The sequence below is a fragment of the Pongo pygmaeus genome, chromosome 1, assembly GCF_028885625.2.
Source record: "Pongo pygmaeus isolate AG05252 chromosome 1, NHGRI_mPonPyg2-v2.0_pri, whole genome shotgun sequence".
Lineage (NCBI taxonomy): Eukaryota > Metazoa > Chordata > Mammalia > Primates > Hominidae > Pongo > Pongo pygmaeus.
Genome location: NC_072373.2, coordinates 4,691,952 through 4,764,040, shown reverse-complemented (window position 1 = coordinate 4,764,040; position 72,089 = coordinate 4,691,952). Strand labels below are relative to the sequence as shown.

General features: G+C 43.9%; 1 protein-coding gene and 1 pseudogene across 2 annotated transcripts; one reads left to right on the top strand and one right to left on the bottom strand.

Annotated features, from left to right (window-relative positions):
* Positions 1-23,781: 23,781 nt before the first annotated feature.
* On the top strand, positions 23,782-61,509 carry SPMIP3 (sperm microtubule inner protein 3). 2 transcript variants are annotated; one of them, XM_054478857.1, is made up of 5 exons: positions 23,782-23,896; positions 36,135-36,203; positions 46,807-46,902; positions 49,921-50,093; positions 61,369-61,509. In XM_054478857.1, the coding sequence occupies exons 2-5, from the start codon at positions 36,148-36,150 to the stop codon at positions 61,485-61,487; spliced, it is 444 nt and encodes a 147-aa protein (XP_054334832.1). In that variant the 5' UTR covers positions 23,782-23,896; positions 36,135-36,147; the 3' UTR covers positions 61,488-61,509. The 2 variants fall into 2 exon arrangements, with proteins under 2 accessions (XP_054334832.1, XP_054334838.1); XM_054478863.1 differs by lacking the exon at positions 49,921-50,093 and having other exon boundaries at positions 23,790-23,896.
* Positions 61,510-67,271: 5,762 nt separating this feature from the next.
* LOC129015602 (homeobox protein TGIF2-like) lies at positions 67,272-69,617 on the bottom strand (annotated as a pseudogene).
* Positions 69,618-72,089: the final 2,472 nt, after the last annotated feature.

Here is a 72,089-nt window from a genome sequence, read left to right as displayed (position 1 = left end):
ATTAGCTTCATAATATACCTTGTAAACTGTGCCCTCCTTTATTTTCTGAAACAGTTTGTGTAGAATTGATATTATCACGTCCTTAAGCATTTTAAAGAATTCGTCAGTAAAGCAATATACACTTAGGTTTTCTTTGTGGGAAGATTTTAGATTATAAATTCAATTTCTTCATTGATATACTGCTGTTCAAGCTTTCTATTTCTTCTTTGGTCAATTTTGGTAATTTGTGTTTTTGCAGGACTTTGCTAAATTCACCTAGATTGTCAATTTTATTGGCATGAAATTGTTTATAATATTTTCTTATTATCTTTTTAGTTTCTGTAGGATCTGTAGTGGTACCTTATTGTTCATTTCTAACATTGATAATTTGTATCTTTTCTCTTTTTTTGAAGAATCAACTTTGGTTTTATTGATTTTCTCTATTTTTCTGTATTCTCTTTTATTGATTCATGCTCTAATTTTTGTTGTTTCCTTCTTTCTGTTAGGTTTGGGTTAAATTTGTTCTCGTTTTACTAGTTTCTATGCTTATAATTTATATCATTGATTTGACACCTTCCTCCTTTTCCATTGTAGGCATTTGAAGCTATCCATCTTTCCCTAAGTACCACCTTCACTTCATCTCATAGATTTTTGATGTGTTACATATTCATTTTCTTTCAGTTCAAAATATCTTATAATTTATCTTTTGATTTCTTCTTTGCTCTAATAATTTTTTAGAAATATATTGTTTGTTTAATTTTCAAGCATTTAGGCTTTTTCTACTTATTTTATTTTTATTTGTTTATAATCCGTTTCATTGTGGTCAGATAACATACTTGGTTTGATTTCAATCTTTCGAATATTGTTGAGACTTATTTTATGATCTAGAATATGGATTATCTTGGTAAACATACCATTTGCACTTGAATTTACATGCTTCAATTGTTGGGGTTCTATCAATATCAATTAAGGTGGTTTGTAATGTTGTTTAGATTTTCTATGTCATTGCTGATTTTTTGTCTAGTTCTTCCATCAGTTGACAAGAGAAAAAAGTGTTAAAATTTCTAACAATGATTGTGAAATTATTTACTTACCTCTTTCATTCTGTCAATGTTTTTTTCCTGTATTTGAAACTGTTACTCAGAGCATATACATTTATGTCTCTCCCAGGGAAACACTATAAATCATTACAAAAGGTCTCCCTTTATCTCTGGCAATGCATTTTAGTTTTTTATCTATTTTACTTGATATTAATATAACCACTTCAGCCTTATTATGCTAACTGTTGATATGGTATTTCTTTACAGATCTCTTTATTTTTCTACTTGTGTATTTATATTGAAAAGGAGTCTTTTGTAAATAGCATATAATTGAGTCCTATTTTCTTTCTGTGATATTGTGAAATACATATTTAGTTTTCCTCCCTGTTTTCTGGCGTGTAATTTCTCAAACCATTGGAATCTCCAAAATGATAAGTGTCTTTTTGTATGCTAATGATTTACTGACGGCTGGAGTCTTTTGAATAGCCTCAGGATGGGGACTCATTGCTAAGGGAACAAATCATGTGGCTAGAAGGTTGGAATTTTCAGTTCTACCCCCTCCACCTCTAGTGGAGAGGCTGAAGGTTGAGTTGATCACCAATGGCCAATGAGGTAATCAAGCATACTTATTTAATGAAGATTCCACAGAAAACCAAAAGTGCTGGGTTCAGAGAACTTCCAGATCATTGAACATGTGGAGATTCCTGAAGGGCAGTGCACTTGGAGAGGGCACGGAAGCTCCATGACCTTTCCCACATACCTCGCCCTATGCACCCATCCATCTGGCTGTTTATTTGTATTCTTCGTAATATCCTTTATAATGAACAAGTAAACATACATGTTTCCCCAGATTTTGTGAGCAGTCCTACCAAATCAAGTGAACTCAAGAAGGGGGTCATAGAATCCCCAATTTATAACCTATTGATCAGAAGTGCAATCAGCTCTCTGCATCCCTGGGTTCCACATTCATGGGTTCAACCTACCATGGGTTGAAAATATTTGGGAAAAGAAAACTAATAAAGAAAATAACAATAAAGCAATAAAAAAAATTTAAAAATACAGTATGACAACTATTTACATAATATTTACATTGTATTAGATATTATAAGTAATCTAGAGATACCATAAAGTATATAGAAGGATGTACATAAATTATATGCAAATACTACACCATTTTATAAAAGGGACGGGAACATCTGCAGATTTTGGTATCTCCAGAAAATTCTGGAACCAATCCCTGCAGATACCAAGGAATGACTGTGTAGGTGACAACTTATTACTTGCAGTTGGCATTTGGAGTGGGAAGCAATCTTGTGAGACTGAGCCCTCAACCTGTGGGATCTGATGCTATCTCCAGGTAGATACTGTCAGAATTGAATTGAGTTATAGGACATTCAGCTGGTATCCACTGAAGAATCTGCTAGGGCATTGGTTGCTGGTGAGGATTGCTGACCAGAGGTCATAGACATGATCTGTGTGGGCAGGTAGAAGTAAAAAAAAAGTTTGTTTTTTCCTCTCACACTTTCATTCTGAAAGTCTCTGCCTTTTACTGGAGTGTTAAGTCTATTAATTTTTAATGAACTACTGATATGGTTGGGTTTGAGCCCACTTTTTTGTTATTGTTCTTTACTTATCTCATCTGTTCTTTATTCCTCTGTTCCTACATTTCTGCCTTCCCTTGGAGGAAATATCTCAAAAAATGTTAATTATATTTTAGTTGTCCACATGGATTTTTAGCTAGACTTTTTTGCTTTTTTTTTAGTGGTTACCCTAAGGATTACTATATGTATATGGGCATATATATACACACACACACACACATACATATACATATGCTTGTGGGCATGCACACACACACACACACATATATATACATATATATACACACACACACACAACCTTTCATAGCTCTCTTACAGTTAATATGTACTATTTTCTGTAAAGTATAAATATCTTACAACTTTGTAAATCTATATTTTCCTTCTATTTTTATGGTATAGTTATTACATATATTATATCTATATACATTTAAAACTCCAAAAGACATTGTTATAATTTTTCCTGTAATCAGTTATATTTTATAAAGAAATTAAGAGAAAAAAAGGCAAAAGGAAAAATAAGTTTGTATATTCTGATTATTTGCCATTTCCAAAACTCTTCTTTTGTTTCTGAGGATCCACATTTTCCTCTGGTATTATTTCTCTTTAGCCTGAAGAACTTTCTTTAGCAATTCTTGTAGAGAACATCTACTGGTAATAAAGTCTCTGTATCTTTATTTCACCTAAATTCTTAAAGAATATTTTTGCTGGATATAAAATACTGGACTGACAGTTTTTTTCCTAGTACTTTAATTACACTGTTTCACTTTATTCTAGCCTCCAGAATTTCTGATGAGAAATCTGATATTAATTAGATCATTGTTCCTCTGTATGTAATATATTATTTTCTCTTGCTCCTTTATTTTTGTTTGTTTGTTTGGGTTTTGGGTTTTTTTGTTTGTCATTTTTTGTTTTTTTGTGTGTTTATTTTTTATTTTTATTTTTTTGGTGGTGGTGGTTTCTTTCTTTTGTTTTTAGAGACAGAGTCTTTATTTATTTATTTATTTCAAGAGACAAGGTTTTAGCCAGGCATGGTGGCCTATGCCTGTAATCCCAGTACTTTGGAAGGCTGAGGTGGGATGATCGCTTGAGCCCAGGAGTTTGAGACCAGCCTAGGCAACATAGTGAGACCCCTGTGTCTACAAAAAATTTAAAAATTAGCCAGGATATGGTGGTATGTACCTGTAGTCCCAGTTACCTGGGAGGCTGAGGTGAGGGGATTGTTTGAGCCCAAGAGTTCAAGGCTTCAGTGAGCTATGATTGTGCCACTGAAACCCAACCTGGATAAAAAAAGAGAAAGAAGGAAGGAAGGAAGGAAGGAAGGAAGGAAGAAAGGAGGGAGGGAGGGAGGGAGGGAGGGAGGGAAGGAAGGAAGGAAGGAAGGAAGAAGAAAGAAAGAAAGAAAGAAAGAAAGAAAGAAAGAAAGAAAGAAAGAAAGAAAGAAGAAAGAAAAAAGAAAGAAAGAAAGAGAGAGAAAGAAAGAAGGGAGGGAGGGAAGGAAGGAAGAAAGAAAGAAAAAAGAAAAAGAGAGAGAGAGGGAGGGAGGGAGGAAGCAGAGAAAGAAGAAAGAAAGGAAAGGAAAGGAAAATCTGTCTCATTATGTTGTGCAGGCTGGGCTTGAACTCCTGGGTTCAAGCAATCCTTCCACCTCAGCTTCCCAAAGTGCCAGGATTACAGGCATGAGCCATTGTGACTGACCCTCTTGCTTCTTCGAAAATTTGCTCTTATCTTTTTCTTTCGGCACGTTGATTATGATGTGCCTTGGTGTGGGCTTCGTTGTGTGTGTCTCTTAGTGGGTTGTTGTTTTTCATTTGTTTGTTCAGCATCTTTTTTTGCAAATTTATATCTTTCATTGAATTTGGGAAATCTCAGCCATTTAAAAAAAATTTTCTGTCCCATTCTTCTTTTCATCTCTTTCTGTTATTTCAGTTACATCCATTCTGGATTGTTTGATATCCTCTAACAGATTCCTGAGGGCTCTGTTTATTTTTTATCTTCTTTCTCTGTTTTACATCTTAGATAATTTCTATTTATCTCTCTTTATGTTCACTTACTCTTTTCTTTGTCAAGTTCATTTAGATGTCACATTCATTTAGTACACTTATGTTTCAGAAATTTTATTTTTCAGTCTAGAAGTTCCATTTGATTCTTCTTTATTGTTTCTGTATCTCTGCTGAGATTTCTTCTCTGCTAAAATTTTCATTCACTGAAAACATGTTTTTTTTTCCATTTATAATAGTTATAATCGAGTTTCAAAATCCTTGCCTATTCAGTCCAACATTTTCCATCCCAGGGTCAGACTTGATTGATTTTCTTTTCTTCTGAGAATTCAGTTCAGTTTTCTTGGTTCTTTGTGTGTCAAGGAATTCTGGATTGTATCTTAGATATTAAGAATGTTCAGTTGTAGAGGTTCTGCATTTTGTTTTCCCCCCCTCTAGTGAATGTCATTTCCTTTGTCTTAGCAGGTAATATTCTTGGCTGGGTTTAATTGCAAACTTTGTTTTAAGTAGCAGCTCTGGTTTCAGTTCAGACTTGTGGTTTGTAACTGATCTACCTTGAGTCTGTCCCATTTGTTCCTGCTGTAGGAGTGAGTCGGAGATATGGATAGATCGATTTAGAAAAGTCGTTCTCTGGATCTTGCCCTTCCATGGTTCCCCGCCCCTATTCTATTTAGCATTCAGTGTTTTCTGGCACCACCCTTGTGGTTCCCCAGGCCAGCTGTCAACCCAGGCTAAAGCCACAAAGCTGCTAGTCTCCCCTCCCCTGCTTCTCCAGGGTAACTCTCCACCAGAATCTGTTTGCCTCTGTTTACTCTCCAGTACCTTCAGGTAGTTACCTTTTGTGTTATGGTCAGGTTTTGCCATTGTTTTCTGCATAAAGAGTCATCCAGTAGATGTTAGTTTTTATACCTGGAAGCAGAATTGACAGATTATTCTTACGTTTGGTCAGTGTTCTGAACTCAACTTAGGCATTGCCTGGGAAACTCTCCCTGACTTTTAGGTCTAGGATAGGTTTAGCCTCTGTCTGCTTTCCTCGCACCCTGTGCTAGCCTCTTGCCTAGCATACCCATTCACTCATTCATTCATTCATTCACTAAACAACTGCTTTCCTAAGCCCTGAGGGAACCACATGAATAAGAAAGTGTCCTTTCTCAGATATGAACAGACGCTTCTCAAAAGAAGACATTTATGGAGCCAACAGACACATGAAAAAATGCTCATCATCACTGGTCATCAGAGAAATGCAAATCAAAACCACAATGAGATACCATCTCATGCCAGTTAGAATGGTGGTCATTAAAAAATCAGGAAACAACAGATACTGGAGAGGATGTGGAGAAAAAGGAACGCTTTTAGTGTATTAGTTCAACCATCGTGGAAGACAGTGTGGCGATTCCTCAAGGATCTAGAACTAAAAATACCATTTGACCCAGTGATCCTATTAGTGGGTATATACCCAAAAGATTATAAATCATGCTACTACAAAGACACATACGCACGTATGTTTATTGCAGCACTATTCACAATAGCAAATACTTGGAACCAACCAAAATATCCATCAATGGTAGACTAGATTAAGAAAATATGGTACATATACACCATGGAATACTATGCAGCCATAAAAAAGGATGAGTTCATGTCTTTTGCAGGGACATGGATGAAACTGGAAACCATAATTCTCAGCAAACTATCACAAGGACAGAAAACCAAACACCGCATGTTCTCACTCATGGGTGGGAATTGAACACTTGTTTATGTGTCTGTCTCTTTTCAGATTCTAAACTCCTGGAGGACACAGTCCACATTTTGCTCATATTTTATTATCAATACTTAATAATTATTTAAATAAGCAAATCAGTAGAATTTAACAAGTGGTAAACAAAATAAATGTCGTAGCAAATCAGAGCAATAGAGGCATGGAAACAAACTTTCCAGTGTGTTCAGGGAACTACAAATAGTCTTTGGAACGTGGGGAGCTGCAGTAGATGAATCTGCAGCCAGGTGATAGAGGACCACATTGACAATTTTTTGATGGACTCCGTTCTCCGAGATTTCACTTTCTGCAATTTCAGTTACATGCAGTCAACCACAGTCTGGAAATATTAAATGGAAAACTCCAGAAATAAACAATTCATGAGTTTTTCAATTGCATGCCATTCTGAGTAGCCTGAGGACATCTCATGCTATCCCACTCTGTCCACTCAGTATATGAATCTTTCATTTGTCCAGCATTTCCACTCTGTCTACACTCCCTGCCTTTTCGTCTCCCAGCAGCTATCTCAGTTATCAGATCAACTGTAAAGGTATTACAGTGCTTGTGTTAAAGCAACCCTTATTTACTTAATAATGGCACCAAAGTGCAAAAATAGTGATGCTGGCACATTGTTATAATTGTTCGCTTTTAACTTTAGTTATTGCTTTTTTTTTTGACAGGGTCTCACTCTTGTCACCCAGGCTGGAGTGCAGTGGCACAATCTTGGCTCACTGCAACCACTGCCTCCGGGGCTCAAGCAATCCTCTCACCTCAGCCTCCTTGGTAGCTAGGACTACAGGCACAGGCTGCCATGCCTGGCTAATTTTTGTATTTTTTGCAGAGACAGGTTTTTACCATGTGCCCCTGGCTGGTCTCAAACTCCTGAGCTCAAGCGATCCACCCACCTCATCCTCCCAAAGTGCTGGGATTATAGGCATGACCCCCCATGTCAGGCCAGTTATTGCTATTAATCTCTTACTGTGCCTCATTTATAAATTAAACTTTATCCTATGTATGTATGTATAGGTAAAAACATGACTATCACATTGGGGGCAGGATTTAAAAAGAAAAAATAAATAAAAATAAAAACAGTATATACAGGGTTTGGTGCTATCCATGGTTGGAGGCAGCCATGGGGGATCTTGGAACATATCCTGGTGGATAAGGGGGACTAAGCAGCAGGCCAGTTAGCAGAAATAGCCACCTCCGCGCAGCCACTGTAAGGAGTGACTTCTTGTAAGGAGTGACTATGAGCAAGTAATTCCTACAGCAGTTTCCTAAATTCCACAGCTATAACTAAAAGGTACTTTAAAAAATACTTCTAGCTTCACAGATAAGGAATGGATTAACTCTCTGCAAATATTTAAAATCTTCGAAGTCCTTTGCAAGCCCCATTCTTCTGCTTGGCTGCTGAGGGCCACACCTGTTCCTGAGGATTACCTCTCCCGGACACCAACCCTCCTTCCACCACACCTCAGCCCTGGGAGGCCTGGTGGCCAGCCGGGAGTGCCAGGCTCCAAGGCTGAGAGGTGTTGCTCAATCAGCTGAAGTGTCCTAGTCTATGAAAAGGGTACAATTTCTCTTTGCCGAAGAGACAATGCGGGAACCTTAGGAGAAAATAGCAGGAAAAGACATTGCTGCCCAGGTGAACACACATCTCCTCCAGGTGGGCTTTCCTTGGCCTTTGAGGCCTCGTATCTTTGGACGTTGAAGGCATCCCTCAAGTACCACCTGGAATGGTTTGAGCGAGTGGAGCTCTACTACAAAATGAAAACTTTCAATTACATTATTGTGAATAATGGACTTGGGGGCCTTTTTTAAAGCAAAGGATGTAACACTGCAGGAAAGGCAAAATAGAATGAAAGAAGAGGAGAGGTAACCGTTTGTTTTTGTTTGATGCATCTAAGTAATTTTTAAAATGTTTTAATTCACAGGGTTGAAAACTGATGGCTGATAAGATAAATGTAACTCCATGTTTTGTTCAGCTTGCTCAGTGCACTAGAATTTAAGAAAGTTCCCATTAAAAATCTGGTTTCTCTTGAAATATGGGAAGACCTGGCAACACTGGGCCATAGTCCCACAACATGCACCAAGAGTTCAGAGCTGAGTGGCAGCTGCTCCCTCTGGCGGCGTTAGATGACCTCCGACCCCTGCAGGGCACCCCTGTTGTGGTCACTAACCAAGTCCGCTCACTTATGCATATCTGCCAGGCTCCCGGAGCATCTAAGTTTTCTGATCCCTGCCTCAAAGACTTCCTAACTTTTCCAACCTGCCTCTCTTCCCTTTCCTGGTTTCTTTCCAGCCGTTTCACTCACAACAGGCAAAAGTGGTTTTCCTGCCCTGAGAATCTTTTTAAATTGTTCTTACAAAACAGGCCAAGCGCAGTGACTCATGCCTGTAATCCTAGCATTTCGGGGGGCCGAGGTGGATGGATCACTTGAGATCAGGAGTTTGAAACCAGCTTGGCCATCATGGTGAAACCCCATCTCTACTAAAAATACAAAAATTAGCTGGGCGTGGCAGTGTGTGCCTGTAATGCCAGCTACTTGGGTGGCTGAGGCAGGAGAATTGCTTGAACCCGGGAGGCAGAGGTTGCAGTGAGCCGAGATCATGTCACCGCTCTCCAGCCTGGGTGACAGAGTGAGACTCCATCTAGAAAAAAAAAATTATTCTTGCAAAACATATTAGATAGACCACAATAGGTGTCACTGACCTTCCCATGAGGTATGAACAAGAAAAGACCAAGGGTCAATAGAAGTAAGGTTTTGCTCTAGATCTGCCAGCGGCCTGTGCTGTAACCACGGTTTACTCAGCAACTAGCACCATGCCCAGCATGCTCCATTAGTAAGCTCTGAATGGATGGAGCAACTTTACTATGGTCTTAAGCAGTTTACTCATTTAAACAAATGGTCTCCAAGGTTTGTCCAGCCCTATTTTCTGTGATTCTGTGGGCAAAGATTTCCTGGTGGCTTAATATGACTGAATGCAAGAATAATGGGCAGGGACCCAAAACTCTGCCCAGTGTTTTTTTTTTTTTTTTCCATAGGTTATTGGGGAACAGATGGTATTTGGTTACATGACTAAGTTCTTCAGTGGTGATTTGTGAGATTTTGGTGCACCCATCACCAGAGGGGTAAACACTGCACCCTATTTGTGGTCTTTTATCCCTCACCTCCGTCCCACCCTTCCCCTCAGGTCCCCAAAGTCCATTGTATCATCCTTATGCCTTTGTGTCCTCATAGCTTAGCTCCCACATATCTGTGAGAACATAGTGTTTGGTTTTCCATTCCTGAGTTACATCACTTAGAATAATAGTCTCCAGTCTCATCCAGGTGGCTGCAAATGCCGTTAATTCATTCCTTTTTTATGGCTGAGTAGTATTCCATCATGTATATATATACACCACAGTTTCTTTGTCCACTCATTGATGGATGGGCATTTGGGTTGGTTCCACGATTTTGCAATTGCGAATTGTGCTGCTTTAAAAGTTGTGCAAGTATCTGTTTTGCTTAATGACTTCTTTTCCTCTGGGTAGATACCCAAGAGTCGGATTGCTGAATCAAATGGTAGTTTTAGTTCTTTAAGGAATCTCCACTCTAAAATCTCTGCCCAGTGTTAATTCCACTTGCCTGTAGCCTGTTAACATTTGTTGCTTCTGTGTTAAGTCTGGGTGCATAGGAGTTTACAAGATGTGGAGTTTGGCTTCTGCAAATGATGAACAAGAAAGTCAATAATTTTAAGACAGTGAGAGTATAATAGGATCACCCCGCAACCCCGCCGGACCTCCGGGTCCAGATCTGTGCCATTATCACTCTGTGCTCTTTCATTTCTGACCTTCCTTTCTGGGAAACTATCAGTGACTCTCGGAGACAGAGCTCTGATCACAGCCTCTGGATGGCACTTCTGCTGCTGGTCGTTAGATGAGCAGTGCCTCTACAATTATGTTGGTCACAAATGTTGATGCTAAAGTGCTGGCTTCCCTGGGAGATTCCATCAGGATCCAGAGGACTAACATCAGCTTCCCTCCCGGATGCTGACTTTGCTCAGAGGAGTGAAGAGAAGGGCCAGGGAGGTCAGGAGGGGAGGCCCCGCTTGCTGGGGCTGGCCCTGTCTGTTCTACAGTGATTACCAGGCAACTCTGAGGTTACATTCGACTCTCTTGTGAAGGTAATTGCAGGCACGCACTTTACTTTTATGTGACTTTTTTTCTGGTTTTTGTTTTCATTTTTGAGACAGGGTCTCATTCTGTCGTCCAGGCTGGAATGCAGTGCTGCAATCAGAGCTCATTATAGCCTCAAATTCCTGGGCTCAGGGGATCCCCCGACCGTAGCTTCCCAAGCAGCTGGGACTGTAGGTATGTGCCACAATCCCCAGCTAGATATTTATTTTGGTTGCCCAGGCTACTCTCCGGCTGAAATCAGTCCTCCCACCTCAGTCTCCCAAAGCACTGGGATTAAGGCATGAACCACTGTGCCCAGCCACTTTGATATAATTGTATCTCTAAATTAATGAATTGTGTTGAAAACTCTGTCTCTCCAGAAGACAAAGTTCAGTCAAACAAGAGAGGAGATAGTCCCAGAGGAATCGGTCTAAGGTGAGGTATCTTGCAGGCATGGCACCGCACCCTCACTTAGCCCTCTGGTCAAAGTAGTTGTCATTTCTCTGCAGGCTGCTAGAACAGTATGTCCAGGCACTGAGGAGAGAGGGCCTGCCAAGAGGAAGCCTGGGCCTGGGGCCACCCAGCTGACATCCTGGGTGTTGGAGCCCACGCAGCCTCACAGCTCAGCCACTTAGACTCCTGCACAGGTCCTAGGATTCATTCTGATCCGAAGCAGGAGGATGTGACAGCCTTGACCCCAACTCTCTGGGACTCAACATGTAGCCCGTGGTATTTGTTGTCCAGCATTGGTCCAGTCCCTGACGCTGATAACCAGGCATCCAGCTTATCCCTAAGACTGAGCCTCCCTCCCTCAGTGTATGCTCTGGTTCTTATTGTCAGCCCCTGGATTTGTCCTTTTTCTGGTAACTGCTCAGCACCCCCAATGCCTCCTAGATTGGAGGACCTGCCCAGCCTCCTTTGAGGAAGAAGAAGGATGTACAAACATTTACCAGGTGACTTCAGCATCCCAGCCACAATTCTAGACCCTGGGCCACATCTTCTCCTTTTATATCCTCATGGCAGTTGTGCAAGGCTGAACTGGTCCCCAGTATAAATGAAGAACATTGACGCTATTGAAGCTCAGAGATGATAAGGACATTTCCCAAGGTCACCTGGCTGGGGAGTGGAGGAGCAGGCGTTGGAGGCCTGGTCAGTCTCACCTGAGAGCGTCATGTTACTACCGCTCCACTCGGGGCCTCCCCGGGACTGAAGCGCAGCTCCAAACTGCAGCCGAGTCTGGGCTCTCACCTGCCAGCCGCCTCACTAAAGGCTGCTCCTCCTGGATTTGCCACGGCTCTGTCTTCTCACCTGTTTGGGGTCCCTCACTGTGGTCAACCTTGCATCCCACGTAGCCAACCGGCCTTGAGGAAGAAAGAAAACTCTGGGCCTGAAACCAACTTAGCCACTTAATAGCTTGCTCCATGACCCTGAACAAGTTTCTTAGTTTCTCTGCAAGTCAGTTTCCTCATTTGTATAAAACCTACCCCACAGAGTGGTTGTACAGATGTAAATCTGAATACCCTTTAAAATCCTGAATTTAAAAGCTTTTTTTCCAGCAACATATTGAGACATCATCTCAAAATAAATAAATAAATAAATAAATAAAAAAGTAAAATCTTCTTTCTCTGACCATGAGTCTGGACTTAATGTTTAAAACTCTTTGTTTTAGGGCCGTGCGTGGTGGCTCACGTCTATAATCCCAGCACTTTGGGAGGCCCAGGCAGGTGGATCACCTAAGGTCAAGGGTTCGAGACCAGCCTGGCCAACATGGCGAAACCCCCGTCTCTACAAAAAATAAAAAAATTAGCCAGGTGTGGTGTCACATGCCTGTCATCCCAGCTACTCGGGAAGCTCAGGCAGGAGAATCACTTGAACCCGGGAGGTGGAGGATGCTGTGAACCGAGATCGCACTACTGCACTCCAGCCTCGGCAACAGAGTGAGACTCTGTATCAAAAAACAAAAGCAAACAAACAAAAAACTCTTAATTTTAAAACTGAGCTTGTGGTTTTTTGTTTTTGAAACCAACAAGACTGAGAGGACACTTGCAGAGGTTTTTCACAGATGATACTGCTATTGGAATCAGTAAATTGTATTGTGTATAATATAGGATATAACAATGTCATTCTGGCATTTGTTATGAATGCAGCCATTAGGCAACAAAGGCAAGGGAAAATCACAGCGTTCTGTAAGCACATTTTGTAACAATGCCTCTTCCCAGGAGGGGCCCCGCCACCAGGCTGACAATTTTCTTCAGGCTCCATCAATGTTTTCCGTTGTTTAAAGATACACATTAATGTAAAGTCTCCTCCCATTCTCTCTGTAAATTACAGCATTCAGAAGAAGTGGCAGCTGCTGTAATTAAGACACAGTTAATTGCCTATCTCCTTAATTGCAATGATAGGATTTTGACAGTTTGGTAAATAAGAATTGTTTGGTTTCCTCTGGCAACTTCAGCCTCAGTCGGTTTTCTCCTGCAACTGCTGAGTCACCCAGTCTGGGGACAAAGGGCTGTGGTCCAACGGAGACAGGATGGGGCAGGAACTGCAGGTGAGAGGCGGGCAGTGTTTATGATTCACCTTAAGTCTCCTCTCTCTCTGCAAGAGCCTCCCCACCATTGCCCATTCTGTCGTCCAGTAAGATCCTCCCAGAGTTTTCTCCCAGATGAATCAGTCATCACATGAGCCCACAAGACAGGAAAAAACAGAAGCAGAACGCCCGTATTGTGGGGCGGTGATCTCCTGCTGCTGACGGGCACAGGAAGATGGGACGCTGTCAACTGAGGATACAGAAGCCCAGAGAGATTAAACGTACCCAAAGTCAGGGAGTTATGGTGTGCAAAGCCAGGATCCCAGCTCAGGTCTTCTGACCCACAGCCTCAAGCACACTCCACAGAGGCAGGGATTTGGGGTCACCCAGACTTGGGTTCGGAGCCTACCTTTGCCTTTATGCCTGTGTAACTGTGGGTCAGACATCAGTGTTTCCAGGCCTCAGTTGCTTCCTTTGCAAAGTGGATTTTGTAGTACCCACCTCATAACACTGTGAGAATTTAAAAAAATAATCTGTTGGGCATGGAGGCTCACACCTGTAATCCCAGCAATTTGGGAGGCCCAGGTGAAAGGATTGCTTGAGCCCAGGAGTTCAAGACCAGCCTCGGCAACATAGGGAGACCTCGTCTCTACAAAAAAACACAAAAATTAGCTAGTCATGGTGGCATGCATCTGCAATCCCAGCCAATTGGGAAGCTGAGGTGGGAGGTTTGCTTGAGCCCGGGAGGTCGAGGCTGTAGTGAGTTATGATTGCACCACTGCACTCCAGCCTGAGGGACAAAGTGAGAACCTGTCTCAAAAAAAAAAAAAAAAAGAAAGAAAGAAAAAGAAAAAGAATCTTACGAGGAGGAGACTTTAGCAACATGTCAGGCTTACAATAAGGGCTCCACAAATGGAAGTTATGTAGCAAGTATGAATCTTGTTCCAAAACTTACATAAATAACTTTTTTTTACATTTCTTTATTTTCCATAAACTTAATTTTGACTGTGGTCTGCATTCCATCTTCCATTTCAGGTATTTCTCTCCAGGATCTTGCTACTTATTGACGACACCATATCAAGGAGCCAGAGTCCAAATGATCATCGTAAGAAAAACTGCACCTAATTTTCACAGCCTCCTAGGAGGCCTGGAGAAATCATTGTACTTGCCTGCCGTCCTATGTGGTGCTGAAAAAAAAAAAAAAAAAGAGGGGCAAGAGAAATAAAACAAGTTTCCATAGTAAAACAGTACATAGCTCATCTTCTGCCGTGGTTATGATTAGCACTGAAACATGACTGTAAGCTCTGACTGTGTTGTGACAACCATGTTATCATCAGTGTTTGCTTCCCAGAGGCCACACAACGCTCAGGAACTAGGATTTTAGTGACAATGGCATCTGGCTCTTTCTCAGTACCCCTGTTCTTTTTTGTTGTTGTTTTTGCTTGTTTGTTTGTTTTTTACTATAACTCCTGTATTTCCTAAGTATAAAGATAAAGGAAATATTGGTATACAATATCTAACATTTTTTCAACAAGTGAATGAAAAAGGGAGGTGACTGGGTAGAAAATTCCTATTTAAAAACAAAATTCCTTTACAGGCAGGTAGATCTTGTCTGGCTCAACACATATGTGGGTCTGGCTCTGCAGAGATGGGCTTCAAGAGCAGGTGCGGCAGCTCACGCCTGTAATCCTAGTAATTTAGGAGACCAAGGCGGGCGGATCACCTGAGGTCAGGAATTCCAGACCAGCCTGGCTCACATGGCGAAACCCCTTCTCTACTAAAAATACAAAAATTAGCTGGGAGTGGTGGTGCGTGCCTGTAATTCCAGCTACTCAGGAGGCTGAGGCAGGAGAATCTCTTGAACATGGGAGGTGGAGGTGCTGAGATCCTGCCACTGTACTCCAGCCTGGGCCAGACAGCAAGAATTGGTCAAAAAAAAAAAAAAATGGATGGGCTTCAACAAGATAGAAGCTCAGTGCTCTTTCATCTAAACCCAGTCCCGAGGAAAGCAGTCAGGAGTTCGTTTGGTGGCTCCACTAGCATCAGGGAGCCAGCCTTCTTCAAATGTATTATTCCACCATCCTACATTCCCGGCTTTCATCACAGGGACCCAGGACTGCTTGAACCCCCGCATCCCGTCTGCATCTCCACCGAACAGGAAGGAGAAGACCATGTCTTTTAAAAGTAGCACAGAGCACTCGCCATTGCATTTCCTTGGCCAAAATTAGACACACAGCCACACTTAAATGTGACATACAAGGACCTGGCCACCCAGCCTGCTGCCACTAATGCATGTTTCACTGAACACTATAATCTTCACTCAAGCAGAGGCTGCTGGATGCCACAGTCCCAAAGTAAGTACCCCACATACACTGCACGGTTCCAGCCAGCCCAGTGCTTACCTAACCAGCAAACCTAGATGTTGCCAGCAAACACAACATTGAAACACTGCGATTTTCTGACATGAGACCTACACAGTTCTCAGTCTTGGCTTTAAAAACCATCTGCATTTGGCCTCCCTTGAACCAAATCCCCCAGAACCTAGAATCTGTGCTAGATTGAGTTTCCTGCTCAAGGATATAACTTTCCCACTCATTGCACCGTCTGTACTCTCTTAGTCTTTCTATATTTTTTTCTTGGACAAATGAAAGGGAGGCTGAGGAATACAGTCTTTAGTTGAGTCACTCCTGAGCGCAGCTAAAAAGTGAGGGTTGTATAAGGACGGAATAGATATGAGGGACAAATAGCAGTCTCTATCACACCCATAAATTGGTTTAAAAAAAACATGATTGCTCACGCCTATAATCACATCACTTTGGGAGGATCACTAGAGGCCAGCAGTTCAAGACCTGTCTGGGAAATGTGGCGAAATCTCATCTCTACAAAAAATTTTTACAAATTAGCCAGTCACGGTGGTGTGCACCTGTTGTCCTAGCTACTCGGAAGGCTGAGGTGGGAAGATTGCTTGAGCCCAGGAGTTCAAGGTTGCAGTGAGCCCTGATCACACCACTGCCCTCCAGCCTGGGTGACAGAGCGAGACCCTGCCTCTACCCAAAAAAAAAAAAAAAAAAAAGTAGAGTTTAAAGTAAAAATAACCATAGCCCTGCTCCCTCCCCAGCAGGCTTCAGATGTATTCATGTAGTGATACCGTGGATTTGAAACACTCTTACCTAGATCCTAAGCCATCAGATGACCAAGTCACATTTGGGTATAAATGAATGGTGCCATGGACCTGTGCATTTGTCATCACACATTCAATACCAGCAGCCCATTTGGGCCTGAGCTAGCAAGGAGGCCTGTGTCTCTTTAACCCCACAAACTTCAGGTCAGTAAAAAGAGCACTGGACTTGGAGTCAAGATCTCCAAGGTGAATCAGAGCTCAGCTATCTAGTAAGTGACTGATTTTGTGTAGGTGCCAGAAACGGAAATAATAATAAGGCCAAAGAACACACGATGAGAAGTTATCATGGACCAGGCACTGTGCTAAGCTAATGTGCATTGATTCTTTATTCCCGGTAACAATCCTACAATCTAGATCATAATGATCTTACTGCCATTTTTCAAATGAGAAAATTAAGGCTCTGAAAGTGAGGAATGATCAATGGAACCAATAAAGTAGTAGCATGAGAATTTAAAATCAGGGCTCAGCCTGGGCAACATAGTGAGACCCTATCTCTACAAAAAGTTTAAAAATTAGTGAGGTGTGATGTCTCATGCCTGTAGTCCCAGCCACTCTGGAGGCTGAGGTGTGAGGATTGCTTGAGCCCAGGAGGTTAAGGCTGCAGTGAGCCATGGTTGTGCCACTGCACTCCAGCCTGAGTGACAAGCGAGATCCTATCTCAAAATAAAATAAAATAAAATAATGAAACCAGGGCTCTGTGGCCAGACTTCTTGCTCTTAACAAACTTATGCTGCTTCTCACGAAGAAGAGAAGATACGTGCCAACCTTAAGGTGTAACTGGGCTGGCACACAGGTAGACAGTACATAGTGATCAGTGGTGTGGGAGAGGGATTACAAGGTCAGGTGGGTAGGGGACACTCCCTAGATGAAGAATGAATAGAAATCAGCCAGGTAGACAAGGGGAGCGGTGTGTCTACAGCCAGGATGCAGCGTGCGTGACAGCATGGCTGCATCGACTGCACAGTGGCTGCTGGGCCCCAGACATTGTGTTTTCTATCACGGAGAATGGAAGCGGAGGTTGGAAAAAGATAGTTAGTTTTTCAGTGAGGAAAATATTCTGTAGCAAATCCCCAATGGATGTTTCCTTACATCTTGTTGGTTATGTTGGTTAGAACTAAGTCACAAAGGTACTCTGAGCTGTGACGAAGGACAGAACCATGAGCATAGAACTAAAAGGATTGGGAACTGGATGTGGCAGCGTGCACCTGTAGTACCAGCTACTCAGGAGGTTGCACCTGGAGTACTAGCTACAGGAGATTGGCGTGGGAAGATTACTTGAGCACTGGAGTTTGAGACCATCCTGGGCAACATAGAGAGACCTTGTCTCAAAAACAAAACAAAACAAAAAACCCCAAGACCAAAAAGTGAATGAACAAAACACTCTCTCTCTCACACACACACACACACACACACACACAAGGGAATGGGATCTCCAAACTTGGCTATCAACCATAATGATTTTCTTGGGCTGGGCCAACTGCAACCTGAACAAAATTGTGGTTGTGTTAGCCAGGAAGAAATGAGGGCTGCTCGGTGGGGAGGGGACCTACAGGCTCAGCTCACAGTCTTCCAAACAGGTCCAAACAAGAGGTGATAAGGAACTGAACTAGCAGATGAGTTGAGAACAGCATGGTGAGACTATCAGGAAGCAGAAGTGAAAGTACTTAGTGAGCTACCAGAAGTGAGGGCTGAGGGAGAAGGATTCTTAGGTGATTCCCAAATGTATGACTTGGGTGACTGGGATGTCGGTGATTTAATTAATTGGGGACAGAGGGTGAGGACTGGGGAAGGCAGGCTCATGAGATGCATAAAATGATCTTATGACTTAGGAGACAATCTATTGCTTGGGGGATCCTACAGAGACTTTCCTGTCTCTTGATCTGTTGGGCAAATCAAATAAAGAAAGCAAGTAAAAGCCTTTTCATATAAGCCTCATATAATTGTAAATGTCCTCATCTCTTAAATAGAAAGCAGCTGGGGTGGCTGCCTGATCTTATTTCCCCAGTGGCTGTGTCTATGTGACCTGACCCCGACAGATAGGGTGTCATGGAAGCTGCATCATATCAATGGCAGTGCCCAAGGGACCATGAACCCCTGCTTCTGGGATCCCACGACCTGACCTGGTACTGCCTCCTTGAGTCCCATCCTTCCTTCAATTCTATAGTCTACTCCAATAAACTGCCTTCCAAGAAATTAATTTTTTATCAAGTTAATAGTGATTATTTTTGTAACTTAAAACCAAAAGAACTTTATTTAAGTCCTTGATAAGGTCTTTAAAGGTATACAGTATGCCACAGATTCCCACATGTGGTACTCGTGCCAACAGTGTTTCCTTAGAATCTTATCATGAGAAAATGAGAAAAAAAATGACTGTGAGACATTCTACAACCGGCACACACTCTTTAAAGCAAGTTATTATCATGAAAAGCAAACAAAAGAATGAGGGGAAATAGATTAGAAGAAGCCAGAGTCATAATAACCAAATCGAATGTGATTTGATCATGGGTCACTGAAAATAAAAGAGGAAGAAAAGATAAATTTTGAAAAACATTTGTGGGTCATTTACAAAAATTCAAATTCGGACTGTATATGTGATGGTATTATAAAATTAGTGTTACTTTTCTTAGATGAGACAGCCCACTGGGGTTAACAGAAAATGTTCCTATTCTTAGGAAATGCATGCTGAAATATTTAGAATTAACTGTCATGATGTCTACTTTCAAATGATTCAGAAAAAATTATATAATGTGGTGAAAATATTAAAAATTGGTGAAACTAGGTTGAAGGTACATCAACGCTTTTTGTATTCTTTCAACTTTTCTGTAAGTTTGAAATTTTCTCAATAAAACGTTTGATTATACAATTGTAAATGGTCAATTTACAATAAAAAAATCCAGGGGAAAGTGAAAAAAAAGTTTGAGGAGAACATCCAATATGCAATTGTCCCAAAGGACAGTTTATGTCAATGAGTCAGAGTGAGACCTCCCAGTCTACATAGTTTTTTGAGGTTTATGGCTCTCCTATATAATTATAACTAACATTTGCAAACCAACAAAGTACTGTCACAGACATTCTGCTTGTAATCCCGATGTGAATGAGCCTCATGTGGTAGGTTTTATTGCCCTGTTTTATAGCCAAGGTACAGAGCTGCACTTTTGGTCTATGTTCGTCTCCACGTCTCCTAGAATTTCCTCGCTCCCGGCTGGCCAGTACAGGAATGAGTACCTGGCAGGTTCTCCTCAAACACTATGTATTGTGTGTCTGATAAAGAGACATTTTTAAATTGTCATTGAGAATATTATGTCAGATATTTCTGCAAAATGTGGCTTTTGTAAATAAAAAAAATGCTTTTTGTTTTGTTTTATTTTGAGATGGAGTCTTGCTCTGTCGCCCAGGCTGGAGTGCAGTGGCATGATATTGGCTCACTGCAAGCTCCACCTCCTGGGTTCACGCCATTCTCCTGCCTCAGCCTCCCGAGTAGCTGGGATTACAGGTGCCCACCACCAAGCCCGGCTAATTTTTTGTATTTTTAGTAGAGACAGGGTTTCACCGTGTTAGCCAGGATGGTCTTGATCTTCTGACCTTGTGATCCACCCGCCTTAGCCTCTCAAAGTGCTGGGATAACAGGTGTGAGCCACCATGTCCAGCCAAAAAATTGTTTTTGAGACAGGGTCTCACTATGTTGCCTAGTCTGGTCTCGAACTCCTGGCCTCAATCGATCCTCCTGCCACTTGGCCTCCTGAGTAGCTGGGACTACAGGTGCACGTGACCATGGGTCTAATGGAATAATGGGATGGAATGGCTGACGGAACGCTCTTTAGCCACCATCTTCTTCATTCCACCCCCACCCCCAAAGCACATGGTGTACATGCTCCAGTGTAAACATGGCAACATTTGACCGGAGACAGATGGAAAATGCCAGGGTTGCAGTTCTTTTGAAGGGGGAGGTCATTTGGCCTTGGGTTGGTCTCTTAGACAGGGTTTCCTGGGCTCCACACTCTGAGATGGAAATTTTCATGGGGCAGTCTGTTGGGAAGTGGTCTATTGGGATGTGCTTGTGTAGCAACATGTGTAAGGCAGTGAAGAAAACAGGATTTGGCAGAGGGAGAAGCTGAACTATGAGTCACTTACGTCAGATGCGTCAGCCAATGCCATGGAAAGCTCTGAAACTAGAATGGAACTCCAGAGACGTCCCAAATTCAAGCAAGAAGGCTAGACTTTTGTATCCCCATGTTAACCAATGTTTGGACATGGGCTACCCCAGGAAGGGTGTGTAATCATGGGTAATGCCAATTCTTGGCACACAAGTGAACTATGATCTAGGAGCAGGCAAAGCTTTCAGCTGGGGAATAAAACCTTGGTCCTCAGGAGAGCCTCCAGAAAGTGCATCGGGCTCTGCAGCAGTGCACTTCGAACAGTCTGGGCCAGGACCCAGGCCAAGAGGACGGATTGCTTTTCTTTGTCATATCTCTTGTTCTCTCTTAATCTAGAAGAGTTGCTCAGCCTTCTGGTATCTTTTTTGACTTTGTCATTTTTAAAGAGTCCAGGCCAGTTAGGTTGTAGAATGTTTGAATTTGTCTAATCTTTTCTTCTGACTGAAATTCAGATTATTTTTCTTTGACTCATCATTTCTTTCCTCTCTTAGTGGGTCAGGCACTTCCCCTGCGGGTCATGTTGCTGCTCCATCTAATTATCGTCTGGCGGCCAGCAGAGGAAATGGTCAATCCTGAAGCGGTGGTGAGGCGACCCCTGCATTATCTTCAAGCCGTCAAGCCAGGAGGAATAATAACCCTGGACAGAGATGAACCTGAGTTTGCAAGCTGTCAAGTGCATTGACCTCTTTGTCCTCAACCAAATCCGAGGTCACCAATCCTTTCCACACTCAGCCGTGATGTTGGCAGAGCAGATTTGCCAGGTTCTTCTCGGGGGCCCCACTACCCTTGTATTTAAATCCTGAGTCTAATTCTCATCTTTTCCTGTCCCCCACTGCAGGAGATGAGAGCCTGTCTGTATGCTGCAAAGGGGGAGCAATGCTTTCACACTTTGCCTAAATTAATGATGATGTTTGCCATCTTACTGCAAAGCATAGGTTGTACTCATCAGGAACCAGCCAGTTTCATTACTCTCATAATGACTTCTCCAACCTCTCAAATGCCTGAGAAACCGCACCTGCCAGTTGCTTCCTCCTCCTCCTACTCTGTCCTTTTGTGCTGTAAGTGAATTTTTTTTTTTTTTTTTTTGGAAACGGAGTTTTGCTCTGTTGCCCCGGCTGGAGTGCAATGGCTCGATCTCGGCTCACTGCAACCTCGGCCTCCCGGATTCAAGCGATTCTCCTGCCTCAGCCTTCCGAGTAGCTGGGATTACAGGCATGCGCCACCACACCCGGCTAAATTTGTATTTTTAGTAGAGACGGGGGTTTCACCATGTTGGCCGGGCTGGTCTCGAACTCCCGACCTCAGGTGATCCGCCCGCCTTGGCCTCCCAAAGTGCTGGGATTACAGGTGTGAGCCACTGCGCCCGGCTTAAGTGAAAGTTTTAACACTTGCTTCTCTACAGAATGCCAGGGGCTAGCCCTACTCCACCTCCCACCAGTAAGGACTTTACTGATAGCCTGCTGGTGTGACCTGCACGTATACATCCAGATGGCCTGAAGTAACTGAAGAATCACAAAGGAAGTGAAATTTGAATGGCCTGTTCCTGCCTTGACTGATGACATTCCACTACAAAAGAAGTGAAAATGGCCGGTCCTTGCCTTAACTGATGACATTACCTTGTGAAAGTCCTTCTCCTGGCTCACCCTGGCTCAGAAATCTCCCCCACTGAGCACCTTGTCACCCCCACTCCTGCCCGCCAGAGAACACCCCCCCTTTGACTGTAATTTTCCTGTACCTACCCAAATCTTATAAAACAGCCCCACCCCTATCTCCCCTTCGCTGACTCTCTTTTCGGACCCAGCCCACCCGCACCCAGGTGATTAAAAAGCTTTATTGCTCACACAGCCTGTTTGGTTGTCTCTTCACACGAACGCGAGTGAAACTTTCTTCTTTGTACTTTCTATTATGTTGCCGGGTATATCTTACATAAAGAACATGGGAACTTTTTGTTCAATTTTTTTCCTCAATGAAGAATACCGGTTATTACTCTTAAAACGCCTTTGACGTCAAATAGCTGGATTCAAATCATAGATTCATTACAGCCTGGTTGTGTGACTGTCAGGCAAGTTCCTTAGCTTCTCTTAGCCTTCATTTCAAATAGAAATACTTCATTTTCAATAGAGAATCTCCTTCCATGTTGGTGATGCAGATTCTAGATGGTGTGTGTCTAATAGCTGAAACAACGTGTGGTGCTTACTCAACAAATCAAACCAATTTCTCATTTCTCTTAGTGTGGTTCCAGTTTGTTGCTTCTGTCCTCATATATTTATTTAAGTTTTCCCTAGCTTACCTGCTTTCAACAAAATGCTGTGTCACCAAGACTCTGTTATTATGTTATTTTATGCCTGTTCCATGTAGGTTAAGCTCCCAGCAGGATCCCAGCCTGGCCCCTGGTCTCTCCTGAGTGCCTTCTGGAATCTTATGGAAATATTTTACATCCTAACGTGCAATCTGTATTTAACTGAGAAGTGTCCTGTTTCCAGGACAACCAACTGTAGATAACATCAGTGTTGGCTGGGTGCGGTGGTGCACGCCTGTAATCCCAGCACTTTGGGAGGCCAAGGCGGGAGGATCATGAGTTCAGGAGATCGAGACCATCCTGGCCAACATGGTGAAACCCCGTCTCTACTAATATACAGAAACTTAGCCGGGCGTGGTGGCACGCACCTGTAGTCCCAGCTACTCAGGAGGCTGAAGCAGGGGAATCACTTGAATCCGGGAGGCAGAGCTTGCAGTGAGCCGAGATTGTGGCACTGTACTCCAGCCTGGGCAACAGAGACTCCATCACAAAAAAAAAAAAAAAAAAAAAAAGATAATGCCAGTGTTTGGTTTGTTTTGGTTTGTTTTGGTTTGTTTTGGTTTGTTTTGACAGAGGTTGGTCAGAATAAATCTTTTTGCCACTCTCCTCTTCTCGGGTTATGGCTTGCTTCTATATAGTGGTGCTATTGTGATACTCCATGGATTGGTTTGAAGCACATTTTTAAATAATTAAAATTATCCTTTGATACCTGCAAAGGAGCAGGTTGGAGCCTGATCTAGCCTTGGACAAGGCAGGGCTGGCCTCATCTGCCCCTCGTGCCAAACCATCCTTCCTCAATTCTAGCTTGCAAAGGGCAGGACTCCTCAGTGTGGCACCACCCAGATTTTCACCTTACGTTGTCCTTGGGACAATCTTTACAGAAAAGAAAGCTCTAGTGATTAGATAGCCTGGATTATTTGCCTACATGATTTTCCTTTTCACACTAATTTTTGCCCTTTCTTTCATGTGCAGCTGGTCTCTCCCTAGAGACCAAAGGAGCTCTCTTTTTCTAAGCCCAAGACCTGAAAGGCATTGCCTGGCAAAACCTTGCAAGCCACTTTGCATCACAATACCCTTTGAATGATGTCAGGGAATCAGGCCCTGCCACTCTGCAGTTGATCCAGCAGCAGGAGGCAGCTGTAATCATCACTGTCCTCCAAGTACTTTTAAGAACAAGGAGGTCTCTGCCCACGGCAGCCCAAGCAGGTAATAGCGGTTGGTTGTTACTGCCTGTACCTCTCTCTCGCCTCACTTAGTAGCTGCATTACTAAATGGCTGACTGCATTTCAAATATTTTAGCAACAGGAACTCACAACATAAAGAAACTTCATGGCAAGCCTTTTGGTAAAGCAAAAATTTCTTTTAGAAAGTGAATACTCATCCCTCTCAACTTTGAATTCTTGTCATAGTTTTAACTCAACGTGTCTTTTTTTTTCTTAGAAACGGGTACACCTATATTAAATAAGATAATTGGTTCTCTGTGATACAAGAAGAGCTAGGTTTTAAAAACTGTTAACTAGATTAACAGGTTACTGAGTTAGCTGATCGATTGATTCTTTCATTTTCACTCATTCTGAAGTAGGCATCAAGCACTCCTTGGATAGCAAACACTTTGCAAGAGAATGAGATAGGAGAAGAACAAAGAGAGCGAAGATTGTGGCCACCAAACAAAGTGGTCCCCAACATCTAGGAGCTCACATTTTACCTGAAGAGACAAAGTGCTGTATAAAACAGATGTCTTGGCCAAGCGTGGCGGCTCACACCTATAATCCCAACACTTTGGGAGGCCGAGGTGGGAGAATCACTTGAGCCCAGGAGTTTGAGACCAGCCTGGGCAACGTAGCAAGGTCCTGTCTCTATTTAAGAAAACAAACAACAACAACAACAACAAAAAAAAACCCAGATGTCTCGTTGTTTGAAGAACTTCTAGAACCTTATCCAAAGCCTGGCGGAGAGTTGTCACTAATTTTTCTTAAATAATAGAATGAATAAATCAATTCAGAAACCAATAAACCAAAAAGGAAAGGACTCAGAACCAAAACGCATAGGAGAATTTACCAAGGGCTCTGGGAATTCAGAGGAGGGAAATGGGCCATTTGAAACTCAGAAGAGAGGCCTCGTAGAGAACATATATAGGACCTGAACAAAGCCCTGAAGAATGGGCTTAATTTAGGCTAGAGAAGGAAAAAAGAAAGAGCATTCATGCAGCAGAATTCACTACAGAACTGGTGAGAATCAGGGGAGAAGGGAACCAACCTTCCTGAACTGGGAAAACTGGCTGCCTGAGAAAACAGAAGCAATAGGAGACTGTCAAAGTAACTCAGTTGCTGCGAGCCCTCTTCTAAACAGCCTCTCATTGCACATGCTCAAAGGCAGCTAGTACAGTCAACATGCTGCTAGCCAGGGTGAGTCATATCAATCCTAAAGCACTTCTCCACCCATGCCTTCTCTGCACCCTCAGATCGCTAGGGCATGGCTTTCCCCAGAGGTTGAACTTCCTCTAATTTCATGAGCACATATGCAACACTTACAAAGAAATGGGGCATTATAAAATGCACCCAGAAAGTCAACGGATGCAACTTACTCACCAGTTCAAATGCCATTTTCTGACTATTCTACAAGTTTCCATTGCCTCACTGAATTTTCCAAATCTTACTAGATACATAACATCAGAGTCTTGGGACCCTGACTCTAATATCCTTCCTCTGCCCCTTCTCTGGACAGATTAATTAATAACTTGCTAGTTATCATTTAATTGGGGCCCATAAGTTGATTAAATTTGCTAAGTAACTGTCACTGGTTTCACTTGACATTGTACTGGGAGTACCCAAACTTTGAGTTGTTTTTTTTTTGTTTTTTTTTTTTGAGATGGAGTCTTGGTCTGTCGCCCAGGCTGGAGTGCAGTGGCATAATCTTGGCTCACTGAAGCCTCCACCTCCTGGTTCAAACAATTCTCCTGCCTCAGCCTCCAGAGTAGCTGGGACTACAGGTACGCACCACCACACCTGGCTAATTTGTGTGTGTGTATTTTTAGTAGAAACAGGTTTCACCGTGTTGTCCAGGCTGGTCTCGAACTCCTGACCTCAAGTGATCCGCCTGCTTCGGCCATCCAAAGTGCTGGGATTACAGGCATGAGCCACCATGGCTGGCTTGATTTAACAACACCTTTTAAAATTCTTTCCTATCATAAAAAGAGATGCCAATTTTTTAAATGTTTTTCAACTAAGTCTTTAGAAAGTCCTTCACCTTGAGGAAAGCTTTTCAGATGCTCCATATCAGGGAAAATGTCCAGGTTTTCTGAAACAAATGTGACTCTCCTGCTCTTAGAGTCTGTTTTTTTAGACCTCTGAAAGAGGAGATGGAGGTGCAGCCACCCAACTGCCTAGAAGGTAATCTGGTATGAAAGGATTCTGTTTTAGCAGTGACTGTGCTTTAATTTTATATGCACTTGTGTGGCTCTATGATTAATATCTTACTTTATCTCCTCTACCAGACTGTAAGCAACATGACGGCAAAATCACGTGTCTTTTGCCGAACGCATTTCCTGTAGTTGCCTGGCAGGGTCAGGCAAAGGCATTTGGTTAATAAATCTTTGCTGAATGGATCAGTCAATCAGTGATGCTACAGTGGAAGGGGCTTGAGCCTTGGGGTCAGACAGACCTGGCTGTGTGAACTTAAACATGTGATTTAACACTTTCTATAAACTAAGAGTAATCATGAACAACTTGCAGGATTCTTTCAAGGACTGGACGAAATAGCCCATGTGAAAGTTCTGGTGGATGGTGGGTGTTAGCTGAGGTTCTTCCCCACCCCTTTCTACCAGAGGGTAGTTGTTCTTTTTCAAAATCGCTTCAGCTATTTTAGTTCTCTTGCATTTCCAAATAAATTTTATTCTTTTAATTAATTAATTTATTTATTTATTTATTGAGACGGAGTCTCATCTGTCTCCAGGCTGGAGTGTAGTGGCGTGATCTCGGCTCACTGCAACCTCTGCCTCCCGGGTTCAAGCGATTCTCCTGCCTCAGCCTCCCGAGTAGCTGAGATGACAGGCAGGCGCCACCACGCCTGGCTAATTTTTGTATTTTTAGTAGAGACAGAGTTTCACCATGTTGGCCAGGATGGTCTCAATCTCTTGACCTCGTGATTTGCCAGCCTCAGCCTCCCAAAGTGCTGGGATTACAGGCGGGAGCCACCGTGACCAGCTCCAAATAAATTTTAGAATAAGTTTGTCTGTATCTACAAAAAGTCCTGCTGGGATTTTGTTAAGACAAAGCAGATCAATGTGCGGTGAATTGTGATCTTTATTACATTCTCTTCCAATCCATGAATGTAGTCTACCTCTCAGGTCTTCTCTGGTTTCTTTCATCAACATTTTGTAGTTTTCAGCATACAAACCCGGTATATGTGTTGCTCGATTTTCACATATTCCATTTTTAAGCAATTGTAAATGGTTGTGCTTTAAATTTTTGTTCTAATTTTTTATTTATATCTAGAAATATGATTTTTTTACATATTAATCTTGTATCCATGATCTCACTAAGCATAGCTGTTGGTTTTAGGAATTTATTTGTAGATTTCTTAAGATTTTCTACATGGACAATTATGTCATTTGCAGCTAAGGACATCTGTACACCTTTTATTTCCTTTTCTTGTCTTATTGTACTGGCTAGGACTTGCAGCACTATGTTTAATACGAGTAGTGAGAGTAAACATTCTTGCTTTGCTACCAATTTTTAGGAAGAGAGCACTCAGTCTTTAACCATTATGTACGATGCTAGCTGTAGGTTTCTGTAGATGTTCACTATCAGATTGAGAAGGTTCCCCATAGTTTGCTGAGAAATTTTACCACGGATGGGTGAATTTTATTAAGTTCTTTACTATTATTGTATATTATAGAAATTTGATTTAACCCGTATTATATAATGCCAAAAATCTACTGAGAAAGTTGACAAAGTAAATCTTACAGATTTGTTCCTGAAGTCAGCATGCTGAACATTAACTTTGAGGAAGTTTGCTGCAACATGCATTTTTAATTCATTTATCTTGGTTCACCTTCTGAACACCAATGTGATAAAAAGTTGTATTGTTAAATTTTAATTTCTGTGCACTGAAAGTCTAACCTCAGTGGTCTGGGGGCCAACATTAGTTAATGGAGGTGGCTGAATCCTCCTAGGAGCCATGAAGCTGCACAAGCCTTGACTCATTCTTAGGAATGTACCTTAAGAAATAAATTCAATAGAATGAAATATGTTCATAGAGATATTTAGCATGACCAAAATGTCCAAAATTAGGGTATTGGGTTTCATAAATTATAACTCACTCAGTTATTCAGTAAATATTTATCAAATGTCTACCATGTGCTAATTATTATCTTTGACCTGACAGCCGTAGCAGTAGACAATTTAGACAACCCTGCCCTTTCTTTTTTCTTTACCTTTTTTTTATTTTTATTTTTATTTTTTGGAGACAGGGTCTCATTCTGTAACCCAGGCTGGATTGCAGTGGCATCATTTCAGCTCACTGCAACCTCCACCTCCCAGGCTCAAGCTATCCTCCCATCTCAGCCTCCCGAGTAACTGGGACTACAGACACATGACACCTGCCCAGATAATTCTTGTATTTTTTGTAAAGATGGGGTTTTGCCATGTTGCCCAGGCTGATCTCAAACTCCTGATCTCAAGTGATCTACCCACTTTGGCCTCCCAAAGTGCTGAGATGACAGACACGAGCCACTGCACCCACCATGGAGATTACTTTCTAATGAGGGCAGGGTAAAACAAATATAAACAAGATACATAAGTAAACGTACAGTATGGCAAATGGGGATAAGTGTTTTGGAGACAAACAAAGCAAAGGCAGGGAAAAGGAGTTCAGAAGTGGGGTGGAATGGAGTCTTATTTTAAATAGAGTGGTGGATGGCCCTTACTAAACAACACAAAGCGACGTTAAATATTAAAATTAAGACTACTCGGCCGGGCGAAGGGGGCTCACGCCTGTAATCCCAGCACTTTGGGGGGGGCCAAGGTGGGTGGATCATGAGGTCAGGAGTTTGAGACCAGCCTGACAAACATGGTGAAACCTCGTCTCTACTAAAAATACAAAAATTAGGTGAGCGTGGTAGAGCACGCCTGTAATTCCAGTTACTCAGGAGGCTGAGGCAGGAAAATCACTTGAACCCAGGAGGTGGAGGTTGCAGTGAGCCAAGATTGTGCCATTGCACTCCAGCCTAGGCGACAGAGTGAGACTCCATCTCAAAAAAAAAAAGAATACTCTAGCAATGTGGAAAAAGTTTCATGATATATTGGTCAATGAGAAACAAAGAATATAAAATAGGGCCAGGCACAGAGGCTCAGGCCTGTAATCCCACCACTTTGGGAAGCTGAGGTGGGAGGATTGCTTGGGCCTAGGAGTTCAAGACCAGCCTAGATAACATAGTGAGCCCCATCTCTACAAAAAAAAAGAAAAAAAAATTTTTATTTAATTAGCTGAGTGTGGTGGCATGCATCTGCAGTCCAAGCTACTCAGAAGGCTGAAGGGGGAGGATCACTTGAGCCCAGGAGGTCGAGACCAGCCTAGCCAACGTGGTGAAACCCCATCTCTACTAAAAACAAAAATAAAAAAAATTAGTCAGGCATGGTGGTACACGCCTGTAATCCCAGCTACTCGGGAGGCTAAGGCAGGAGAATCACTTGAACCCAGGAGGTGGAGGTTGCAATGAGCCAAGATCACGCCATTGTACTCCAGCCTGGGTGACAGAGCCAGACTCTGTCTCAAAAAGAAAACGAAAAGAAAAGAAAATTAAAAATTACAAAATAAAATATCTGCTGTGGTTTAAATATTTATGTATGGGACGGGCACAATGGCTCACACCTGTAATCCCAGCACTTAGGGAGGCCAAGGTGGGTGGATTACTTGAGATCAGGAGTTCGAGACCAGCCTGGCCAACATGGCGAAATCCTGTCTCTACTAAAAATACAAAAATTAGCTAGGCGTGGTGGCACATGTCTGTAATACCAGCTAGTCAGGAGGCTGAGGCATGAGAATTGCTTGAACTGAGGAGGTAGAGGTTGCAGTGAGCTGAGATTGCGCCACTGTATTCCAGCCTAAGTGATAGAGTGAGACTGTCTCAAAAAAAAAAAATTAAGTATGTATACACGTGTATGTGTGTGTGTATATATATACACACACACACATATATATGATACAAAAACATGAAAATAGTTGTTTATGTGTAGAATTCATGGATGGTTCTAATATTGTCTTATGGCCTTATTTACTCTGGGCATACAATGTTTTCAGTTGTAAATAAAAATATTCAAAGATTTCCTAGGAATAATTGAGACTGGATGAATGGTAAGGCAAGGGTACAGACAGCACTTTTGTTTGCTTTGGAAGAATTTTACTTGGGGCACATCTGAGTGAGAATCTTCTATTAAGGCAAGTAAAAAATTACATATTTTCAGGGAGATGAAAGTTATGTTGTTCCTGGTGCTGAGAACAACAGTTGTACAGTACTGGCTGTGACTATGAAAATTATGGTAAGTTTACCATATGTTCATACTTGAGTTATCACATTCGGATTTGGTATGTGGATATATTTTTTAAGATTGACTAAAATAAAATGTACTCATATATCTTATTGCAAACTACACTTCCTTATGTGTCCAAGAGATTATGATTAATGGCAAAAAAAAAAAAAAAAAAATGTGATTTGGTATCCCTTACATAAGGTAGAGGAAATTCTCTAAAGATCGGTAACCACTCCCAGACAAGGTCCTCTGATTATTGTAGGAGCATAGACTTGGACTCAAACACCATTGCTAATGTGTTCCTCTAAAAACGTTTGTATGGCATGGCAACCAGAGGCAACCCACAGAATGGGAGAAAATATTTGCAAACTACCCATCTGAAAAAGGATTAATAACCAGAATATATAAAAAGCTTAAACAACTCAATAGGGAAAAGAAAATCTGATTTTAAAATAGGCCAAAGGGCCAGGAGCAGTGGCTCAGCTTGTAATCCCACTTTGGGAGGCCGAGGTGGGCGGATCACCTGAGGTCAAAAGTTCGAGACCAGCCTGGCCAACATGATGAAACCCTGCCTCTACTAAAAATACAAAAAATTAGCTGGGTGTGGTGGCAAGCGCCTGTAATCCCAACTACTCAGGAGGCTGAGGCAGGAGAATCACTTGCGCACAGGAGGCGGAGGCTGCAGTGAGCCGAGATCACGCCATTGCACTCCAGCCTGGGCAATGAGAGCAAAACTCCATCTCAAAAAAATTAATTAATTAATTAAAATAAGCAAAAAATCTGAATAGACATTTCTCAAAAGAAGACACATAAATGGCTAACAGGTGTATAAAAAAAAAAAAGTTCAACATGGCTGGGCGTGATGGCTCACACCTGTAATCCCAGCACTTTGGGAGGCCAAGGCGGGCGGATCACAAGGTGAAGAGATCGAGACCATCCTGGCCAGCATGGCGAAACCCTGTCCCCACTAAAAACACAAAAAATTAGCTGGGTGTGGTGGTGCGTGCCTGTAGTCCCAGCTACTCAGGAGGCTGTGGCAGGAGAATCACTGGAACCCGGGAGACGGAGGTTGCAGTGAGCCGACATCACACCACTGCACTCCAGCCTGGCGACAGAGCGAGACTCTGTCTTAAAAAAAAAAAAAAGCTCAACATTACTAATCATCAGAAAAATGCAAATGAATACTGCAATGGGATATCATCTCACCTCAGTTCAAATGTCTTTTATCCAAAAGCCAGGCAATAATGAATGCTACTGAGGATGTGGAGAAAGGGGAACCTTCGTATGCTGTTGGTAGGAATGTAAATTAGTACAGCCACTATGGAGAACGGTATGAAGCTTCCTCAAAAAACTAAAATTAGAACTACCATATGATCCAGCAGTCTCACTGCTGGGTATATATCGAAGAGAAAGGAAATTGTTCTATCAAAGAGATACCTGCACTCCCGTGTTTATTGCAGCACTATTCACAACAGCCAAGCTATGGAATCAACCCAAGTGTCTATCAATGGATGAATGGATAAATAAAATGTGGCATATATATATATATATATATATATATATATATATATCTCCAAGAGATTATGATTAATGGCAAAAAAAAAAAAAGTGATTTGGTATCCCTTACATAAGGTAGAGGAAATTCTCTAAAGATCAGTAACCACTCCCAGACAAGGTCCTCTGATTATTGTAGGGATATATATATATATATACATGGGATATATATATATATATATATATATATATACATGCATGGAATATTATTCAGCCATACAAAAGCATGAAATCGGCCAGGCACAGTGGCTCATGTCTGTAATCCCAGCACTTTGGGAGGCTGAGGCGGGAGGATCACCTGAGGTCAGGAGTTCCAAGACCAGCCTGGCCAACATGGTGAAACCTCATCTCTACAAAAATACAAAAATTAGCTGGGCATGATGGCAGGTGCCTGTAGTCCCAGCTACTCAGGAGGCTGAGGCAGGAGAATTGCTTCAAGCTGGGAGGCAGAGGTTGCACTGAGCTGAGATCGCGCCATTGCACTCCAGCCTGGGTAACAGAGCGAGACTCCGTGTCAAAAAAAAAAAAAAAGCATTAAATCCTGTCATTTACAGCAACATGAAGGGAACTGGAGGACATTATATTAAGGAAAATAAGCCAGGCACAGAAAGACAAATATTGCCTGTTCTCACTAATATGTGGGAGCTTGAAAAAAAATTGAACTTGTAGAAGAAAAGAAACTGAACTTGTGGAGACGGTGAGTAGAATGATGGTTAGCAGAGGCTGGGAAGGGGAGTGGGGAAGAGGGAATAAACAGTGGATGGTTAATGGAACAAAAATACAGTTAGAAGAAAAAAGATCAGTGTTTGGTAGCACAATGGGCGACTATTGTCTATAATTTATTGTACATTTCTTTTTTTCTTTCTGTTTTTTTTTTGTTTTTGAGACTGAGTCTTTCTCTGTTGCCCAGGCTGGAGTGCTGTGGCTCGATCTCGGCTCACTGCAACCTCTGCCTCCTGGGTTCAAGGATTCTCCTCCCTCAGCCTCCCAAGTAGCTGGGATTACAGGCATGCGCCACCATGCCTAGTTAATTGTTGTATTTTTAGTAAAGACGGGGTTTCATCATGTTGGCCAGGCTGGTCTCAAACTACAGACCTCAAGTGATCTGCCCACCTCGGCCTCTCAAAGTGCTGGGATTACAGGCGTGAGCCACCGCGCCCGGCCTGTTCTACATTTCAAAATAACTTAAAAAGTGGAATTAGAATGTTCCTAACACAAAGAAATGATAAGTTCTTGAGGTGATGGACACCCCCATTACCCTGATTGGATCATTACTCATTGTATGCTTATATAAAAATGGCACATGTATCCCATAAATATGTACATCTCTTATATATACATAATAATTAAAAATAAAACTTTTTTTTAAAAAGCATGGCAACCCATGACCGATTTATTCCCTTACAAGACTGATTCAGAATTTCTAGGCACTGAGCACTCACTCTGTCTTCAAAGGGATAGTGGGGGCTGTCTTTGTTAGGAGCTCAAAAGCCCTGAATACCTGGCATTCTTCGGTCCAGCCTGTCACTTCCACTGAAGTAAATTGCAGTCACGAAGCTTTCGGAGTTCGGGTTAGCAGATTAACCAAGAGCTCAGTTGTGTTTACTCAGATTTTCTCTTTCATTGTTTCTTCCTTCCTTCTCTCTCTCTCTCTTTTAAAATAATCACAGCAGTAAAAGTACATTATACAATTATTAGGCTCTGTTGGATAGCCAACTATTCCGTTATAATGTAATGCTGTTTAAAATCTTCAAGTTGCTTTGAAAAGCACACTCAGGTGAAATAAAGCAGCTAGCCAGCCGGCAGGCAATGAGTTAACCGTTGTCTATGAAAGGGAAGAGGAGGAGACATCACACACTTTTTTTTCCCAGTCCTTTCGGTCTCCTGGTTACTGAATAGTCCTAGTTTTGTTTTGGCTGATGGTCTGGGTGCCTTGTGATTGTTTTGATAGAGCTAAGAGTTAAAATAAATATTTCTGCAGCCAGAGGGTTCCAGCCCTGGTTCCTTGGTAACCTCATACAAGTTACTTAACTTCTTAGTGCCTCAATTTTCTTGGGAATAAATAGCAGTAAAACTCTGTAGGGTTGCTGGGAGGCTAATAGGAGTTAATACATGTTACCTGGTACGTAATCCATGATTGTCAGTAGGAACTCACATTTCTCCTTTCTCAAAGATGTTTTCAAGGACACAGAACACTCTCGCACACATCTGTGCCTCATTTAACCCTCCAGAGAGCTATTGTAATCAATGTGGAGAGTGGGAAAATGACCTGCCGCAGGTCACATGGGTCTCAGTATGATATTCTCCTGCTACACCACTAGCCATGTTTGTGCAAACCACAGGCCCAGGTGTCTATGCATACATAATAGATACACAGAGTGCAAAATTCCTAAGGTAAATGGTAAAAAGTATGCCTTTGTCCCCCAGCCACTCCGTTTTCCCTCCCATTGTTTACTCTTTTTCCTGTGAATTTTTTTTTTTTTTTTTTTGAGACAGGGTCTCACTCTGTCACCCAGGCTGGAGTGCAGTGGTGTGATCTTGGCTCACTGCAACCTCCACTTCCTGGGCTCAAGCGATCCTCCTGCCTCAGCCTCCTGAGTAGCTGGGACCACAGGCATGCACCTCCATACCAGGCTTTTTTTTTTTTTTTTTGTATTTTTCATAGAGGTGGGGTCTCACCACTATATGTGATTATTTAAATGTAGTAGTTTGCTTGTGGCAAGCCACATTCTCCAGTAAATAATCCAGATGTGGGCCAGGTACGGTGGCTCATGCCTGTAATCCCAGCACTTTGAGAGGCTGAGGTGGACGGATCACCTGAGGTCAGGAGTTTGAGACCAGCCTGGCCAACATGGTGAAACCCCATCTCTACTAAAAATACAAAAATTAGCTGGGAGTGGTGGCAGGTGCCTATAATCCCAGCTACTCAGGAGGCTGAGGCAGGAGAATTGTTTGACCTGGGAGGTGTAGGCTGCAGTGAGCCAAGATTGTGCCACTGCACTCCAACCTGGGCGACAGAGTAAGGCCCTGTGAAAAACAAACAAACAAACAAAAAATCAGATGTGATATGAAATTTTAGACTAGAAACAACATATATGTTTAGTCTAGGGTCAGTAGGGAACAGAAAGGGGGCCAACATAGAGAATGAAGTGCTTAAAAAAAATCCTCAGAAGGGCTGGAGGAACAGGCTCTGGGTGGGGCCCCCAGGAGGCATCTAGAACATCTCCGCAAAACTGACCCATCACTGGTAAAGCTATGTCAATCCAGATCAGGAAGCTGCTTCCAGGAGTATTGAGTTCAAGAACCTACTCCCAACGCCACTGTCTCTGCCACCCAGGAAGCTGGAATTTGAACCCTGGAACACAGACTTCAGCCACTGCTTTCGCAACAATTGTTTCTTGAATGCCCCAAAGCTGGAGATGAGACGCTGGAGGTTTGCTGCAGAAAAGTGCCATATCTCAACAACCTTGCTTGCCAGTAGAGAAGATCAAGGCAGCAGCCTCTGCCTCATGTCCACCTTCCAAATCTCAAGCAAGTACAGCCGATGCAAGCGCTCTCATTCCTAGCCGGGCTTCTTCTTGTGAGGCACTCTGGGAAATGTCGTGCTTAGCTTGCAAGCTTGTGAGGTAGGAAGGCCCACTAAGAAATGAGACAGGATCTTGGGTCACAACTGATCAGAACAAAACCAAAAAAACCATGAAGTGAGACAGGAGACTATGCCCAGCTAACATTAGCACTGTACCTTTGCTTTTTCTTTTTCTTTTTTTTTTTTTTTGTTTGTTTGTTTGATGGAGTCTCACTCTGTGGCCCGGGCTGGAGTGCAGCGGCGCGATCTCGGCTCACTGCAACCTCCGCCTCCCGGGTTCAAGCCATTCTCCTGCCTCAGCCTCCCAAGTAGCTGGGACTACAGGCACCCGCCACCATGCCCGGCTAATTTTTTTTGTATTTTTAGTAGAGACGGGGTTTCACCGTGTTAGCCAGGATGGTCTCGATCTCCTGACCTCGTGATCCTCCCGCCTCGGCCTCCCAAAGTGCTGGGGTTACAGGCGTGAGTCACCGCGCCCGGCCTGCTTTTATATTTCTTATTGATTTATACTTATTTAATTTTTTTTTACTTTTGGTTTTTAAAGAAAAGCACATCTGTGTGTATTTGCCTTATGCTTGCCATTTCTTTTTGCTCCTTTACTAATCTTGTATTTCCTTCCCTAAATAGCCTATACGCATAGTCGTTCTACCATGTCATATATTTTTCCTGATTTCTTTCAAGATGGACTTTGTGGTACTGGATAGCTCACCCAGCTCACCCATGGAACTATGTATAAACTGGCAATATAATCCTTTACGCTATAATTTTTTTTCAGATTCCCATCCATCATGACTGCCATCCGACTACGAGAATTTATTGAGCGTCGCCCAGTGATCCCGCCAAGGTATAGTTCTTCCAGATGCACAGCCTCTGGGGCTGAGGCCAGGCAGCCAGGTGCCTGGGGAGTTAGAACTGCACATCCTGCTGCTCAGTGGTCCAGAGACTACTGCCAGGGAGTTCTAGGGAAGCTCTTTGGATATTTCCTGATGAGCAGGTCTATGCAAACCTACCGGCAAAAGTCAGAGGAAGCCGAGACGCCAAAGAAAGAGGCTGACAAATCCAGTTTCTTACAAATAAATATTTAACAGGGACTTACGAACAGAAGGCACATATGTGTCTCTGGTGGCAGTGAGATGAGATGGTGGATGTCTGCGCCATTGCTCCCGAGACCCAGGGTTTAGATACCATAGGGAAAGAGTGATATAGAAGGGATGTATGGGACAATTGAAGTATGATAACACCAACGTTGTTTGGCTGAAGGGCAGAACTTACAGTAAGTACCTGCTCTGATACCAGGAACTATAGAGAAACTGGAAATCTGAGAGGCCTGGGGTGATATTATTTGGTTGTGTCTCCACTCAAATCTCATATTGAATTGTAGCTCCCATAATTCCCACGTGCCATGGGAGGGACCTGGTGGGAGGTAACTGAATCATGGGGTGGGGTTTCCCATGCTGTTCTCCTGACAGTGAATAAGTCTCATGAGATCTGATGGTTTTATAAGTGGGAGTTCCCCTGAACAAACTCTCTTGCCTGCCGCCATGGAAGACATGCCTTTCCTCCTCCTTTGCCTTCTGCCATGATTGTGAGGCCTCCCCAGCCATGTGGAACTGTGAGTCCATTAAACCTCTTCTTCTTTATAAAATACCCAGTCTCGGGTATTTCTTCATAGCAGTATGAAAATGGGCTAATACAAGGGGTTAATCAGAAGCCAACATGGTGAATTAGCATCCAACATAGAGTTTCTCTAGACTCCACATTGGGTTTAGGGAAAGTTGTAAGAAAAAGAAGCCTCACACTCATTGCAGGATCCAAGCAAACAGGCAACTCCAAATTCCCAAAAGACCAGAAGGATATTGGTTTTTGCTTGGGAAGAGCTTCAGTGAGAAGTCTGAGCAATCCAAGCCCACATTTTGGATTGGACCATTTTACTCTCCTTGTGGTAAAACAAACTGCTCCTGTGCTTCTTCTGCACGATGAGAGCTGATGGCACAGATGGAAACTAAGGAGCCATTTCACTCTTTCTTCAAGGTCCTCTATGGCAGAAGAATAATAAGCCCTAGGTATGTTTTGTTGTGCTAAATTTGGTATCAGATGACAGTCTGTAAATCCTAACCCCACTCTCCCTTCACCACCTGCGATGGATCTGCAGAAGTGTAGTAGCTATAAATTTGTGACAGCAACCTCACACTGTGATTTGGGGGTCAGCCTCTTGTAGCCCCATTGGCTTCATGGCTTTGAGCAAGCCTTGTGTTTATTTTATTTTATTTTTGTTTATTTATTAGAGACAAAGTCTGGCTCTGTTGCCCAGCCTGGAGTGAAGTGGCTGGATCATAACTCAGTCCAACTTCAAACTCCTGGGCTCAAGTGATCTTCCTGCTGCCTTAGTCTCCTGAGTAGCTAGGACTACAAGCTGCCTGGCTAATTTTTAAATTTTTTGTAGAGACCAGGTCTCACTATGTTGCCCAGACTGTCTGGAACTCCTGGCCTCAAGCAGTCCTCCCCCTTGGTATCGCAAAGTGCGGGATTATGGGTGTGAGCCATAACACCCGGCCTCATGTTTATTTTAATATTGAGTTATTTTAGCCATGTTTGGTCAACGAAAGAGAAGTCCTTCTTCCAGAAACTACAGAAGGAGTGAATGGATGGATGTGTCCTTCCTGGCTACACCTTAAGAATTTTCTTTTAAGACCTGACGTAGTGGCTCCTGCCTGTAATCCCAGCACTTTGGGAGGCCGAGGCGGGTGCATCACTTGAGGTCAGGAGTTCGAGAACAGCCTGGCCAACATGGTGAAACCTATCTCTACCAAAAATACAAAAATTAGCCAGGTGTGGTGGCACACACCTATAATCCCAGCTACTTGGGAGGCTGAGGCAGGAGAATCGCTTGAACCCAGGAGGCAGAAGTTGCGATGAGCCGAAATCGCACTACTGCACTCCAGTGTAGGCAACAGAGTCAGACTCTGTCTCAAAATAGAAAAGAAAAGAAAAAAGAAACAGATAAAATAATTGGAAGCTGTGATAAAGGAAATGAAAAAGGGTGTGGGAGAGAATAATCAGGTGGAGAGGTAGGCAGAAGAATACCTTCTCTAGCCAGGGTGCTCAGGGAACAGCTCTCTCAGCAGTTGACAGCCGAGCATGATGCTGGGTGATAGGGGCAGGGGGGTGGGAGAAGGGTGGGGTCTAGGGAGAAGGAAGTGCAGGTCCAAAAGCCCTGATTCATGAAAGAAGCCAGGACATGATGCCACGGGGGCTGGAGCTGGGAGAAGGTTGGGGAGGTAGAGGCAGGAGAAGTTCCCGGAGGGCTTTGTGGCCCACAATAGTGAGTTTGGGTTTTATGCTATTATACATGCAATGGGTTGAAGGGTTTTACGCAATGGAGGGCCCTGATACAATTTACTTTTGTGAAGCTCACTCTGAGAACAGATTGTCTGAGGACAAGAGTGGGGGTTATTGCAGAGAGCGGGGGAGGCAATGGTGATCTGGACCAAGGGGTGGCTGTGAGCTGGAGAAGCCGCCCCATGAGAGATGCAGCCTGGAGGGGGAATGCACGGACTTGCTGATTGGACCCATGTGTTGGCAGGTCAGGAAAGGCATACAGAGCTGCCTCACGGTGAGCACTACGGGCAGAGGGTGGGGGCAACAAGACTAGTTCAGGTGCAGGAAGAGCCGGAGCTGTCAGTGTGCCCCCCAACCCACATGCGGCTCGGAGGACAAGCCCCAGAGAACTGAAGACAGCCCAGCCTTAGGCCTCCAGGGTCCCCAGGGCCTGCTGTGCTCAGTTCCACCCAAACCCCCGGACTCCAGGCCAGGTCTAGACACCACAGAGCACCAGGCAGGAGTGGCCAATGGAGGTTTGTTTCCATTTTCCCCAGATAAGACCACAGTTAAATAGGCCTCACAGTGAACAAAACAGATCTCAAACACACGCAGAAAGAGCAAATGCTGTGGGGAGACAATCAGGAAATACTGGAGCCAACTCCATTCCTCTCTCCCCTGCTTCCTCCTCATCCAGGTTTCAGGAAGGAAAAGTTTTTGGTTTTTTGTTTTGTTTTGTTTTGTTTTGTTTTTGTTTTTTTGAGACAAAGTCTTGCGCTGTCACCCAGGCTGGAGTGCAGTGGTACGATCTTGGTTCACTGCAGCCTCTGCCTCCTGAGTTCAAGTGATTCTCACGCCTCAGCCTCTCGAGTGTTGGGACTACAGGCGCCCACCACCACACCTGGTTAATTTTTGTATTTTTAGTAGAGACAAGGTTTCACCATGTTGGCCAGGCTGTCTCGAACTCCTGACCTCAAATGATCCACTCAACTTGGCCTCCCAAAGTGCTGGGATTACAGACATGAGCCACCGCGCCTGGCCTACTTTATCTGTTTATTTCCTGCCTGTCTCATCCCCTGGAATAATAATGGTAAACACTTCTGAAGCTCTTACTCTGTGCCAAGCACTGTTCTAGATGCATCTGAACTCCTCTAATCTTCACTACTGTGAGTTTCATATGAGGAAACCAAGGCACGGTGTGGTTAAATGACTGTCCCAGATCCCACAGCTAGTGACTGGCGGACATGGGACTTAAACTCACGTCTGTGCTTGTGGTCACTGCATTTTGCCGCATCTCCAGGTTAGCCCCCTGGGCAGGGCTTACTTCCCTTTCTCTGCAATTCACTGTCATGACCTCTGCCTCACAGATTACCATTCCTGGTAGGCCCTGTAGGCACGGTTGTTGAAGACATTGAAATGAATGAGCAAAATTATCCAATCATTTATGTGTGGTTTGTACCCCTGGTGACTGACGGCACCTGAGCCTGCCCTTGTGTGGTTCTGCACAAGCATGTATCCAATTCATCCTTAAATGCCCAAGCCTCAGAGCTATGCTACAGGAAACTGAGTTAAAATCAGCAAGGACACTGAATAAAAGTAAATATTAAATGGTTCACACTTAGTAGTGGCCACATAAAATTCTTGTATTCATAATCATATTGGCCGGGCGCGGTGGCTCACGCCTATAATCCCAGCACTTTGGGAGGCCGAGGCAGGTGGATCATGAGGTCAAAAGATCGAGACCATCCTGGCCAACATGGTAAAACCCCGTCTGTACTAAAAATACAAAAAATTAGCAGGGCGTGGTGGCGGGCACCTGTAGTCCCAGCCACTCGGGAGGCTGAGGCAGGAGAATTGCTTGAAACTGGGAAGGCAGAGGTGGCAGTGAGCAGAGATCGCACCACTGCACTCCAGCCTGGCGACAGAGCCAGACTCCGTCTCAAAAAAAAAAAAAATCATATTGTATGCAACTGTTTACTGGTGCCATCTCCTGGCTACAGGCTGGAGGCCTGTCACTCAGAGAAGGGCTGGGTGTGGCATTGGTTTGTGGAACCCAGGATACTCCTGAACAGATCACTTTAAGTGGATTAAATTCAGTGTGTTGTAGAAGATCAAAGATACAGAATTTGTGTGTGATTTAAATAGATTTTTAAAACTTTGATTGAAACAGTCTCTGAAGATCCAGAGGCAACTGTGTGGTCAGCCCATCCTGTGTGGGATGATATTGGAGTAGCGTCATTTGTCTGGGGTACAACCCGTGTTTCACTGCCTCATGCCAAAGAAATCAAGGACGTGAACACACAAGGAGTGAGGTTAAGAGCGGAGGTTTAATAGACTAAAGAAAGAGAAAATCTCTCTCTTGCAGAGAGGGAGTCCCAGTGGGTCTTCTGGTCCCTGGTGAAGTGCAGGTTTTATAACTGAGCTTGAGGAGGTGGTGTCTGACTTACATAGGGCACGAAAGATTGGTTGGACCAGGTGTGCCATTTGCATAATGTGAGAAGAACTGGTTAGGACTAGGTGTGCTTTTTGCTTGGCACACGAAGAAGCTGGCCACCCCACCCTAATCTTTTATTATGTAGATGGGTTCTCTGCCTAGCCGGGTCACATTCAGTTGCCTGTTTTTGTTTGTACTATACACGTGTTGACACAGAAAAGGGAAGAGGGCGCCTCCATGTTGAACACGCTGGCCCTCAGGGAGCCCTTTTCTATGGGCACAGCTGCCGGCATTCACCCACGCAAGTTTCCAGCTTGCTTATTCATGTCTGCAGCATGATTTTACAGGCTGCTCTTTGTTAGAAAATAAATGACTTCGGGGCTGCTTTTTGTTAAAAGGGAAATTCCGCCAAGGACTCTGCTGCCCTTTCCATCTGCCTAAATAATTTCCATCTCCTGTATTAATATCAACACCTTGGGAGATGTTAGCCACCAAGTACAAATGTCTCGTTTACTCTCATGTAATCATTAATGGAGAAGACAAAATCATTCCCATTTTACTGATGAGGAAACTGAGGCTCCCCACTTCATTGAGGAAATTCTTCTGGAGCCGGTAAAGCCTGGGAGATGAGGGCACAGGTCTGGAGGCTTCCTAGTCCTTCCTTTAGTTCCGTCTTCTGGACTTACTAGCTCATGTCCTTAGCTAAGTTATTTATTTCCCCTGAGCCTCAGTTTCTTATCAGGTATAGCACTCACCGCATTGTCTATGATTACATAGTTGCCTAAACATGGCTTTCCTGACCAGATTATGAACTCTGGAGTGGAAAGACAACACTGTCATCACAGTATCCCTAGCGCCTAGCACACTGCAGGCACAGCAGAGCTTGCAGTGAGTGCTTTTCATTGAGTTAAAAGCATCTTCCAGCTAACACTGCTGTGTCTTTATGGCTTTTCCTGTTTTTTAGTGTATAATGTCTATTTGCTGTCTGCCCCAAAATGAGAGAATCACAGAGTTTGTATGAAAATAGCACTGAATTCTTATTAAAACAAATCATCACACATACCCTCGGGTGGCAGAACGCGACATGGAGTTTGGAGAACTGGGTTTGATTCACAGCGCTGGCATTTACTCGTTTAGGTGGATTTTGCTATTTAAAAAGTCCACTTAACCTTTCTGAGACTTGGGCTATTCTTATAAAGCAGAGAGTTAATCATGTTTACCTTGCAAGGTGACTGTGAGGATTAAGTGAGATCATTTCTGTAAAAATGCTCTGTAGAGCATGAGCCCCAGCAGGGCCGTAACAGAGAAGAGCGCAGTCATAGGAACACAGGCTAGCTGGGGCTGTGGGGCCAGGCTCTGGAGGGACGGACACCCTGGCCTCTCCTATGCATATTGAATTTTGACTGTGGCTAAGCCCAGATCCTGCTCCAGTTACAGCCACCCTCCCAGGGAACAGGTTTGCGTCTCATGTGGACTGAATACATCACCTCAAAAAGCCAAGCCATCAGGGACTCAAAATCATGCACAGTGCCTGCACCTGCCCAGTGAGAAGGAAAGGGTTTTCTACAGCTGGTTAAAACCCAGGTCAACAGAATCACTCCGAGCAGAGCCCTGAGCTGGGCTGGGCTCCACAGCCAAGTCTGAAGAGTCCCCACGTGCTTTCACAATCATTCACTGAGGCCGGGTAACGCACAGCCTCTGGCCTGGCTAGACATTTCCCCTCAGGAGGTCAAAACTCTCTTCTCCACCCAGCCAGCCCTCTCTCCACACTCATCTCCGTACACGCACCTTCCCATTTTCTCTTCACTCCTCCCAAAACCTGCCAAGAGACACTCCCAAGGGGCAGTGGCAGGGAGTATTACTTGGTGCTGGTGCAGGGATTCTTTATCCTCAAATCAGCTTCTACTGACTGCTTCTAAGGAGCAGCGCTGAGTTTACTCACCTGTATTCAGCAGGTGTGTGTTTGTATGCACGCCATGGTCCAAACCCAGCCCACCGCCCACAGCCCAGCAACTGTAGAAACCAGCATCCTTTAGGTGGGTTCTTAAACTGTAATGTAGCCCTGGGGTAATATTCCAAGGTGGTGCTACAGAAAGTGGATAGGTGCCTAAGAAAGCTACGTGTCCCAACCCTGTGCATTCAGAAATGCCATTTGTTCCCTTTATTGTGCCAGTTCCTCTCTCTTCTTATGACTTAATACCCCATTGTTATTTACCATCCAGGGCTCAGTCATATTATCCCAGCCACTGGGCAGGCCCAGACAGCCTGTGGTTTTTCTGCAAATCAGAGCTCCCAGAGGTTGTCTTTGCACAGATAGAGACAGAAGTCGCCCTGCTCAGCACTTGCTTTTCATGCTAGACAGCCAGGCCCACTCTGGCCCTCATACACTCCACTCAGAACCTAATTCTGTCCATGTGTTGGCCCCTATAATTCCCTTTGCTTGGAATCTCTTCCCCATCCCCTTTGCTTATCCGCGTCCTAGATCTAGATACTCCTCCCTCTTCGGTGTCCTATCGACCCTTTATTCAGATCACTATTTCGGCATGTGAAGAGCTTTTTGAGGACAAGATCTGCTTCTTAGTCAGCTTTGTATCTGCAGAGCCTAGCATAGTGCAGGGTGTTTGTGTGCATTGAATAAATGTTGGTTGAGTCGAACTGAAGGCATAGTTTCAGTTTTCATCCATCATCTAACACATATTTAGTGAGATACGTTATGCAAAATGATGTGCTACTTTCTACTGACTCTGAATTTTTTTTTTTTTTTTTTTTTTTTTTTGAGACGGAGTCTCACTCTGTTCCCCAGGCTGGAGTGCAGTGGCACAATCTCAGCTCACTGCAAGCCCCACCTCCCAGGTTCACGCCATTCTCCTGCCCCAGCCTCCCAAATAGCTGGGACTACAGGCGCCACCACACCCAGCTAATTTTTTGTATTTTTAGTAGAGATCGGGTTTCACCGTGTTAGCCAGAATGGTCTCGATCTCCTGACCTTGCGATCCGCCCACCTTGGCCTCCCAAAGTGCTGGGATTACAGGCGTGAGCCCAGCCTCCTGACTTTGAATTTTTATGGCATCTACTGACTGCTCAGAGTCTGTGGGACATCCTGAAAGACCCCACATGTCCAGGCATCGCAAACTCAATAAAGTCACCTTCCCAATGATGGCCATTTATTGTGTTCCCTCTCTTGGGGAAAGGCAGGATTCTTTCCAATGCCCGAAGATGCAGCTTTGTCTTGGACACTTGCCTGTCTTTTACCCTCCATCCTATCTCCTAAAATATCCTCAATCAGCCCTATCCTCTCCATCCACATTTCCATCATATTAGAGCTTCATCATGTCCCACATAAAAGCACTACAATCACTTCCTAAGCAGTCTTTCTGCTTTTAGTCACACGGTCTTCAAATCTGTTTTCCGGCTGGGTGCAGCGGCTCGCACCTGCAATCCCAGCACTTCGGGAGGTCAAGGCGGGAGAATCACTTGAGCCCAGGAGTTCCAGAGCAGGCTGGGCAACATAATGAGACCCTGTCTTTTTAAAAATATGGTTTTCCACATTGCCATCAAAAAAGATCTTTCTCTACCATGTCATGAATCTTGTTAAACATCTCACAAAGTAGCCTGAGTAACACAGTGAAACTACAAAAAAAAAATTTCATATATATATATATATATATATATATGCCAGGCATATAGTACATGCCTGTAGTCCCTCCCAGCTACTTAGGAGGATCTCTTGAAACAGGAGGATCTCTTGATCCCAGGAGTTAGAGGCTACAGTGAGCTATGATCATACTGCACTACAGCCTGGGCAACAGAGTGAGACTCCATCTCTAAAAGCAAACAAAACAAACAACAACAAACCTCACAAAGATTCCTATCACCTCCATCAGTAGTTCTCAAACTTTCAGACACAACACCCCCTTTTTAATAACAGATATTTTGTAATATCTCTGTATTCTTCTGAAATAAAATCTGTAAATAATATAAACCAACCACATATAATTTAAAAATATTAGGTAGGTGCAAAAGTAATTGCAGTTTTTGCCATTGAAAGTAATGGCCACTGAAAGTCATAGCAAAAACTGCAATTACTTTTACACCAACCTATCTCATTACAGTTTTATAACTATAATACAAAAGGAAAAGCAATGTACTATAAAATGAGATGTATTTCTGGCTGGGTGCAGTAGCTCATGCCTGTAATCCCAGCACTTTGGGAGGCTAAGGTGGGTAGATTACTTGAGGCCAGGAGTTTGAGACCATCTTAGCCACCATGGTGAAACCCATCTCTTCTAAAAATACAAAAATTAGCCCAGTGTGGTGGCAGGCGCCTGTAATCTCAGCTACTCGGGAGGCTGAGGCAGGAGAATCACTTGAACTCAGGAGGCAGAGGTTGCAGTGAGCCGAGATTGGGCCACTCCACTCCAGCCTGGGTGACAGAGTGAGACTCCGTCTCAAAATAAATAAATAAATACAATAAAATAAAATGAGATGTATTTTAAAGCATAAAACCTAAGCACCATGGCCCTCCAGCCTGGTCTCCCTCAGCCCGGTTGTATTCCACTTGTACCACTCACCTTTGTCCCACCCCCTGTTACGTTCACCCCACAGAAGTGCTCCCTCCCAGTCCCCACGTGTTAGCTCAACGATGCTCCCAAAACTCCTGAAAATCCAGCCTCTAGACAGGGCTCGAGTCCCCCTCCCAGGCTTGCAAGCGCCTTGTGCTTTGACATCACAGTGCTGCTTCACGTTTAGTCTTTACAGACTTATTTGTTACAATTAAAAAAAAAGATGAAATTTTGTAAACATCAAAAGTAGAAAAAAACAGTATAATGAGCCCCCATTTACCAATTCCCACATTTCTTTTATTATTTTTATTTTTATTTACTTTTTACAGACAGAGCCCTCCATTTACGGATTCCCACATTTCTTTTTTTTTTTGAGACAGGGTCTCGCACTGTTGCCCAGGCTGGAGTGCAGTGGCACAATCTCAGCTCACTGCAACTTCTGCCTCCCGAGTTCAAGCAATTCTCCTGGCTCAGCCTTCCAGTAGCTGGGATTACAGGCATGTGCCACCACATCCATCTATTTTTTTGTATTTTTAGTAGAGACGGGGTTTCACCATGTTGGCCAGGTTGGTCTCAAACTCCTGACCCCAAGTGGTCCACCCACCTCGGCCTCCCAAGGTGCTGAGATTACAGGTGTGAGCCACCGCGCCCAGCCCGATTCCCACATTTCAACTGTTGTCAACATTTGCCCCACTGGTTTTATTTATTTATTTATTTCTTATTTTTTGTTTTTCTTTTCATTTAATTTCATTTTATTCCAGAAATAGGCTTGCCCACCCACTGGTTTTATATATCCAATTATTTATTTTTTTCCTAATATTTTGAACCTAATACTTGATGTGTTAAATATTTCCTTATGAATCCTAAACATAAATAACATTTTATTACAGATGCGGGAGGTTGTGGTGGGAGATGGGAGGCCTGCGAGGCCCATACACTCAGCTATGGTAGAAAAGGGCTGGTTATGCATGAAAAAGACTCTTATCAGGAAATTCCATGGGTTTTAGGGGCTCAGTGCCAGGAACTGGGGACAAAGACCAAATACGTTTTGTATTATGCCGCAGCCGGCATTCTTCTGGAATGAACTAACTGTAAGAATGGCTTTCTTCTCACCTCCTCACTTTCTGCTCTAGTATATTCATTGCTCACCAAGGAAGAGACGTGCAAGGCTATTACCCTGGGCAGCTGGCAAGACTCCATTTTGATCATAGTGCAAAGAGAGCTCCCAGGTGAGACACCCTCCTCAATCTCAATGTCCAAAAATGTCATGAAAGCTACAATGACAAAAAGGGGTGGGCGGGGGAAAGATACACTACTCCTCATAATACTGATGATAGCAGAAATAATAATGGATAGAAGAAGTTTGCAAGAAAATATACCAAACTGTTAAGGTTTTTTTTTTTTTAATGAGTGGTGAGATTATTCTTATTTTATATCTTACTGTTTTGAGAAAAGGTCTTGCTCTGTTGCCCAGGCTGGAGTGCAGCGGTGAGATCTTGCCTCACCACAACCTCCACCTCCCAGGTTCAAGCAATTCTCATGCCTCAGCCTCCCCAGTAGCTGAGACTAAAGGCACACGTTACCATACCCAGCTAATTTTTTTGTATTTTTAGTAGAGATAGGGTTTCACCATGTTGGCCAGGCTGGTCTCGAACTTCTGGCCTCAAGTGATCCGCCCACCTTGGCCTCCCAAAGTGCTGGGATTACAGGCATGAGCCATTGCATCCAGCCCATAGGCACTTTGACCTTATTTTGTGTTGTGGGAGACATTCTTTTGTAGGAAAAGGAGTACTCTCACCCATCATTCAAGGCACCTACTTTACGAGGTCAGGTACCTGTTAAGCATGAAATAAGAACAAGCAGAAGTGGGTGGGTATTCTCAATGATTCTTCAGGCCCATCCACAACAGAGCACCTTCCCATCATCCAGCATCTCTCCCCATTCAGTACCCCACAAGCATGGTCAGATTCTTGCTCTTGCTTTTTCTGAATGTCAGGCACAGCCTCTCCATTTCTGCTAACACACTCTTTCTTAAAGAAGGCCCATTACAATCAAGGTTACCCAATCAGGCAAACATAACTGATGATGAAGCAGTCTTAATCTCCCCTCTAAGTGTGATGAGTTCACAGCGATATACTCACAGAAGGCTACTCACCTCGTTTAGATTTAGATGTTCCTAAATCTCAGCCAACATTTAATATTTTTCACATCAACAGCAGCTCATCTTATCTATTTTATCGTTTAAAAACATAAACGTTTATGGGAACATTTAGAAAACATTCACAGTCAAAAATGGAATGATTGAAAATTACCCACAATACCATCACCCTGAGATAATCCTGCAGAATCATCCAGATCTACATCAAAATGGGACGGGATGGGTATTTCGAAACCTTTTTATTTTTATTTTTGGTAATAGCTGCATTGAGATAGTTCACATACCATATGATTTATCCATTTAATTCAATTGAATGAATTCAATTCAATTCAATTCAATGCATAATTCAATTGAAACCTTTGTTTAAACTTAATAATGTATTGTGGACTTTTTTCCATTTCAATAGTTATAATCCTACTACAGCATCCCTTTTTTTTTTTTTTAGATGGAGTCTTGCTCTTGTTGCCCAGGCTGAAGCGCAGTGGCGTGATCTTGGCTCACTGCAACCTCTGCTTTTGGGCTCAAGCGATTCTCCTGCCTCAGCCTCCCGAGTAGCTGGGATTACAGGTGGCCACCATCACGCTCGGCTAATTTTGTATTATTAGTAGAGATGGGGTTTCACCATGTTGGCCAGGCTGGTTTCGAACTCCTGACCTCAGGTGATCCGCCAACCTCAGCCTCCCAAAGTGATGGGATTACAGGCATGACCCACTGCACCCAGCCGTACAGCATCACTTTATTTATTTATTTTTGTTTTTTGAGACGGAGTCTCGCTGTCTCCCAGGCTGGAGTGCAGTGGCGTGATCTCGGCTCACTGCAAGCTCCGCCTCCCAGGTTCACGCCATTCTCCTGCCTCAGCCTCCCGAGTAGCTGGGACTACAGGCACCCGCCACCATGCCTGGCTAATTCTTTTTTGTATTTTTAGTAGAGATGGGGTTTCACCGTGTTAGCCAGGATGGTCTCGATCTCCTGACTTCGTGATCCGCCCGCCTCGGCCTCCCAAAGTGCTGAGATTACAGGCGTGAGCCACCGCGTCTGGCCACAGCATCACTTTTAATGGTGGCATGGCATTCCCACATATTTCTGTGTCATTGTCTAAATAATTTCCTATTTTTTTACATGCAAGTTGTCCCACTCTTTTTATTATCATAAAAACACTTTGACAAGCACTCTTAGAGCTAAGTCTTTGTTGACATCCTAATTGTTGGAACAAAATATGTGCAGATTTTCAAGGTCTTAATATATATCACCAAAGCTGGACCAGTGAAGGTATACTGCCACAAGCGATATTTTGCCACTACATTTTGGTTGTTCTTTGCTTTTCTTTTCCAAGGGATACCTATTTGAGTAGGGGAACAGGAACGTTGTAACTGATTTCAGGTCCATCAACCCCCAAGAGGCACATAGTGGTTAGTCTAACCAGATGTATTGATTCCTATTTTATTTTATTTATTTCTTTGAGACAGGGTCTGGCTCTGTCACCCAGGCTCAGTCTCGGCTCACTGCAACCTCTGCCTCCTGGGCTCAAGGGATCCTCCCACCTGAGCCTTCCTAGTAGCTAGGACTACAGGTGTACAACCCCCACGCCTGGCTAATTTTTGTATTTTTTTGTAGAGACGGGTTTTCACCGTGTTGCCCAGGCTGGCCTTGAACTCCTGAGCTCAAGCGATCTGCCCCCATCAGCCTCCAAAAATGCTGGGATTACAGGCGTGAGCCACCACACCAGGCCTGCACTGGTTCCTTGAAGCAACAAACATCCACAGAACAGTTACACTGGGAAAGGGCACCAGGGACCTCTGGAGCGCGGGGAGTGGCTGTGCACGGGTGGATCTAGTGGAGAGTGTGATACGCATCACCCTCCTAGGACCTGTCATTGGAGAGGAGGAGGGATGCTAAAGGGAAGAACAGGGAACAGAAGTCCCTGAACCATCTACTGCAGCTTTGCCAGGGCTGGTTGCAGAGCTGTGGGAGTCTTGTCCATACTCTCGTTAGCCTCACGGCCGTTTCCAGAGAATGGATTCCAGCTGACGAGAAAATGGACTGCTTTTTTCTACTGGGTTTTCAGCAAACTATTTCTATTTCCATTTAGACCGCTCATAGACTTGACAATTCCAGCCAAGACAAAATATCACTATCAGCCTCAATTAGACCAACAAGCGCTCATTCGACATATATGTCTTCGAAGACTTTCAAAGCCTGCTGAGCAATGGCATAAAGAAACCACTTACCGAAGAGACTATTCTCTGCCGTTTTGTGAGATTGGTAAGTCAGGCCAACTGCTCTTAACTCTCTGAGATTAACCTTGCCTGGGCCACAGATCAGCATCTCCCGTGGGCTTGCTGTCTCAGGGAGCCTGTTTGGGAGCAGTCGAGTTGGAGGCATGGATATGTGTGTGTGTGTTTTTGGGTGCAGGAAGAATTTAGGGGGCCTCCCAAGGCTCCTCCCTACCTAGCTCCCTGCAGAGGAGACTTCAGGGATGGAAATGCATATATCCTTATTAACACACAGTCTCAAGTCTGACCACGCTTTCTTTTTTTCTTTTTAAATTAGAGACACGGTCTTGCTATGTTGCCCAGGCTGGTCTTGAACTCCTGGCCTAAAGCAAACCTCCTGGTTCAGTCTCCTAAGCGGCTGAGACTACAGGCATAAGTCACTGCACCCAGCTAATTGTTTAATTCTTTTTTATAGAGATGAGGGTCTCGCTTTGTTGCCCAGGCTGGCCTCAAACTCCTGGCCTCAAGCAATCCTCCTGCCTCAGCTTCTCAAAGTGCTGGGATTACAGGTGTGAGCCACCACACCTGGTTGACCACTCTTCACTGAGCCCCTTGTCACATGACAAAATCATTATTGTGCCTAAACATACTGTTAAGAGAACTTTTCTTATTCCTGATTTCAAACGTTATGACAACGGGGTCTCACCATGTTGGCCAGGCTGGTCTCGAACTCCTGATCTGAAGTGATCCGCCCGCCTTGGCCTCCCAAAGTGGTGGGATTATAGGCGTAAGCCACTGCACCTGGCCAACAGACTTTTAAAATGAGTAAACCTCAATATTTTGGAGGCTCTTACACTGTGGCAGGCACATATTTAGTCCTGAAAGCAGCTCCCTGAAGTAAAGTCCTACTATTTTCCCAATTTTACAGGAGGAAAAGACAAGTTAGAGGCAGTTTATTAACTAGCCCCAGGTCACACAGCTAGGCGTAGGAGAAGCAGAAATCAGCCCCAGGTCATTTCAAGCTGTGCCTGACTCGGAAGCTACAGAGCCTCTGTCACACCTGAGTGTCATCTGTACTACTATTTATTTACTAGTTTTCTTTAAAGAGAGTCTCTTTCTATTTACTTAAAATCTGGAATGCCAGAGGAGATGGCCTGATGCCATTAGGAAGACCAGGAAGACGGCAGGAGAGGTGGATCTTGGGGGAGTTGAGCCAGGGGTAGGGGTGGCGATAGATGGAACCACCATGGGGGCCAGAGGTTGCCAGCAGGGGTTTGGGATGAGAGGCTTCAAGCAGTGCAAAGCTGGGTTCTGGAGGCTCCGAGACGACTGGAGCCTGACCACGGCGGGAGCTGAGAGGCTGGGGCTGAGGCGAAGGTCACTGGGAAAGGAGGTGCTGGGAGGGCGTGCAGAGTGGTAGCGGTTGCTGTCCCAAGGAGCCCTGGGGAGGGCTGTGGCAATGGAATCTGGGGATTAGCTTGACATGGGTTAGGGCTGAAGGAAGTATGAGGCTTGGGGCAGTAGAAGTTGCTGGGGGTTGAAGAGGGGCTAAAAAGAAGAGGTGATCAGAAAACATCAATGGGGTTCCGGTCCCCACAGAACTGGCTGAGCACGTTGTCCTTTCAAGACCAACTGGGAGTTCGAAATCTGTTTCCTTTGCATAAGGAAATCCAGGTGCGCCTCCAGTTTCCAAAGTGACCTTCAACAGGACCTTCTCTGCAACTCCTCTGCTATGAGGAGATCTCATAGACAGACAAACAGATACAAAAGGCATTCTCCCTTGCTTAGTTTAGAAAACAGTTTTTAATTCTTTCCAAACCTATGGAGCTAAATAAATTTTAGCAAAGCAATGAAATACTCACCACCTACTATGTATTGTGCCGGGACATAGAAAGTCCAGGAGATGATTTCAGTCCTGCAGGGAACTCACAATCCAACTGGGAAGATGAGGCTTGGGAACTGACTAAATACCAAATAGAGGTGTAGGAGTTGAAAGATGAGGCCGGGCACAGTGGCTCATGCCTGTAATCCCAGCCCTCTGCGAGGCGGAAGCGGGAGGATCACCTGAGGTGAGAAGTGCGAGACCAGCCTGGCCAACATGGCAAAGCCCTGTCTCTACTAAAAATACAAAAATTAGCTGGGTGTGGTGGGCACCTATAATCCCAGCTACTCGGGAGGCTGAGGCAGGGGAATTGCTTGAACCCAGGAGGTGGAGGTTGCAGTGGGCCGAGATCGTGCCACTGCACTCCAGCCTGGGTGACAGAGTGAGACTCCGTCTCAAAAAAAAAAAAAGATGAGATCACTGGGGCCTAGAACAGCCAGGAGAGCAGAGTGCAGGAATGGGGACAGGAGCTGGGCCTTGATGGGTCAGGTGTGCACAGTGGAGAAGAAACAAGGACAGCAGAGATGGGGACCCTGCAACGCAACTGGGGACAGTGCATAGGATGGTGAGGCACGTACAGGAGCAGAGAGGACTCCAGTGAGGAAAACGCTGGCTTGACTGGGCAGAATAGAAGGGGCAGTGAAAGATGACATGCGGACTGGCAGAGGAGTAGGAGAGAATACCCGAACGGAAGAGCAGCTGAAGGAGTTTGGGAAGCGGAATTTGGACAACCAGAGCCATTGTAGGATCATAGTCAAGGGAGTGACCCAGGCAGCTTTAGAGGACATGAGTCCGTCAGTTCTGCTCAGGATGGGCTGGAGAAGGCACGGACTGCAGGTGAGAAGAGCAGCTCACTGTTGCAGTGATGCCGTGTGAGCAGCAGGAAGCATTGGACAGGATTCAGCCATTGCAACACGGCGGGCCTGGAGCGTTCCGGCTACATGGTGTTGGGCAATGTACTTAGCTTCTCTGAAACTTTTTCTCCTCTGTAAAATGAAAAATCAAAGTCTACCTTTTAGGATAGCTGTTAGGATTTAAGGATGTCCGCCATGTGCCTAGAACCGTGCTAAGTGGCATACTCACACACACGTATGTGTACACACTCATCGTTGCAATTAGTGGTAACAGTCCCCATGAACTAGGCAGTATTATTATTATTATTGTTAGCTCCATTTAGCAGAAGAGGAAGCAGGCTTTGAGACTTTAAAAAGTCTACTCAAGCAAGTAACTGGTAAGTTGTCAGTCCAGCCCAAGCCGAGATATGTTACCCTCCAAAGCCCATGCTTTTCAATTGAACTAGGGAGGTTACAGGGGAAATGGAAAGAAGACTCATATGGCAGAGCATTTGGAGTGAAAAAGGACAGTGCTAATAGAAAAAGCACCAAGAGAAATGAAAGACAACTCTGCACCCTCTCATTTCTGCAAAATTGGTGATGCTGCTGATAGAAATAATGGATTTAGGCAGAAGAGATGTAGTCAAGTTGGGATCTAGGGACAATTAAAAATACGGTACCAGAAAGTGGTGCAGCCTGGGCACCATAAGAGGAGAAATGGCTTCAGATAGTCCCCTATTTAGTGAGCTCTGAGGCTGGACCAATTCTAGAGATGATTTTTATTTATATATTCATTCTTCATTTATTGAATTTTTGATTGAATGTCTATTTGTTATCTATTGCTGAGTAACAAATCATTCCAAAATGTAGTGACTGAAAACGTTAATGATGATTTTTTTTAAATGTTCTCATGGTTTCTGTGGGTAGGAATTTGAGAACTGCTCAGTTGGGCATTCTGGCTCAGGGTCTCTCTTAGGTTTTGGTCAGATGTCAGTGGGGGCTGCAGTCTTGCCTGAAGGCTTGACTGGGGCTGGAGGATCTACCTCCAAGGGGGCCACACACATGGTTGCTGAGCTGGTGCTCGCTGTTGGCTGGAGACCTCAGTGCCTTTCCATGTGGGTCTCTCCATGGGGCTGTGAGTGTCCTGACAGCATGGCAGTTAGCTTCCCTTAGGCAGAGCAATCTGAGACCAAGGTGGAAACCGCAATGCTTTTTATGACCCGGGCTCAAAAGTCACACACTGTCACTTCTTGGCCAGGCACAGCGGCTCACGCCTGTAATCCCACCACTTTGGGAGGCCGAGGCAGACAGATCACCTGAGGCCAGGAGTTCAAGACCAGCCTGGCCAACACAGTGAAACCCCATCTCTACTAAAAATACAAAAGTTAGCCAGACATGGTGACAAATGCTTATAATCCCAGCTACTCAGGAGGCTGAGGCAGGAGAAACATTTGAACCTAGGAGGCGGAGGTTGCAGTGAGTTGAGGTCATGCCACTGCACTCCAGCCTGGGTGACAGAGCAAGACTCTGTCTCAAAAAACAAAAACAAAAGCACACACTGTCACTTCTGGTGTATCCTGTTAGTCACATACAGCCAGCTCTAAAGCAGTGTGCAGAGGATTACACAAGGCATGAATATCAGGGGGCAAGAATCATTGGGGTCCATGCTGGAAGCTGGTGACCCCAGTATGATTTAGTTGTTTGTTGAGCAACTGTTATGAACCAGACACTGCTATCTGCCGAGTACAGTGACCAGAGAAGACAAGATAACTGCTTCCGCAGAGCTGACATTCTGGTGGGGGATATTCAGCATAGCCAAGTGCATTTTTTTTTTTCAAATCATAGATTGTGGTAGTGCTATATGGGAAATAAGCAGGGAGATGAGGATAGCTAAAGGAAGTTACTTTAAATAGGGCAGTCAGGAAAAATGTCTATGCAATTTTAGCTGAGCCCTGAAAAATAAGAATGAGTCATATAAAGGGCATTTCAGGCAAAAGTAACAGTAAGTGCAAAAGCCTGGAAGCTGGGAAGCGCTTGGTATATTTGAGGAACAGAAAGGAGACCGATGTCATTTGGTGGGTAACGAGTGAGAGTGATCAGGCAATTGGATTTTATTCTGCGAGCAACGGTAAGACATTGAAGGATTTTTAACAGAAGAGTGGCATCTTACATTTTAACGGCATTATTTGTATTACTCTGGCGGCTGTTTTTTTTTTTTGAGGCGGAGTGTTGCTCTGTTGCCCAGGCTGGAGTGCAGTGGCATGATCTCAGCTCACTGCAACCTCCACCTCCCGGGTTCAAGCAATTCTCCTGCCTCAGCCTCCCAAATAGCTGGGACTATAGGCACGCACCACCAGGCCCAGCTGGTTTTTGTATTTTTAGTAGAGGTGTGGTTTCACCATGTTGGACAGGATGGTCTCAATCTCCTGACCTCGTGATCTGCCTGACTTGGCCTCTCAAAGTGCTGGGATTACAGGCGAGAGCCACTGTGCCTGAACCTCTGGCTGCTGTTAAGACACTGTTTGGAGGGGAAAATGGAGGGGAAAAATTTCTCAGGCAGACCACTGAGAAACAATTTAATAGGTTAGACCAGAGATGATGGTGGCTGGGACCAGCAGGGAAGATAAAGAGGAATAAATGGATTCCAGAGATATTTTGGGGGTGGCATCAATTGGACTTGGTGATATATTTGATGCCAAGAACACTTTCACTTACCCATACATATTCCTTCAGTAAATAATTTGAGGGCCTATTTAAGTGCCAGTCAATGTGCCAGGTTTTAGCAATACCACATGAAGCAAAAATAGACACAAGATTTCTACACTCAATAACCATGGATGGGTGTGGTGGTGCATGCCTGTAATCCCAGCACTTTGGGGGACCGAGATGGGAGGACAGCTTGAGGACAGGAGTTTGAGACCAGCTTGGGTGACACAGTGAGAACCCACTCCTACAAAAGAAATTTAAAAATTAACTGGGCGTAGTGGCCCCTGTGGTCCAAGCTACTCAGGAGGCTGAGTCAGGAGGATTGCTTGAGCCCAGGAGTTTGGGGCTGCATGAGTTATGATTATACTACTGCACTCCAGCCTGGGCAACATAGCAAGACCCCAACTCTAAAAAATAAATCACCATAAATAACCATAAAAGTCTACCCGCCTTAAATGCTATGAGGCAGAGTTTATATGGGGGTATAGGAGCATATAGTAAGTCAGAGAAAGCTTCCCTTAGGAAATGATGAGCCAAGAGCTGAAGGATAAGCTAAAAGTTAACTGGGCAGAGAGTGGGGAAACAGGTTCACAGAGGACAGCATGTGCAAAGGCCTTGTGGCAGGAAGGAGCATGACATGTTTTGAGGAACTAAAAACAATAAGGGTGTGCTGGAGTATAGAAATCAGGAGGGATCATGGAGCAGGGTGCGGTGGAGGGATGGGAAGACCAGAGTATGAAAGATGTTACAGGTCATATTCAGGGTTTGGCCTCTAGTCTGAGAATAATGGGAAACTTGAAAAGTTTTAAGGAGAGCAGAAGTAATGATTACAATTTCATTTTGTGAGGGATAAAAGACTACAAATTGGGTTCAGTGTACACTGCTCGGGTGATGGATGTACCAAAATCTCACAGATCACCACTAAAGAGCTTACCATGTAACCAAACACCATCCGTTCTCCCCAAACCTATGGAAATAAAAAATTTAAAAAAATTCATTTTGAAAACGTTACTCTAACTGTGGAGAAGAAAAGGACGGGCAGGGTGGGGAGCAGCATGGGGCGAAGATTGAATGTGGAGAGTCAGGAGGAAATTGCAGTGGTTAAAGTTTTTTTCTTTTTTTGAGACAGGGTCTCACACCCATTGTCCAGGCTGGAGTGCAGTGGTGCAATCTCAGCTCACCGCAGCCTTGGCAGCCCAGGCTCAAGTGATCCTCCTCCCTCAGCCCCCTGAGTAGTTGGGACTACAGGCATGAGCCACCACACCCAGCTACTTTTTGTATTTTTTGTAGAGACAGGTTCTCACTATGTTGCCGGGGCTGGTCTCAAACTCCTGGGCTCAAGCAATCTGCCCGCCTCAACCTCCCAAAGTGCTGGGATTACAGACATGAGCCACCGCACCTGGCCAGGTCAAACATTCTTAATTTTGGTTACATTGCTTGGAGTTTTAAAAAATCTGGACACCCAGGCTATAACCAATACCAATTAAATCCGGATCTCCATGTGGGGCGGCAAAGTGGGGGTCCCAGGCATCAGTCATTTTTAAAACTTCCCAGATAATTCCATAGCGCAGCCAAGTTTGAGAAGCAGTGATTTAGGCAGCAGATGACGGGTGTTGGCAGTAGATTTAGATACATTTGAGAGATGCTTAGGTGGCAATGATTGTATAAACAACAACAGGCTGGCAAAGGGCTGGTCTGCAAGAGGCCTGACAAGGACTCCTTGAGGAAGAGTTTTTCACAGAATAAGAGAAAGAATATTAAGTTGTTTATCAAAGTATAGGCTGTTTATCCTAACCATTTGGCCAGTTTTTGTTTGTTTGTTTGTTTGTTTGTTTGTTTGAGATGGAGTCTCACTCTGTCACCCAGGCTGGAGTGCAGTGGCATGATCTCAGCTCACCACAACCTCCAACTCCCAGATTCAAGTGATTCTCCTGCCTCAGCCTCCCAAGTAGCTGGGATTACAGGCACCCGCCACCACGCCTGGCTACTTTTTGTATTTTTACTAGAGACAAGGTTTCACCATGATGGCCAAGCTGGTCTCGAACTCCTGACCTCAGGTGATCCACCCGCCTCGGCTTCCCAAAGTGCTGGGATTACAGGCATGAGCCACCGCACCCAGCCTAGGCCAGTGTTTGATCAGATTTTCAGGGCAGAAGGTATGTCTAGATTAGCAAGGATATACATTTATGTTCAGTTCTCTGAGGTGTCTGATTAAATATAGACCATGATAGATCATGGTTATTGCTTAAGAAATTATTCCTCAGTTAAAATTATTTCTCAGCACATATAATTTCATTGATTTCCTTAGGAAACATTTTTTGGGCACTGACTGTGCAAGACACAGTGGAGGGTATGGAGAAGGCTCTGTCCTCAGAGAATTCATAGCCTGGGAGGATAAGATGGCCCCTCAGAGGAACGTTACCCTTGTATTACTCACCCTGGTGCCAAATAATTCAAATAACTCATTTTTCCAAAATAAAATATATGCCTTTACCAACAGCGTGGCTCTTAGGCTCTCTGCCCCTCAATATTCTCACCTGCGAAAAGGATAAAAATAGTATCTACCTAATAGAATTGAGATACCCATATAAAGAATGTAAGCATTGTGCCTGTATGTAATATTACTATGCCTTCAAAAATGTTAGTTAGTATTAGTATTATTGATCAAGAATAAACGTATGCCATAATCAATATCTGTAAAATACTAATACAATGGAATTGCATATATCACTGAGATTAAGTTCTAAAATCGGTGCACAAGGTAAAAATCATGCATGATCAAAGTTATCCTTGAAAAATATCTTAGACTGGCCAGGTGTGGTGGCTCACACCTGTAATCCCAGCACTTTGGGAGGCTGAGGTGGGTGGATCACTTGAGGTCAGGAGTTCGAGACCAGCTTGGCCAACATAGTGAAACCCCATCTCTACAAAACACACACACACATACACACACACACACACAAACAAATTAGGTCACACCTGTAGTCCCAGTTACTCAGGAGGCTGAGGCAGGAGAATTGTTTGAACCCCAGGAGGCGGAGGTTGCAGTGAGCCAAGATTGCACCACCGCACTCCAGCCTGGGCAACAGAGTGAAAATCCATCTCAAACAAACAAACAAAAACTCTTGATAGTTAAAGAGTGATATCATATTAAATCATTAACATATTTGGAATACACAGAATCCTCAGCAAGGTGGTTAAAGTTTCTCTGTGATTATCAACTAATTATTCATTTTATTTTCCAACAATGACTTTCAAAGGAGTCACCACCACAAATCCACATGAACAATAATTGCATTTTGTCTGACGATAAGGAAATCCAAAAAATCGTTTCACACTTTCTTCCCATAGCATCCTCAATCTGTGTAGCACGTTTCAGGGTTGATAACAACCAGTGTTCTCACAACATTGACTGTTGAGTTCGCCTGGTTAAGTTGTGTATGATTCAACCCCATCGTACAGCCTGCAAGGATCATGAGGAGTTGCTGAATGGAATTCCTCCACTTCTAAATTACTTTAATAACATTTCCAGAATATAGTGTAATTAGAAGGCCATCACTGCTATTTGACTCCATAAAAAAACCTTGAAAAGTCACGTGGTTGCTGACTACAGACAGGATCACACTCGATTAAATCTAAAAATCCTCAAAGATTTCATTTCTAATCATACTCCTTGGGTTAGTGAAATGTTATCCATTCTTAATATCCAGAAATGTTTATTTCTTGAGATACTGTTGAAGCACTAAGGAACGTAGACTAGAACAGTGAAAAATTAATGATTTTGGAGTCTGTTCTGTGTCAGATGTGGACTGTACCTCTTACAAGCTATGTATACTTGGGCAAATTAATCTTTTTGAGATGGCAATATCAGTGTACAACTGAGAATTACTCTGAATATTAGAGTAATATAACAAACTCTAATATTCACCTAATAATATAGTAAAGTTTTGTTACAATGCAGCCGGGCGCAGTGGCTCACGCCTGTAATTCCGCACTTTGGGAGGCCAAGGTGGGCAGATCACCTGAGGTCAGGGGTTCGAGACTAGCCTGGCCAACATGGCAAAACTCCATCTCTACTAAAATACAAAAATTAGCCAGGGGTGGTGGCAGGCACCTATAATCCCAGCTACTTGGCTGAGGCAGGAGAATCACTTGAACACGGGAGGCAGAGGTTGCAGTGAGCCGAGATGGCGCCACTGCACTCCAGCCTGGACGACAGAGTAAGACTCCGTCTGAAAAAAAAAAAAAAAAAAAGAGTTTTGTTACAATGCTTTTGAAACACTAGTCTTTGGTTCCTTGAGCAATAATTGTATTAAAGTGAAGCTCTCTTTGAACCCTTATTTTTAGATAAGCAAAACTGTTAATGATTATAGATTAGAGGTTATAAAATACAAGGGAACACCAATGGGTATGAATTTAGGAACAGCAGTTATCACCCAAGGTAGGAGAGTGGGTGGGTAAGACATGTGAAATCTCAAGTAAGACCAGTAGATTTTGAGTTCTGCCTCTGCCATTTCCGGGCTGTGTGGCCCTGGGCAATGTACTTGTCACTCTGTTGCTTCTGATAGCAAAGGGGATGGTGAAATAGATTCAAGTTGAAGAAAGATAAGGCTTAAAGTGTTTTCTTTGGCTGTTGTGTGGAGGCTGGATTGCAGCAGGAGTGTTAGGAAGAGGAAAAGATATCAGTGTTTCAGGTAAGAGTCCAGGTGGCCTGGGCTAGGGTGTGATGGGGGAGTGGAGAGAAGTAGGAAGTGAAAATTAATTGGATTTGGTTGGTGAGAGAGTGGTCAAGGGTGACTCCCAGGTTTCTGGTTTGTGTTATTATAAGTAACACAAAAGAATGGATGAACTTCATTGATTTCTTTGCTTTTCTCCTTTTTTTTTTTTTTATTTTTGAGACAAAGTTTCGCTCTTGTTGCCCAGGCTGGAGTGCAACGGTGCAATCTTGGCTCACTGCAATCTCCGCCTCCCGGGTTCATGCAATTCTCCTGCCTCAGCTTCCCGAGTAGCTGGGATTACAGGCACCTGCCACCACGCCCGGCTAATTTTGTGTATTTTTAGTAGAGATGGGGTTTCACCATGTCGCCCAAGGTTGGTCTCGAACTCCTGACTTCAAATGATCCACCCGCCTCGGCTTCCCAAAGTGCTGGGATTACAAGGCTTTGAGCCACCACACCTGGCCTATTTTCTATTTATTGTGATATCTATCATACCTGCAAAAACTATTTTGTATATATTCGATTTAAAGAGTAATAATAAAATACTTATTTATCCCTTAGGTCAGTTGTGAAAAATAATTCCCTAATATACTTAAAGCCTTTGAGTCCCCCATCCTTCTCCCCAGACGTACCCTCTATTCTGAATTTGTGTTAATCTTGCCTTTGCTATTGACTGTTTTTACCATATACGTATCTATTCCTAAATAACATAGTGATTGATTTTGTATGGTTTTGAACTTTGTTTATTCTGTTTGGAGTTCATTGAACTTTTCTAATCCAAAGGTTTATAGTCAATAAAATTTGAAAAAACAAAGAAACCTCTGAAAAAAGAGAAAATAAGAATTTAGGGATGGCAACAAGTGCAATTCGATACAAAATAATGCACTGATAATGTAAGACTAAAAAGGTTTGGGAGTACAGAATGAGATGTCAACATGCAAATTTATTTAATTTATTTCATTTTATTTACATTTTGGCATAATTCAATAATATGCCTCTTAATCAGAGACTGAACCAAAGAAACAACCTTTTGACTGAGTCGTTTTTCCCACATTTTAAATGCATTCATTTGTCTTAAACCCCAAAAGTTATTTTGTTATTGTGCACAACTGCTAAAAGGACAGTGTGTTAAAAATTAGGAGTGAGTAGTCTTTAAATAAATCCTTAATTTGTTTTAAATTCCAGATTGGAACCAGAAATTAGCCACAGTTTCGCTGAATCCTCGACCACTTAATTCACTGCCAGAGCTCTACTGTTGTGAAGAGAGAAGCGGCTTTGAAAGAAATGCTTTTAAACTAAAATAACCATGGCATTCGAACAAAATAACGTTTGGCATTCTTAGGTGACTCTTTTAGACTAAGTTAATGGCAGCAGAACTACTTTCAATTTAAGTGTGTATACAGATGGCTATAATCCTAAAATATTTACATGTTGCAAATTTTTTGCAGATTAAGTTGGTCAGCTTAGAACAGGGAATCAAGATCTATCCTTAAGAGAACTTGAATTTTAGCCCCACTCCCAGTCTTATTGCTGATGCTGGCAAGCTATCTTACATTTAGCCCAATGTATACGCAAGATCAGGTAAGATCATTGCGTCTGCACAATAATTGCATCACTGTTGGGAAAAATAAAAAAAAGAAGCTGGGGGACATGGCCAATTAGGAAGAAAACTGGCACTGGAGACCCTCAGGGGGCTCTGGATGGAGAAACCCAGGTGTAGCCTGGGGCTGTAGCGAGATGTGGGACTAATAAAAAGGATTAACTGAGAGTCTGTGTACAGGAGTTAGCACCCCTATCTTGGCAAGAAGAAAGCCTGACAACTAGGCATCAGCCCCTCCGGCAGAAAGCTAAAGGGTCTTCTCTAAGGAGAGGAAAGAACACCAAGTAAAAAAACCTTACATTTGGCTTCTAGGGACCCCTGCCCTCCCCCAGTTCCCCAGCATGCTAGTTGACTCCCTCCTCACTCACTCTAAAGTAACACCTATCAATTGATAAACTTCTCCCAAGAATGCAGAGTTCCATATAGCTTTCCATTGCCTTAGTCTTACATGTGAAGGGCCAATCAATGATCAAATGATAGGGTTCTCCAGAGAAACAGTATATATATATATATATATATATATATATATATATATGTATGAAATGAGGATTTGTTTTGATGGATTGGCTTGTGCAATTATGGAGGCTGAGAAGTCCCATGATCTGCCATCTGCAAGCTGGAAGCTCGTGAAAGCTGGTGGTGTGGTTCCAGTCCAAGTTCGAAGGTTGGAAAACTGGGGAACCAATGTTGTAAGTCTCGGTCCAAGTTTGATGGCCTGAGAACTAGGAGTGCTGACGTCAAAGGACAGGAGAAGAGGTATGTCCTGGCTCAACCAGAGATGGCAAATTCACCCTTCCTCCATCTTTTGGTTCTATTAAGGCACTCAAATGATTGGATAATGCCTGTCCACGATGGTGAAGAACACTGACCTTTATTCAGTCTACTGACTCAAACACTACTCTCCTTCAGAAACCCCTTCAGAGACACACCCAGAAATAATGTTTTGCCAGCTAACTAGGCATCCCTTAGCCCAATCAAGTGAACAAATAAAGTTAACCATCAGGCCAGGTATAGGGGCTCACTCCTGTAATTTCTGTGCTTAGGGAGGCAGAAGTGAGTGGATCACTTGAGGAAAGGAATTTGAGACCAGCCTGGGCAACAGGTTGAAACCCCATCTCTACAAATAAATACAAAAATTAGCCAGGCATGGTGGCGCATGCCTATAGTCCTAGCTACTCAGGAGGCTAAGGTGGGAGGATCACCTGAGCCTGAGGAGTTCGAGGCTGCAGTGAGCCATGATCACACCACTGGACTGTAGCCTGGGTGACAGAGTGAGACCCTGTCTCCAAAAAAAAAAAAAAAAATTACCCATCACAAGTCTACCCCTTGTCAACTTGGCATCCATAAACATCTTAAACCATACTTAATTTCCAAATAAAGATAATAACAAGGTCATAATCCTGCCTAACATGATATTAACATTCTGCATACAACCGAAAATGCACTAATCCCAGGGTGTTTACCTCCCAGAAGAAGAGGAAAGTATTTGAATGATGTTTACTCTTCTCCTGGTATTCTATAACTTAAATACTATGATGTAGCATTAACAATACTCAAATACTATATATAAGGTCAGTACATCTTATGTTATATGATAAGGGAATGAGAGGAAATAAAGCAAACATTTTTGCCTAAAATATGTATGTATACACACAAACATGCTTATTAAAAAATGAGGCTGGGTGCAGTGGATCACCCCTGTAATCCTAGCACTTTGGGAGGCCGAGGTGGGTGGATCAGCTGAGGTCAGGAGTTCAAGACCAGCCTGGCCAACATGGTGAAACCGAATCTCTACTAAAAATACAGAAATTAGCCGGGCATGGTGGTGTATGCCTGTAATCCCAGCTACCCAGGAAGCTGAGGCAGGAGAATCACTGGAACCCAGGAGGTGGAGGTTGCAGTGAGCCGAGATCACGCCACTGTACTCCAGCCTGGGCAACAGAGCAAGACTCTGTCTCAAAAAAAAAAAAAAAAAATGAGGACATATGGCAATTACAGTCCTCATTCCTGTAACTGGCCACACGTTTGCAACTGGTATTTATAAAACGCTGCCTTCTCCTACTGTCCATTCTGTATCCTTTTTGACTTCAACACACAACTCAGCAGTCATGGTTCTTTACCGGGTGGAGTGGCCTAAACCTCCATTCCTGAAGGGTCTGGTCATTAGTAGTACTGCCTGGATTGGGTTGGGGCATGGTAATGCTGAGAGACATCCTAAGTGGTCCATATCCCAGACATATTCTTCCTTTGTGGAGTAGTGGAGTAGTAGTTCAATTTCCCCTTGGTCGTCCAGATCAACCGCCTCAACCAGCAACATAACTTCCTTCTTAGCTTGCTGACTCTGAGGCATGAGGAGCCTAAAATGGCTGGGCAGCAGTCTTAAGTCCAGTCCAGCGGGATCATTGTGTCTCCTAGTGGAAGCATTCCTCCCTCTGGAACTAAAGTCTCTAGGCCAGCAGAGCATAAAGTCCTGGGAACAGTAAGCAAACATTTTGCTAATGGGTTACTAAGGGTAATAGTGAGTCATGCCACTCCCATTTCTACCTCTTGATTCCTCGATCTGTGAATCCTAGCTATGGGAGAGTGAGCACTGTATATTGGACACTGATTCAGAGCATTTGCAGTCTTCTGGAGAACCTTGCTGCAGCCCTGCAAAGGTATTGCCGCCTAGCTGGTACCGTTAACTGATTCTTCAAAAGGCTATTCCACAGCTCTATCAAGCCAGCGGCTTCTGGTTAGTGGGGAGCATAGTAAGACCAAAAAATTCCATGAGCATAAGCCCATTGCTGCACTTCTTTTGCTGTAAAGTTGAATTCTTTAATCAGAAAGCAATGCTGTATGGAATACCATGATGGTGGAGAAGGCATTCTGTAAGGCCACAGATAGTAGTCTTGGCAAAAGTATCGTGTTCAGGGAAGAGAAATCCACATCCAGAGTAAGTGTCTATTTTAGTAAGGACAAACTTCTATGATGGAAGCAATCCAGTGTAACCAACCTGCCACAGGTAGCTGACTGATCGCTCCAGGGAATGGTGCCGTACTGGGGGCCAGGTTGGCCTTGGTGAGTGGAAGTCCACGTTGCTGAGCCCAGGTGTAATCTCCTTCCTTGCCACCATGGCTATTTTATTCATGAGCCCGTTGGGTAATGACAGTGGCGGCTGGGGAAAGAATCTGACTGGTATCCACAGAATGGGTCATCCTATCCATTTGATGATTAAAATCCTTCTCTGTTGGCTGAGTGCAGTGGTACATGCCTGTAATCCCAGCACTGTGGGAGGCTAAGACAGGGAAAATTGCTTGAGCCCAGGAGTTTGAGACCAGCCTGGTCAATATAATAAAACCTCATCTCTACAAAATAAATAAATAAATAAATAAGCCAGGCATGGTGGCATGCACCTGTAGTCCCAGCTATTCAGAAGGCTGAGGCGGGATGATTGCTTGAACCCAGGAGTTTGAGGCTGCAGTGAGCTATGATCAAACTTCTGCACTCCAGCCTGGGCAACAGAGCATATCTTGTCTCAGAAATAAAATTAATTAACAAAATCCTCTGTTGAGGTTCCCTTCAATGAACATTCACATGGGATAAATATCTTTGTGTTTTTTGCCCAGAGAGATCTATCCAAATACCTGTTCCCTAAATTTCTTTCTTTTTTTTTTTTTTTAATTATAATAGAGGGGCTGGGTGTAGTGGCTCACGCCTTTGGGAGGCTAAGGAGGGTGGATTTGAGGTCAGAAGTTCGAGACCAGCCTGTCCTACATGGTGAACCCCGTCTCTATTAAAATACAAAAATTAGTTAGGCATAGTGGCGGGTACCGGTAATCCCAGCTACTTGGGAGGCTGAGGCAGGAGAATCGCTTGAATCCGGGAGATGGAGGTTGCAGTGAGCCGAGATCACACCACTGCACTCCAGCCTGGGCGACAGAGTGAGACTCTGTCTAAAAAAAAAAAAAATTATAATAGAGATGGGGTTTTGCCATGTTGCCCAGGCTGGTCTTGAACTCCTGAGCTCAAGCAATCCGCCTGCCTCAGCCTCCCAAAGTGCTAGGATTGCAGGCATGAGCCACCACACTTGGCCCCTTCCCCAAACTTCTTTGTCACTAAATTTCCAATCATGTTGGGCCATCCGGCCAAACCACTGGCTACAGCCCATGAATATTTAATTGCACATCTGGCCATTTCTCCTTCCAAGCAAAGTGCATAACCAAGTCTACTATGCAAAGTTATGCCCCACTGGGAGGATTTCTCTTTACCACTGTCCGGTGTGCCCCAGTGAGGGACTGTGGTGCTGTAGCTGTCCACTTTCATGTGCTGCTGCATATCATGCAGAGCCATCTGTACAATAGGCCCCAGTCTTCTTTTTCTGTGTCAGCTGATCATAGGGAACTCCCCATGAAGCCACAGGTTCAGGCTGAGAAGGAGAAGCAGTGTAGGAGTGGGGACCATGGACATTTAGACCACTTCTTATAACTTACTTGTGCCTTCAGAACGGCCTATTAGGGCCTAATCACATATATACCACTTCCATTTGATAACTGGATGTTGTGTTGCTATGCACGCCCAACTTTATGGCTTGGCGGGTCAGATAACATCAGTTCACGATGGGCAGCTAGGGTTGCACGGTAACTTGGTGGCCCATGGTCAAGCATTTAGTCTCTGCTAAAGCCCAGTAGTAGGCCAAGAGTTGTCGCTCAAAAGGAGAGAAGCTATCCAAGGATGTTGGCAGGGCCCTGCTCCAAAATTCTTTTTTTTTTTAAACTTTTTTCTGCCTTTTTTTTTTTTTTTTTCAGTAAACCAAACCAATGATAAAACAACTATTTGAAATTTTACACTAATGTAGAGATTTTGCTGGTCCCCCAAATAAAAATACTATTTCCTTGCAAAACAATCCCCAGTTGCAATGGTGGGTTACTCCCAGTTCATCAGACCCTATCAAGCAATGCACTCTCATTCCCCACACCTGGCTAACTATTGCCATTAATGCAAACCACAGCAAAAGCGGATAAACAGTTCAGCAAAAATCTACACAACTGGAGTCAGTTCTGTTACATCTGCTGGGTTCCTCTTTTCTTTTGTTCATGCTTACAAACTTGGAATGTCCACACCTGAATTGACAGAAGCAGCACAGGGGCAGCTTGGACCCAACACAGGCCTGAACCGGGCAGGTTTCCTGAGCCCAGCCCAGAAAACCAGGCAGAACAAAGGTGTCCCAGGGTTTCTCTGGACCAGCAGCAGCAACACCATGCCTGTCTCCCATCGCCTGGTCTCTTTCACTGAGGGGAGGCCTGGAGAAATGGCAGAGTCAGCAGAGGAGAGGGCCCCCATCACAGCGCAGCGATGCCAGCTGGCATCTTCCTGCTGAAGACCTCTGGACAGAGGACATGATCCCAGTGTTTGGCAGTGATCCATAGAAAACCCTCTGTATGGAGGGGACCCAAACGGGAACCCGAGACAGCTGGTTCAAGCCTCGAGCACTCCTGTTGACAGACACCTACTTGAGGTTTTCAGAGACTAAAGGGATGGGAGTGTGCAGGAATGGGAGTGACGGGTGCTGCTGCTTCTCAAGCTCCATCTCAGCAGCTCTCTGTAGTTGGAGGACTGGAAGCAGCTGGAAGCTGCTGAAGCCTCTTTGTCTTGTTCTAGGGATGTGGCTGGTGGTATGTTGGAGAGTCCACCTGTGGGGCTTCCAGCCTCAGTCCTGGTCAGCAGGGTGAGTGTGCTACCAGGAGTCAGAGTATTGGGGGGCTCCGGCTCCCACCGCGGGAAGGGGGCTGCAGGCTTTCCCCGCTGGCCTGAGTGGAGCAGCATGCAGCACACAGACAGGGAGAGCACATCTGTGGGGGCTGGGACAGACACAGCCAGCCCTGAGGGGCTGCTGCCACTTGGCAAGGCCACATCTGAGGCCCCACCCCCATCTCAGGAAAGGGTAAACTGATTCGCATCTTTGCAGTCTGGAAGACACCACCGCCAGGCATTGATGAACCAGTTACACATCTGCAGTGCTGACAGGCTGGTCTGACCAGAAAGGCTCAGCTTCCCCAGCCCCGGGGGGGAGGCATTACAGAGGTGCAAGTACAGCTAGTCCCTGAGGATCTCCACTGACTCCTTGGACAGGCTCCCCCTGATCTTCCTCTTGCCTGCCAGGGAGAGGAGGCCTTCGTCTTCACCTAGATCACTGTCCAATGTGGTGCCTAGGGGCTAGGCTGGACCTGGGGCAAGCCTTGCAGAGACAGTGGTGAGCCATCTCTACTGACTGCTTCTTGGATGTTCTCCTTGGTCAGGCCCCTTGGCCTGGTACCAGACTCAACCCCTGAAAATCCAGATGAACGAGCAAGGCCCTATCCTTCACTTGGTGCTGTGACCCTGGGCAAGTGTTCTTCCCTCTCTGAGCTTGAGTCCTCTCTTCACTTTTCCTAGCGGTTTTTGGACCCATGCAGCCTCAGGCTCAGGGTGGGGCATCCTGGTAGGGGAACTGGTGGTGGGGAGGGGGGGCGCAGCGCTCCCAGTACCTGCCCCGCCTGACAGCTCACTGAAGGCTCAAATCTGGAAAGCAGGGGGTCTGACAGTGGATCCTTTCTCCTCCCTTCTGCATTCTCCTCGCCCTCCCCCACCTGCCCAGAGGGAGAAAACATACTTTGTGCTCTTGCTTCAAAGTTCTAAAGGCTGGAGGTGTGACTCACCTATATGTGACTACCCAAAGGCTCCCCTACCTGCCATTGACAGATCTGCTGGTCAAATGGTCCATGTGGCAGAGCAGCTTGCACAGCACCCTGGACCTGTTGCAGAGCCTTCTCTTGTCCTGGGCCCCACTCAAAACTCACAGCTTTTCAGGTAACTCAGTAAATGGCCCAGTGTAACACACCCAAATGAATATGTTGCCTCCAAAAATCCAAAGAGGCTCAGCAGGCATTGTGCCTCTTTCTTGGTTGTGGGAGGAGCCAGATGAAACAACTTAATCTTCACCTTAGAAGGGATATCTCTTACCAAAACAAGTATATGAAAATATCTAGTATCAACTGAAATGTTTCCATTCCATTGTTGTAATTAACATCATGAATGGACTTCCTAAACTGATTACCCCACTGTGGGAACCAAATTGGATTCCTACTTTGTTGGACTCTCTTTCCTGATTTTAGCAATTTACCATCCCATTCTCTGCTCTGTGATTTTTTAAAAGCTTATTCCATGTTCTGCAGCATTGTGATTGTATGCTGGCTACACTGCTTTTAGAATGCTCTTTCTCATGAAACAAATACATAAATTTGTTTGAAATGACGTTCTCTCAAAAGAAAGAAAAGGCAAGAAAGAGAGAGAGAGGAAAGAAAGGGAAGGAAGGAAGGAAGGAAGGAAGGGAGGGAGGGAGGGAGGGAGGGAAGGAAGGAAGGATATTTCGACATCACACACCACTGGACCCCTAGAAATTTCACTGAGGTAAAGACCCCTGAATTCCAGTTGGATTTATTACCCACTCTTTGACATGGTAATGTCTCACCATATGTCTACAGTTATGGCTACTTCTTGCTCACTATGTCCAATCAGCATAATGTCATCAAAGTAACAGACCAATGTGGTATCTCGTGGAAGGAAAGGGTGATCAAGATCCCCATGAACTAAATTATGACCTAGGGCTGGAGAGGTGATATGCCCCTGAGACAGGACAGTGAAGGTGCATTGCTGATCATGTCACTGAAAGCAAACTGCTTAGGGTGGGCCTTATGGAGAGGGATGGAGAAAAGGCATTTTCCAAGACAATAGCTGCATACCAGGTAGCAGGGGATGTGCTGATTTTCTCGAGCAATGACACATCTGGTACAGCAGCTGCAACTGGAGTCACCATCTGGTTAAGCTTATGATAATCCACTGTCATTCTCCAAGATCCATCTGTCTTCTGCACAGGCCGAATAGTGTTGAATGGGGATGTGGTGGGAATCACCACCCTGTCAGTTTCCTTAGGTAATGCAGGGTTTCCTCAGAGGAGGAAAGGCTGATACAACTGTGAATGGGAATGCCACTGTCACCGGGGTTGGGGAAGCCACTTCCACTGGGATGGGGACACCACTGGCAAAAAAGACTCATCAGATTTTAGGGGCTCAATGTCTCCAGCTTTATCTAGGTCTTCTCAAACATCCCCATTTCAATTGACAGAATTCCACTATTTCCTAATTAATGTCCCCACTTTAAGAGCGGATGCCCTGTGGGGCTGGAAATTTCAACATGCGCTGTAATTCATCAAGTCCCAGGATTTGATTCTCAGCAATTTCAGTGACATTAGGAGCAATAACCAATGCTATTATACTCCTTAGTTTTCCAAAAATGTTTAAAAATATCATATACAGAGCCCTTGAGGTCCCTTGTTTTTTGTTTTGTTTTGTTTTTGAGACGGAGTCTTGCTCTGTCGCCCAGGCTGGAGTACAGTGGCACAACCTCAGCTCACTGCAAGCTCTGCCTCCCTGGTTCACGCCATTCTCCTGCCTCAGCCTCCCGAGTAGCTGGGACTACAGGCGCACACTGCCACGCCCAGCTAATTTTTTGTATTTTAGTAGAGACGGGGTTTCACCGTGTTGCCCAGGCTGGTCTCAACTCCTGAACTCAGGCAATCCACCTGCCTTGGCCTCCCAAAGTGCTAGGATTACTGGCATGAGCCACCGTGCCCGGCCCCCTTGCTTCTTATAAGGAGTTGATTAGGAGTATCCAAGCATGGACTATCAGGGCTCTCTTTACTACTGGATACAGAGTCATCAGCCCCTTTAAATCCAATCAGATTACACAGCTAATTTCAGAAGCCCCAGAAACAATTCAAAAAAACTCATTCTTAGAATTTTCTTATTCTAGTACCATTCTTGGTACCAAAATCTGCATTAATTAGGGTTCTCCAAGGAAATAAAACCAATACAATGTGTATATATATACACACACACATATATATACATACACACATATATATATACACACACACACACATACACAAAGAGACTTATGAGGGATTGGCTCACATGAACACGACACCTGGAAGGTTCCACAATCTACCATCTGCAAACTGGAGGCCCAGGAGAGCTGCTGGTGTAGTTCCAGTCCAAGCCAAAAGGCCTTACAACCAGGGGAGCCAATGGTGTTAAGTCCCAGCCCAAATTCAAAGGCCAGAGAAGATGAATGTCCCAGCTCAAGCAGAGAGCAAATTCACTATTCCTCTGCCTTTTTGTACTATTAAATATCTGGACACTCAACAGATTGGACAATGCCCATCCACACTGGTGAAGGCAATCTTTACAGTTCATTGATTCAAATGTTAATCTCTTCCAGAAACACCTTGGTAGACATCCCTCATCCCAGTCAAGTTGACATATTACCATCACACAATAATGTGACATGAGATTTGTCAAAATAGTTATATCCATAAAATGCAAAAAAGCAATCTTCCTAATTTCTCTTAGAATTTTTTATTTATCTGTTGGTTAAGAGTGTGTTAATTCCCAGGTATTTGTGAATTTTCTAGTTTTCTTTATTATAGATTTCTAGCTCCATTCCATTGTAATCAGAGAAGATACTTTGTATGATTTCAGTATTTCTAAACTTGTTTTGTAACCTATCCTCTGTCCTGGACACTGTTCCATGTGCAATTGAGGAGACTGTGTATTCTGCTATTGTTGGGGGAAGTGTACTATTTATGATGTTAATCAAGTTCTCTATTTCCTTATTAATCTTCTAAATGTTCTAATAATAATTTTTATTATTAAAATGGGGTATTGAAGTTTCTATTATTGTGGAACCATTTCTCCGTTCAAATCTGTCAGTGTTTGCTTCATGTATTTTGCTGGGGCTCTGTTGCTTGCTGAGTATGAATATGTTTATAATTGTTACATCTTCTTGATGAATTGACCCTTTTATCAATAGATAATTCCCTTCGTCTCTTGTAACAGTTTTAAATGTAAAGTCTATTTTGTGTGATAACTTTTTCCATCCTTTCACTTTCAACCTATTTGTATCTTTGGTTTAAAGTGAGTTGCTTGTAGATAGCATACAGTTGGATTATCTTTTATACCTAATTTCCTTCATTACTGCCTTCTTTTGTCCTTAGCTGATTTTTTTGTAGGGTTTTGTTTAATTTCCTTATCATTTCCTTTGTGTACATGTTTTATTTTCTTAATGGTTACCATGAAGATTACAATCACATCCTAAATTTGTAACGTTATTTTAATAGATACTTAGCTTCAATAACATACAAAAACTCTGCTCCTATACAGCTCTTTCCTGACCTTACTGTTGTCACAAATTACATTTTTATGCAGGGTACCCAATAGCATAAATTTGT

Coding starts and splice junctions, on each gene's coding strand:
- SPMIP3 (XM_054478857.1), top strand. CDS start 36,148: ATGACTGCCATCCGACTACGAGAATTTATTGAGCGTCGCCCAGTGATC. Junction 36,204..46,806: donor CGCCCAGTGATCCCGCCAAG/GTATAGTTCTTC, acceptor TTTCTGCTCTAG/TATATTCATTGCTCACCAAG. Junction 50,094..61,368: donor TCTGCCGTTTTGTGAGATTG/GTAAGTCAGGCC, acceptor TTTAAATTCCAG/ATTGGAACCAGAAATTAGCC.